Below are 69962 nucleotides of genomic sequence, written 5' to 3' on the forward strand. Positions count from 1 at the left end.
AGGAAGGCAAAGCTGACGGCTTTGTTGTTGTTCAGTCACCAAGTCGTGTCCGACTCTTTGTGACCCCATGGACTGCAGCTTGCCAGGCCTCCCTGTCCATCATCATCTCCCAGAGCCTGCTCAAACTCATGTCCATTGAGTTGGTGATGCCATCCAACCATCTCATCCTCTATTGTCCCCTTCTCCTCCTGCCTTCAATCTTTCCCAGCATCAGGGTCTTTTCCAATGAGTCAGCTCTTTTACCACAAACCTAGCAGCTTAATATAATGCAGATTTGTCATCTCAGCCTTCATTACTTCAGTGGCCTTCCCCCTACAGGAACCACCCGGGGCTCTGAGGCCACCCTGACCAGTGGCAGATCACAGTCAGTGCTGCTCAGCCTAGGAGGGAGGCCCCAGGTCCTCCTAGACCTCTCTGTGGCCTACTCCTCCCATCCTCCACGGGAACACCCTCTCATCATCCAGATTCTGAAGAGAAATTATCCTCATGCCCTGAGCTGTGGATGCTAAACCCAGAAGAGATTCTGCCTGGACACTCCCGTCCATGGGGGGCAGGGGTTCCCCCTGGATACCCCTCCTCCATTCCCCCATCCATTCTTACATAAACTACCCTGAGACCCTGACCCAGGCACTTCTGGTCTGAAAAAGGTCCAAAGAAACCCCACCTTTTCACTCCTCAACAAATTATTGAAACAACAACACATGATTTGTGATGGAGGAAAAATCACACAGTCAACAGTCCCTTAGAAAAACCACGTTTATTTCTCTGTGATCAACTTCCAACCTACATCTGTATGTGTGCGTGCCTTTACATGGCTACAGCAATGCAAATCTACTTTATGCTTTCAGTTGCTGGCCATATTATAAGTATTTTCAATACAACAACAAAATCTTTATCGTTATGATTCGGCATGGCTGCACAAATCCCGTGTCCCACATGAACAATGAGGGGTGACAACATAAACATGACAACTCAGTGTTTTCTGTTTGCTTGGCTCAACAACTAGAGCAATGCCTCGCGTTTCTCAGCAGCAGCCCCTTCCCTCTTGGAGGAATCTACTCAGCCTCCTCTTAGAAGAAACATCATTGTTCATTCACAAGCAACTTCCTCGCCCAGCTGCCCCTGCTGAAACGAGTCCACAGCACCTGGCAGGACAGTAACATGGGAGTCCATCCAAACAGTGATCTGCTGTAACTCTGCAGTCACTGCAGGGTGTAGTCGTGTGTAGGCTTTTGCTGATGCAGATAAAGCATGTAAGGGCCCCAGCCAAGTCTCCCTCACTGGGCTCTAGTAGGAGTCTGCCTACTGACTGTGAGGCAAACACTCCCTGTCAAGGACTCCTCACCCTGATTACAGAAGAGCCTTGCGGTTCCAGGATTCCAACGTGTGGGCAGGCGGCTTCTCCAGGGGAGCACAGGCTTTACTCCAGTGTGTGTATCATCACGTGTGTGCACTGTCACACGTGGGGCAGGTGGCCTCATCCATGACGACGTCACCATGTCTATCACCATCCTGTATTCTCTTCAGGAGTTCCCGAACCTACAGACCAAACTGTGGCTCAGGAACATCTCACATCTGTCGGTTCACTGCAGGGCTCAGGGAAGTGCTTGCCCCTGACAGGGAGGAGCCAGCCCGGGAGACCCTCCTCCCACACGGAGGTGTCTGAGAGCCCGTGGGCGAGTGTGGCCGCGTTCACTACACGCCCACGGGCTGCTCGCCGGGGTGCGAGCTCTGGTGCCGGACGAGGGCGGAGCCTCTCCGGAATGCCTTCCCACACTGGGGACAGTGGCCGGGGCCCTCCCTGCTGTGCAGTCTCTGGTGCACCGCCAGGTGAGAGTTCTGCCTGAAGGACTTGCCGCACTCTGGGCACTGGTACGGCGTCTCCCTGGTGTGGATCCTCCTGTGCTTGGTCAGACAGGAGCTGTCCCTGAAGGCCCGGCCACACTGATTACACTCATAGGGCTTCTCGCCAGTGTGAGTCCTCTGGTGCCGGATGAGGCCAGCGATGTTCCTGAACAGCTTCTGGCACTGGTCGCAGCCGTAGGGCTTCTCGCCAGTGTGAATCCTCTGGTGCCGGATGAGGTACGCGCTCTCGATGAAAGTCTTCCCACACTCTTTGCACTCGAAGGGCTTCTCCCCGGAGTGAATCTTTTGATGCACGATGAGGTGGGAATTGCGGTTGAAGGACTTCCCGCATTCTGTGCACTCAAAGGGCTTCTCTCCAGTGTGAGTCCTCTCGTGCTGGGTGAGGTATGAGCCGTCTCGGAAGGCCTTTCCACATTTGCTGCATTCATAGGGCTTCTCGCCAGTGTGGATCCTGAGGTGCACGGTGAGGTGGGAGATGTCTGTAAAAGGCTTCCCACACTCGTTACATCGGTATGGCTTCTCCCCCGTGTGAGTCCTCTGATGGAGGATCAGGGACGAATTTCGGTTGAAGGTTTTCCCACATTCCGGACACTCATAAGGTTTCTCTCCGGTGTGAATTCTCTGGTGTTGTGTCAGAGCTGACCCGTCACTGAAGGCCTTCCCGCATTTACTGCACTTGTAGGGCTTCTCTCCTGTATGGATTCTTTGGTGCACAATTAGGTTGTAGTTCTTGCTGAAGGACTTTCCACACTCATTACAAGTGTACGGCTTCTCCCCAGTGTGAGTTCGGTGATGCAAGACAAGAGAAGAGTTCCGCTTGAAGCACTTGCCGCATTCGGTACATTTATACAATTTCTCTCCAGGGCTGCTCCTCCTGCTTTCACTAAGAGATGGACTTAGAGTAAAAAGGTCCCCAAAGTCCTCGCCTTCATACAGTTTCTTCCCTCGTGTCATGATCTTCTGTTGGCCAAGAGGGGTAAAGTGGTTGAGAGACTTAACACTGTCAGGGTATCTATAAGGCTTCTCTCCGGTCTGAGTTCTTCCAAACTGAGTCACTTCCATGGAATGGCTGAAGGCTTTCCCACAGGAGTCCCTGTCACCCGTTCTCTTAGCTGTGTAACTTTTCTGACCATCATGTGAAGCTGGGTCACAATTCAGACTTTTAACATCTGAGCCACCTACACGGAAACCGTTTGTTGCAGGAACTCTCTGACCTTGTGGAAGATCTGTGCTCACGCTCAAATGCTTCCTAAACCCATGATGTTCAGAAGCTGCCTCCCGGGCCCCTGGCTCCTCCTGAGTTAACGCTGATCGCCTCGAACGTCCCTCTGGGTTCTCAGAGTCCCAGCTGGCCCCTGGAGTGGAAAGGCGAGGAGCCTTTCTCGCGAATGCCTCCATCTCCATGTCGCAGGACAGTCCTTCCTCAAGCACATTCCAAGCTGTCATTTTCAATCTTCTGTCCCGGGCTGGAAAGTAAAGAGTGAAAAAGACTTAAGTACATGAAGCTGAGTCTAGAAGAGGAATGAAAAACGGTGACAGGCCAGGTGTGTGTTTGTGTCTTTTCACTTGTTTTCTTTTTGAAATTCATATATGAACAAGGCGGAGAAACAGTGAAAGTCAAGGATGGAGCCAAAAGCAACTTCAAGAAGAACCATGTGACATTTCCCTCTTCCCAGAGACCAGACAGGAGGAATGGTGCTGGGGGTGACGATCACTAAGAGGACTAGTCTCAGACACGGGAGACCAGGGGCCGTGTCATCGCTCACACGGGAGCACCATCTCAGCCACTCTGTGCTTGTCCTCATGACCCCTCCCCACCAGTGGTCAGCACATATTCCAGAGCAACACCCAACAATGGTCTTACATCAGCACTGAACAAGCAGTCCTCAACCCACCTCTGTGGTCAGAGCTCTGCCTTTATGGACCGGACACAGCACGAGCCTACTTTCCTGAAACTTCTGACATCCCGAGATCTGTCATCAACCTCCCTGTAAAACTTCCAAGTCCACAAAGCAGTGGTTCTCAACCCCCAAAAGACACCAGGCACCATCTGGGGACAGTTCTGGTTGACACGACTGGGGAGCAGATGCTACTGGAAACTAGGGATGCTGCTGAACACCCTTGAAAACACAAGACGGCCCTTCACAACAGAGTGACCAGACCCAAAGGCCAACAGTGTTGCGACGGAAAACTCCTATTAGAGGAGGAAAAAATAAAGACAAACAAAAACCCCAGATTGATGCAGAGGAAGGTGGTAAGGGTAAAAGTTCAGAAAGGACACATTAGAATAGAAAGTATAAAACAGGACATCATCAATAACAATAAATGTAAATGACTTTGATGGGTAAGATAAAGACACTGTGTCAGACTGCGTTAAAAAAATGTGTTTGTAACAGACACCAAAAGCAAAACAACACAGAAGACAAAACCAAAGTTTTGAGCAGACACATGCTCTCCGAACAGAGACTGTTGGCTCTTTGCTAACCAACAACAAACTTCAAAGATGACAACAGGGCTCTGTCACAGTCTACATGGACATTTCGCCTGCAAACACACAACAAGGTCAGCAAATACAACCATACTGGGTGGGTTTAACAGGCCTCCTTCCGAAATGGAAATACAGAAAGACTGAATACAGAAACGCATGAGAATGTAATTAGCCTGGCCACACAGCTGCATGAAGGACCACTGCCAACAATCAGAGCCAAAGGCTTCCCACAAGTGGAACATATGCTACACTGGCCATAAACCAGGCCAAAGAACAGGTTCAACAAAGGCCAGACCACAGTCTTTTGACTACAGATGCAGTCAAGTTAAATACCAGTAATAGAAGATGTGGCGGCCTGGGTGGGAGCAGGGCTTAGGGTAGACTGGATACATGTATATGTAAGCTGAGTCCCTCCGCTGTTCACATGAAATTATTATACCACAACATTGTTAATCAGCTATACCCGAGTACAAAATAAGAAGTTTAAAGTTAAGGGAGAAAAAAAATACAGTAACAGAATGAGCATCAAATACACAACTAAATAATTAAGTTTTTTAAAACGCTCTTTATTTGGAAGAGTGAAAACTTGTTTCTCAGTAATTCACAGATCAAATAGAAATCCTGATGAAATTAGCGAGCACTGACTTAGAAAACAGAGAACAGAACAGCTGATGATGATGGCACGGCTCAAAACACGTGGCAAAGGACGATGCAGCTAAAGCAGCTCCTCGGCAGAAAATGCTGGTCTTCAATGCTTGGGCGTCTGGGGAGAGGGCTGAGCTGGGTCTTTTTGTTTGTTTGTGGCCGAGCTGCACTGCTTGCACGGGGAAGGCAATGGCGCCCACTCCAGTGCTCCTGCTGGAGAACCCCAGGGACGGGGAGCCTGGTGGGCTGCGGTCCATGGGGTTGCTGAGGGTCAGACACGACTGAGCAACTTCCCTTTCACTCTTCACTTTCATGCATTGGAGAAGGTAATGGCACCCCACTCCAGTGTTCCTGCCTGGAGAATCCCAGGGACGGGGGAGCCTGGTGGGCTGCGGTCCATGGGGTCGCTACAAGTCAGACATGACTGAGCGACTTCACTTTCACTTTTCACTTTCCTGCATTGGAGAAGGCAATGGCACCCACTCCAGTGCTCCTGCCTGGAGAACCCCAGGGACGGGGGAGCCTGGTGGGCTGCCGTCTATGGGGTCGCACAGAGTCGGACACGACTGACGTGAGTTAGCAGCAGCAGCAGCACTGCTTGTGGATCTTAGTTCCCCAACCAGGGACTGCACCTGTGCCCTCAGCAATGAAAGCGCAGAGGCCTAATCACCAGACCGCCCAAGAATTCCCTAATGCTTATATTTTAAAGAGAAGGCTGAAAGTTAGTGAGATCATTGTTCAAATTTAAGAAGCTATGCAGGAAACCAACAGAAGGTGGTAAGAAGGTGATAATAAAGGTAAAGGCAAAAATTACAGAAGCCAAAAACAAGGAAACATCCAAGAATATGAAGAAAACCAAAAGTCTGTCACATGAAACAACTAATGAAATCATTTTTGACAAGAATAATCATTAAAAAATAAGAAGGCATACAAGGTGATATTCAGCTTTAATTAAGGGGGATTTAATTAAGAAAGAGAAGAAAGTTATCAAAATCAACATTGGATTTATCCCAGGAAAGCAAGGACTATGAAATATGAGAATATTTCTAATATTTCTAATTAGAAGTATTTCTAATATTTCTAATCTACTGATACGATTCCCCACATTTTCAGATCAACATAGAAGACACCCCCTACACCCAAGAGGAGAATGAAAAAGTTGGCTTAAAGCTCAACATTCAGAAAACGAAGATCATGGCAACCGGTCCCATCACTTCATGGCAATTAGACAGGGAAACAGTGTTAGACTTTATTTTGGGGGGCTCCAAAATCACTGCAGATGGTGACTGCAGCCATGAAATTAAAAGACGCTTACTCCTTGGAAGGAAAGTTATGATCAACCTAAACAGCATATTAAAAAGCAGAGACATTACTTTGTCAACAAAGGTCTGTCTAGTCAAGGCTATGGTTTTTCCAGTAGTCATGTATGGATGTGAGAGTTGGACTATAAAGAAAGCTGAATGCTGAAGAATTGATGCTTTTGAACTGTGGTGTGGAGAAGACTCTTAAGAGTCCCTTGGACTGCAAGGAGATCCAACCAGTCCATCCTAAAGGAAATCAGTCCTGGGTGTTCATTGGAAGGACTGATGTTGAAGCTGAAACTCCAATATTTTGGCCACCTGATGTGAAGTGCTGACTCATTTGAAAAGACCCTGATGTTGGGAAAGATTGAAGGCAGGAGGAGAAGGGGACGACAGAGGATGAGATGGTTAGATGGCATCACCGACTCAATGGACATGAGTTTGGGTAAACTCCAGGAGCTGGTGATGGACAGGGAGGCCTGGTGTGCTGTGCTTCATGGGGTTGCAAAGAGCTGGACACAACCGAAGGACTGAACTGAACTGATATGATTCCCCACATTTTCAGATCAACACAGAAGACACTCCCTACATACCATCTCAATAAATTCAGAAAGTAATCTGAACAAATCTCACCCAGACTCATGATCAAAATGCTCTCAGATTAAAGCAATAGACCCCTTTACCGTATGTCAATAAACTGATAAAGTATTTTAAGGCTGCATGTTTCCAAATTGGCCTTCTGATCAGACTGGAGCCTGGGCACCCTACAGCTGTCCTGTGGAAACAAGAGATGGAGAGCATCTCCCTACATGTGTGTAAGGAGAGGATGAGTGTGTGCACTTAAAAGAAATGAGGTAAGTCAGATATGTAAGTCATCATATATAAGATGATACCACTTAGTGAAAATTTTGACACAAAATATTCTCGAAGTAAAAATATTAAAATGCCCCGGCAACATGCCTAACAAAGCTGTGATCATGACTGTTTTGGAAGTGTGGAAGGCAACAGGCCTTGAGGAGCAAAAGCAATGTCCATTTTATCTATAATAAATACTTCCTTTATTGAAATGAGATTTACATATCCCTAAGCTAGTAAAAAGACAAGCTACCAAATCAGAGCAAATATTTCCAATGCATGAATCTGATAAAGGACTTGTAGAAGGTATTAAAAAAATTCTGATAGCCCAATAATAACAGGACAACCCAAATTTTTTAAATAGGCAAAGGATATGAATGGATATTTCTCCAAAGACGACCAACAGATGACCAGTAAGCACATGCAAAGATGCTCAACATCACCTCCATTAGGGAAATGCTAATCAAAACCACAGTGAGATGCCACTTAACACCTACTAGTGTGGCCAATATTAAAAAAAAACAGACAATAACTGGGAGTTCCCTGGCAGTTCAGTGGTTAGGACTCAGTGCTTTAACTGCCATGGGCCTGGGTTCAATCCCTGAGGTGGTGGGAAGTGTCCTGGTGGTTACTGCAAACAGAACCAATTATCTCAAGTATATAGGAGGACATTAAAACAGACTTCAGGGCAACAGTATTAAATTAGGATAATTAATGAAGGAACTGAACTGAATTTCATTAATTAAGGTTGTTTTTAAAATCTATTACTACCCTCATACATATCTGTGTATTGCTATTTTTGGCAGTACAATGATATAAAAATTATGTGGTAAAAAATTCATCCTCATGCTCTTCACATGAAGGGAGTTCTCTGTTTCCTTCATACACATACACTCTTCCTCTGACCTGACCTCAGATATTCACAACCACTTCTCTGGAGCCCCAGCATGACTAATTTCCCCTAGCCTTCTCTTCCCCATGGCCACCAAATAAGGTGGTCTTAAAGGTTTTTTACATTGAATGGTGCCCCAGCACATGCTGAGACTTCAGCTCTGTCTGGAGAACTGTTTTCTGCAATAAATCATCCTGATGTTGCTGCAGGTTACAGCAGAGGGGGTGATGGATCCCACACCTGTCACCCCAGATCATCCAGACAGCCTGGGTTGCCTTAACTGAGTTAAGTGCTTAGAATCTGCTTCCACCAAGGTACGTTCTTCCATTCCTATTTAATACACCTGGTCTGGACCCACCCACAACATTCAAGTTCCAGCAGGATCCAGTCACACCTCCCCTCATTCAGTTTCACTGAGGACAATGAGTTCTGACTGTCCTATTTCTCTTAATCCAAACCTATAATCTCCAGCTGAGCACCGAAGAATTGATGCTTTTGAACTGTGGTGTTGGAGAAGACTCTTGAGAGTCCCTTGGACTGCAAGGAGATCCAACCAGTCCATTCTAAAGGAGATCAGCCCTGGGTGTTCTTTGGAAGGAATGATGCGAAAGCTGAAACTCCAGTACTTTGGCCACCTCATGCGAAGAGTTGACTCATTGGAAAAGACTCTGATGCTGGGAGGGATTGGGGGCAGGAGGAAAAGGGGACGACAGAGGATGAGATGGCTGGATGGCATCACCGACTCGATAGATGTGAGTTTGAGTGAACTCCGGGAGATGGTGATGGACAGGGAGGCCTGGCGTGCTGCAATTCATGGGGTCGCGAAGAGTTGGACATGACTGAGCGACTGAACTGAACTGATAATCTCCAGCACCAGACTTCTTCCTGTGTCTTTAGGTAGCTGTGCCAAGCATTTAAACACAGAAATACATTTTTTAATACAATGCCTTTTATTGACTCTTTATATTTACTTTTTAAAATTATACGGATATTTAATATTATCCATAGAATTCTTTTCAGGATGGTAAAAGGCACATTGCAACTATCGATCTTAAAGAGTAAACATTACAGAAAAATTAAGTCAAAATGCATCATAAGCATAAATATACAAGCTAAAACTATAAAACTCTTAAAAGAAAAACACAGGTATAAATCTTCAGAAACCTAAATATAATACCAAAAGCACAGTGACACAGGAGATAAAATGGACTAATCAAAATTAAAACTGTTTGTGCTTCAAAGAATGTTACTAAGAAAGTTAAAAACACAATCCATGAGACTGGATAAAATATTTGAAAATCATATACCTGATAAGGCACTGGTATCCAGAATAAATAAACTATACTTACAATTCAATAATAAAAAAAATCAATAACCCATTTCATAAATGGGCAAAGGATCCAAATAGATAGTGTTACAAAGAAGATACACAAACAGCCAATAAGCACAATGAAAAGAAGCTTAATATCACTAACCACCAGTTCAGTTCAGTCGCTCAGTCATGCCCAGCCCTTTGCAACCCCATGAATCGCAGCACACCAGGCCTCCCTGTCCATCACCAACTCCCGGAGTTTACCCAAACTCACGTCCATCGAGTCGGTGATGCCATCCAGCCATCTCATCCTCTGTCGTCGCCTTCTCCTCCTGCCCCCAATCCCTTCCACTAACCATCAGGGAATTATAAATCAAAACCACATTGAGATACCATTTCACACCCCCCGAGGATGGCTACAATTAGTTCCACTCCTAGGTTACCTAAGAGAAATGAAGACATATGTCGACAAAAAAAATACCCCACAAAACTTGTATGTCAATGTTCACAGAAGCATTATTCTATGAAAGCAACTTAGATGGCTATCATCTGATGGATGGATAAAAAATTTAATATATTCATACAATGGAATATTATTCATCTATAAAAATGAACCAAGTACTAACACATGTTACCATGTGGATGAACCTAGAAAACACTGTTAAGTGAAAGAAGCCAAAACAACAGATTACACACTGTATGACCATCAATGTGAAATGTCTAGAATAGGCAAATTCAGAGGCGGAAAGTAGGGTAGTAATTGCCTAGGCCTGAGAGGAATAGAGCAAATGGGAAGTGAGAGCTAATGCTATGTGCATTTCCTTTCAGAGGATGATGAAAATATTCTAAACTGATATTGGTAATGGATGCACAACTTAGTGAATTTACTAGAAAGCACTGAATTGTGTATCTTAAGAGGGTGTACTATATGGTATGTGAATTATACTTTAATACTATTATTAAAGAAAAAAAAAGCAGGTACTGAAACTGTTGGGAGTCAGAATTACTGGTCCAGACTCCACTTGGCATGTTTCTGGTACCTTGAGATTTAAAGCTTATGGAGAATTCCATACAATAGTGTACAGTAAAAAATAAATAAATAAATAAAGCTTATGGAGAATTCCATTCCCAGGTACTCACCTCTGAAGAGCTTTTCCCCCAGTCTCTATGACCCTGCAGAAGAATTCATTTAATCCCGACGACTGGATGTTTAACATCAGCGGTTGCTAGACTGCAGCTGTCTGATGCCATCTGCATGGTTCTTGACATCTCTGTGGACCAAACATGACAACGTTTACTTGTTCAAATGATACATTCTTTAACAAAAATAAACTGTTTGCCACTAATGTTAGCCCTGTCCTAATAAAGTCACCCATCTGATTACCAATTGTGATTAACAGTCTGACTTCATTTTTGATGACTAACTGCTGGCAGCTTTCAACTCCCATCCTCATCACCACCTATTGCCCTTCTCCTTCTGCAAACTAGGCAAACGAACAAGAAAGCCTGAAAAAGGAGAGAGAGAACCAAAGAGCTTTCTCCTTGCAGTTCGCAGGAAGTTCAAACCATCCAAGCCCCAATCAATGCAAGGCCACCATCATCCCAATTCCATTCTCTAATCACTATAAAAGCCCAAATAAAGACTTCAATAATGGTCCAGTGAGTAGGACTCTGCACTTTCAAGGCCAAGGACCTGGAGTTCAATCCTTAATTGATCCCACAAGCTTCTCACTAATAAATAAAGCCTAGCAAGCTTTTTTGTGGTCTCTCCTGATTTTTTTGGATCACTTTAGGAAGCCTGCCCTGCTCTCACAAAATAAGTCTCATCCTGTGAGTAACACACCTTTTATCTTCTTGGGTTGTCTGTAAAATGCAAAAAAAGAGTGTGTCTTTATGTGTTTGGGGCTTACCTGGTGGCTCAGACAGTAAAGAATCCACCTGCAATGAGGCAGACGTGGGTTCCATCTCTAGGTTGGGAAGATCCCCTGGAGGAGGGCATGGCAACCCACTCCAATATTCTTGCCTGGAGAATCGCCATAGACAGAGGACTCTGGCGGGCTACAGTCCATGGGGTTGCAAAGAGTCAGAAATGACCAAGCGACTAAGCACAGCACAGCACAATATGTGTTTGAGGCAGGGTGAAAAGAAAGGTAAGCTAATGAGGCAAAGTGTTAATAACTTGATAATCTGGATGGTTTTACAAGTGTTCATTGAACTATTCCTGCAACATTTCTGTAAGTGTAATACTTTTCAAAAAAAAAAGTTGGGTAGGAGGAAGAGAAACAAGCAATAGAAGGGAGAAAAGTTACTGGCTGTGGGTTGAAAAAAAACTAAAAAAGCTTGGCGTTCAAACATATTTTTACAAGCCCAAGTCCTTAAATTTTTTTTTAAATTGACAAAAGATAAAGGAGTATGTCAAGGCTGTATATTGTCACCCTGTTTATTTAACTTATATGCAGAGTACATCATGTGAAATGTCGGGCTGGATGAAGCACAAGCTGGAATCAAGACTGCCAGGAGAAATATCAATAACCTCAGATATGCCAACGACACCACCCTTATGGCAGAAAATGAAGAAGAACTAAAGAGCCTCTTGATGAAAGTGAAAGAGGAGAGTAAAAAAGCTGGCTTAAAACTCAACATTCAAGATACTAAGATCACAGCATCTGGTTCCATCACTTCATGGAAAACAGATGGGGAAACAATGGAAACAGTGACAGACTTAATTTTCTTGGGCTCCAAAATCACTGTGGACAATGAGTACAGCCATGAAATTAAAAGACGCTTGCTCCTTGAAAGAAAAGCTATGACCAACCTAGACAGCATACTAAAAAGCAGAGACATTACTTTGCCGACAAAGGTCCATATAGTCAAAGCTATGGTTTTTCCAGTAGTCATGTATGGATATGAGAGCTGGACTATAAAGAAAGCTGAGCACTGAAGAACTGATGCTTTTGAACTGTGGTTTTGGACAAGACTCTTGAGAGAGTCCCAACTTAGACTGCAAGGAGATCCAACCAGTCCATCCTGAAGGAAATCAGTACAGAGTATTCATTGGAAGGACTGACACTGAAGCTGAAGTTCCAATACTTTAGCCATCTGATGCAAAGAAATGACTCATTGGAAAAGACCCTTATGCTGGGAAAGATAGAAGGCAGGAGGAGAAGGGGACAACAGAGGCTGAGGTGGCTGGATGGCATTACTGACTTGATGGACATGAGTTTGAGCAAGCTCCTGGAGTTGGTGATGGACAGGGAAGCCTGGTGTGCTGCAGGCCATGGGGTGGCAGAGTCAGACACGACTGACTGAACTGAAAGGATCTTTTGGGGTAATGGTAATTTGGATAAAAGTTTGAATTACATTTGTCACAACTCATCCAGTGGTGCATTTCACTGTAAGTCAGTTTTCCCTCAAAAACGTAAAGAGCAATACTGAATTCTAATTGATGTTAAGCACAGTGAGGTGTTTGAGGGGGTAAGTAATAATGATAATCTGTCATTTATTTTGAATGTATCCCCAAAAGATTTTTGAGCAAACTCAGGGAGACAGTGAAGGACAGGGAAGCCTGGTGCCCTGTAGTCCTTGGGGTCGCAAAGAGTCAGATACGACTTAGCAACTGCGCAACAACACAAAACGATTAGTGGATGGCTAAAAGGGTGGACAAAGGCAACAAATATAGGGCATACAGCAAGCAGAGCAGATGTTAATAGATTAGTATAGGAACGTACGAGTAACTCAACTTCACTATATGTAGAAAAACTTACCTTAACCTACTGGGTGAAGAAGAGCTAAGGAAAGGAACCACGAAACCAAGAAAGAGGACTTCCCTGGTGGTCCAGTGGCTAAGACTTCACTCTGCCAAAGCAGGGGGCTCAGGTGTGGGCCCTGGTCAGGGAACTAGATTCCACATGCCACAACTAAGACCCAGAGCAGCCAAATAAACAAATATTACAAAAAAAAAAAAAAAATTCAAGGAAGAGCAAAGTGAAAAGGCCACTAACAGGTGGGAAAACGCGGTTTTCACTGAGAACCCCGGCCAAGACCTGATTTTGCAGCTCTTAGGTGGTGAAATACAGGTGATCTGACACCTGCTGGTCCGCCGGGCGGTGGGAAACCGCACAGTCCGTGGGCGCAATGGGGCCACCTTGGCCAGACACCTACCTATGCCCACACCGGCTCGCCCGACACCTGGCAGGAGAAGGGCGGCAGACCTGGGGGTCGCCCAGCAGCCGGGCTCGGACACCTAGCAGGCAGGGGCAAAACGGTCCCTGCCGAAGGGCCGGCTGGCTCCTCACGAGCGCGGAACCGCCGGGCCATGCCATGGAAATGGCTAGGGCGTTCTCACCAGGAGAGGGGGCGTCCACACCCGCAGAGGCGCTTCCAGACTCGCAGGGGAGCGTCCACACCGGCCGGGGGGCATCCTCACTTGCAGAAGGAGGGGGCGTCCTCACCTCCAGGAGAGGGGCATGTACATACACACGGGCGTCCTCACTGCCGCCGGCTGACGCGTCGCTCTTGAGCCACTCGAGCCCAGCAGACACCGCCCCCGCCACAGACACCCCACCCTCGAGGGGAAGCCGCGGCGCTAAAGAACGAGCGGCGCGGCGAACTCACCCTCGGTAGGTCGGCAGCGCCGGCCACGGCGGCGGCCATGTTCCTGCGAATGAGCATGCGCGCGGCGGGACCGGAAGTGCGCGCCCGAGGCTCCGCGGACCCCGCCCGCCCCGCGTAGAGAACCGCGCCTTTCGCCTCCTACCCGCGCCAGGGCGGGCCCGCGACGGGTCCGGTCCCCGCTCCCTGGGCTGGGGTCGGCCCCAGGGTTCCGGGCTCCCTCTGCCCGCCCTGCGCCCAGCCTTCGCCTCTAGCCCGCGGCTTCAGAGAAGTGCATTGGGGCAGAGATGTCCTTTCGCCGCATCTACTAATTCAGTTATTTATGGCGATCAGTGTGGGTTCGCCGACATTTATTTTCGCCTACGGCTTTCATCCGAGGACATCATTATTGTGCAGCCCTATTTTTGTGTACTGCATCAGTTCAGTTCAGTCGCTCAGTCGTGTCCGACTCTTTGCGACCCCATGAATCGCAGCACGCCAGGCCTCCCTCTCCATCACCAACTCCCGGAGTTCACTCAGACTCACGTCCATCGAATCAGTGATGCCATCCAGCCATCTCATCCTCTATCGTCCCCTTCTCCTCCTGCCCCCAATCCCTCCCAGCATCAGAGTCTTTTCCAATGAGGCAACCCTTCTCATGAGGTGGCCAAAGTACTGGAGTTTCAGCTTTAGCATCATTCCTGATCTACTTTGTGTACTGCATAGATTGCCGAAATAATTCTATGCCATCCCTTGTTTGTTGTTTTTAAGAAAAATATGTTCAAATTCAGATAAGGGCAACTCAGTATCAATTAACAGTACAGTTATTTACTTAGAAATCTAAACAGAAGCTACACATTTTTGGATTTGATGTGACAATTAGTTAAGGATTTTTTGATGGATTAGGACTGCGAATGAACGTATGTGTTGTGGAAAAATCACCATACAAAAATAATATAACAAACAGAAAGTATGCTTTGAAAAGGTCGCAGTTTTGTGTATGTATATAAAACAATCCAAAAATAAATCATTCATGTATATACAAAAAATAATAAATTGCCATACTCCCACATTAATGTGGGCAGGGTGGGGGTGGGGGGTGATCCTCAGAATAAGCCCAGGCAGGACATGTCTGGGAGGCCTAGGAGACCAGGCTCAATCCCTACACAGCCAAAGTCAAGGTTAAGGAAAAATTCTCAAAGAATCTCGCCCAATATTTATACCTTTTGCCTTCATATTGGTGATTGTAGGGGTTTTTTTTTTTAATTGAAATATAATTTATTTACAATATTGCCTTAGTTTCAGGTGTGCGTGCCTGCTGAGTCACTTCATTTGTGTTCGACTCTTTGCGACCCCATGGACTGTAGCCTGCCAGGCTCCTCTGTCCATGGGATTCTCTGGGCAAGAATACTGGAGTGGGTCGCCATGCCCTCCTCCAGGGCATCTGACTCAGGGATCAAGATGATAGTTTACGGTGAACAATGTTGGATTCGTGATATCCGAAGATAAAGATTTAGCTTCGGGACCAGGGACCAGGCTTCAGACAGTCAGAACTTCGTGTGGCAGAAGTTTTATTACCGTGAAGGACAGAGAAAGCTTCTGACGGAGACATCAGAAGGGGGATGAAGAGTGCCCGCTGGCTAGGCTTCCGGGTCTCCTGCATTGGCCGGCGGGTTCTTTACCATTGGCTCCATCTGGGACGCCCTTAGTTTCAGGTGAAAACCAAAGTGATTCGGTTATTTTTTTCAGATTCCTTCCCTCAATAGGTTATTATAAGATACTAACTATAGTTCCCTGTGCTATACAGTAGATCCTTGTTGCTTATCTATTTTATACATTGTAGTTTGAATCTGCTAATCCCATATTCCTAATTCATCCCTGCCTCCCTCTCTTCCCCCTTTGGTAACCGTAAGTTTGGTGCCAAACCAAATGCCAGTGCTACCCTCAACTCTAACTCCTCTCACAGTGCTGCCTGTCTGGGTTCCTAGCGTTTCTACTCTTTGCCTGGTGCAGGCCAAGTCTTCACTGGTGTCTGGATTCCCCTAACTCATATCCTACCTGTGACTGGACAGCATGTCCTGCCAGCATCATGCCGACCCCTACCTAGAATGCACCCGTCTCTGCCTGCCTGACAGCCAGCCTCTCTTACAGTGATCCTGTCATCAGCCTCCCTGCTGTCCTTTTTCCCAACTCAATTTACCCATAGCAGCCAGAGGGTTCTCCTGCCACCTGCCTCCTTTGCTCAAAAGTTTCAAGGGCTGCCGCTCTCTCAGTGGGGAAAGTCCATACTGTAGCCTGAGAGGTGGCCAGATCAGCTCAGTTGCCTTTCTGAGCTCATCATCCACATCTTTCTCTCTGCCTCAGCTCCAGCCACACCGGTCCTCTCCCTGGTGCTCACATGCACAATACACTTCCGCCTCAGGGCCTTTGCACATGCTGTTCCCCCTTGCCCGGTGTATGTTTCCACCAGATACATGCTCAGCTCATTCCTTCTTCTAAGTCTTTATTCTACCTGGCACATACTAGGTACTTAGTGAATATTCATTGGCTGAAAACTAGTCAGTTGAATTGTTGGTCCCAAATTTTCACTGCCTTTCCTGAAGAAGGATTACATGTCCTGACGTGTTGCTAGTGACTTGCAAAGTATCCCTGTGCATGTGGGAAGGAGGCATATATATGTGACATATATATATATGTGTGTATATGTGTGTGTGTGTGTGTGTAATATACATCAGTTCAGTTCAGTTCAGTCGCTCAGTCATGTCTGACTCTTTGCGACCCCGTGGACTGCAGCACATCAAGCTTCCCTGTTCATCACCAACTCCCAGAGCTTACTCAAACTCATGTCCATCGAATTGGTGATGCCATCCAACCATCTCATCCTCTGTGGTCCCCTTCTCCTCCTGCCTTCAATCTTTCCCAGGATAAGGGTCTTTTCCAATGAGTCAGTTCTTCGCATCAGGTGGCCAAAGTATTGGAGTTTCAGCTTCAGCATCAGTCCTTCCAATGAATATTCAGGACTGATTTCCTTTAGGATAGACTGGTTTGATCTCCTTGCAGTCAAAGGGCCTCTCAAGAGTCTTCTCCAACACCACAGTTCAAAAGCACCAATTCTTCAGCACTCAACTTTCTTTATACATAAATGTCTATATTTGCATACGGGTGGTGCAGTGGTAAAGAATCCACCTGCCAATGCAGGAGACACACAAGAGACGTGGGTTGAATCCCTGAGTCAGGAAGACCCCCTGGAGGAGGAAGTGGCAACCTACTCCAGTATTCTTGCCTGGGAAATCCCATGGACAGAGGAGCCTGGTGGGCTATAGTCCATAGGGTCACAAAGAGTCAGACACGACTGAGCACTGAGCACTTACACTTTTTTTTCCAGGTCGGGAAACCCAATTCAAAAGCAAAGAGTTAACCAGAAAGCAGAGCATTTCTCCGAGAATCATGTGCTGCTTGAAAACAGAAAGATTTGTAAAGGATGAACTACATCCCTCCACGTTTGGCAGAGACTAGGAACAAGACTCACTTAAAGCAGCTGTAGGAGAACCAGGAGAGAGAGGTGGAACACATGACCCTTGAGGAAACACTGTTTCAAGACAATGGGAGCAAGAATAATACATTTGGGGGAAAAGTTAATTAGGACTGTCCTTCATTCTTCCTCTATTCAGTGACATCAGAGAAGTCATACTCAAGAGGGATCATACAAATATATCGAGACTACAGAAATATGAATAGAGCTTGCCCTTAAAACCATGAACAAATTCCCTCAGGAGACACATCTTACAAATATCTGAGTGTAGGAGAAAGATTGCCTATCAGTACATTTTAGAACTTATACAGGAGAAAAATCCTATAAATATACAGGCACAAACTATCCGTTACTGTGTATGAGCGAAGTTATACTTATGAGACATTTCATATTTGCAGTGAATTCAAGAAATTATTTTCAAGGAGTGACTGCTCTATGCTACAAGGTTCTGTAAAGAAACCCTACAACATACTTATCAAGGAAAAGTTTCATGCTATTCTCCTTTACTCAACATCACAGCAAACACACTGGAGAGAAACCTATGGATATATGCATTGTGGGAAAGGCTTTAAACATAGCTCAGCACTATGATGCAACATCAGAGGACTCATACTGGGAAAACCCTATACAAGTACACAGCGTAGAAGAATCTTCTGGAGGTGTTCTCCCTTTATGCAACACAAGAGGACTCATACTGGAGAACAGAATAGAGGCAAGGTTGGCTGACTTTCGATTATGGCTTTCATGTTGTTTGACACCAGGAAACTCAGAGATTAGAGAAACTCACTGAACATAATCAATATGGAAAAGCTGTTGCTTGGAATTTCATTTGATGTGACAACATAAAAAAACCAAAAACAAGGCAGAATCCACAAGTTATCTTTGACCCATAAATAGGCTGTTGTTGTTTAATCACTAAGTCATGTTCAACTCTTTGTGACCCCATGGATTGTAGCCAGGCTCCTCTGTCCATTTGATTATCCAGGCAAGAATACTGGAGCCAGTTGCCATTTTCTCCTCCAGGGATCTTCCTGATCCAGGGATCAAACCCGAGTCTCCTGCACTGGCAGGTGGATTATTTACCACTGAGCCACGATGGAAGCCTGAATGTAATACGACTGTGCACTTGTAGCTCCCCATGGTCACAGACAATGAAGTATGAGCAGTTATGCTCCATATATGCCCTTGATTTGCTGTAGAAACATCATTTAGTGGGACTTAGGGTCTAAGCCTCAGGGGAAATGTCTCATAGAAATGATGCTATAGATAATAAAATGTAAATGTTATCAGTGGCAACACCCTATTTTTTGTATCATATAAAAGCCAGAGAACCACCAAATTGAAGTGTCATGCAGAGATCATTGATCTTTTAGTATCACAGGGATTAATATATGTACAATTTTATACTAATCACAGAAGAGAGCTGAAAAATATGCCATCCATTTCTTTCTTGCATAGTCCTGTCACATCAGACAAATTACAGAGTTTTATACTAACTCACGAATGTTTCACAAATGGCACTCCATTACTAAGTTTAAGAGAGGAATCATAAAGAGTTGTCTGCATCTTCGTGTTTCCAGGGGCACAGCCAGTGTCCAGGCAGGACTAAACAGACATACCCATGTGCTCTGCAGCCCACAGGCCACACGAGAGAGAAGCCCTTGTGCCCCAGAGAAGACCCAGTGCAGCCAAAAACAAGTAAATAAACACAATTTTAAAAAGGAAAAAACAAACTAAAAAGGGCAGAGGATTTGAATAGACATTTATCCAAAGACAAACAGATGGTCAACAGGCACCTGGAAAGACGCTCAGCATCATGAGTCACCTGAGAAGTGAAAATCAGAGCCATAAGATGTCATCTCACACTTGTCAGAATGACCGTTATCAGAATGACAACAAATAGTAAGTGTTGGCAAAGATGTGGAGAAAAGGGAACACTCATCCACCGTGGCTGGGAATGTAAATCAGTGCAGGCACTGTGGAAAACAGTGTGGCTGCTAAGTCACTTCAGTCGTGTCCAACTCTGTGTGACCCCATATACAGCAGCCCACCAGGCTCCCCCGTCCCTGGGATTCTCCAGGCAAGAACACTGGAGTGGGTTGCCATTTCCTTCTCCAATGCATGAAAGTGAAAAGTGAAAGTATGGAGGTGCCTCAAAAAATTAAATCGGGGAATTTCCTGGTGGTCCTCTGGTTAGGGTTCAGTGCTTTCACTGCCATGGTCCTGGTTCAATCCCTGGTTGGGAAACTAATATCCCATAAGCCACTTGGCATGGACAAAAAAATAAATAAAAAATAAAAAGTCTATTCCTGGGTATTTATCCGAAGAAAATAAAAACACTAATTTGAAAAGACACGTGCAGCCCTATGTTCATTGCAGCATTATTTACAATGGACAAGATGTGGTCCAGATCTCTGCTGCTAGCAAGTTCAGCATTTTCCAGCACCAGCTGCTCTGCAGGGGCACGCAGCCCTACAAACCAACTGGAGGAGAGGATTCTGGGGCCGATGAGTTTCCCCCAAGCTGACTTTTGTGCCCACCGCTGAGAAGAGGTCAGCTCCAGATGCCAACATGTGAGCCACCCTTTTCCAGCTTTTATCAGAGGCAGGACATGGATACGTGCATCAACCCTAGCCAAAGGGCCTGAGAAAGTCTATGGAAAGAGGGCTCGAGAAGATAATGAATTCCTTCCTTGTGGTTGGCAGGGAATAGCTCCTCAAAGCTGTTCGCATCCTAATAGCTGGAGCCAGTGACGGTTTCATTACAGGGCAAAGAGCTCTTTGCAGGTGCAATTAAGTTTTATGGCTTTGAGATAAGATTATCTTGGGGCCGATGTAATCACAGTTGTCCTTGTTTAAGAAGCAGCAGGAGAAAGGCTTCCCTGGTGGTCTAGTGGTTAAGAATCTGCCTGTCAATGCAGGGAATGCAGGTTTGATCCTTGGTTGGGGAACTAAGATCTTACATGGTGTGGAGCAACGAAGCCGACAAATCACAGCTTCTGAAGCCGCGCGCTCCAGTGCCTGCATGCCACAGCTGAGAATCTGTACGCTGCAGTGAAAGATCCTGAATGATGGAAGGAAGATCCCGCATGTGGTAACTAAGACCTAACACAGCAAATATAGAAAAAAAGAAAGAACCCTCCAATTCTTAAAAAAAAAAAGAAAGAAAAGAAGCAGGAGAATCAGAGTCAGTGGAGGCAACGTGATGATGACGCAGAGGTCAGAGTCAGAGCGAGACTGTAGCTGCTGCACCACCGGCAGGAAGTCTCCGGAAGCTGGAAAAGGCGAAGAAACTGGCTCTCCCCAGAGACTCCAAAGAAGGCAGCACGGCCAACATGTTTATTTTGCCCGGAAAGGTCTATTTTCCCTTCTGATCTTCACAGCTGTGGGATGATACATTTTTGCTGTTTCAAGCCACAAAATTTGTGGCCATTTGTTACAGTGTCAAAGGAAACAAACACTCCCTGGTGCCAATATCTTCAGCCAAATGGTGTATGGCTTCAAGTGATGCATGAAACAACCACCTTGAGACCATGAGGACAGGAACCTCTGGAAAAACCAAGACAATATACTGAGGAGTGATGAGCAGGCGATGGAGAGTGCCTGCAACCACCCCTGGGAGCTCTTGCTTCTGGACTGCATGTGATGTAAGATAATGTATGGTTGCACATTCTGCAACTTGTGGCCAAAAAAAAAAAAACCCATCTTGCACAATAATTCTTTCTTGTTCCCAACCAACTTCTGCTCTGCAATCTCATTTAGTCATGCTGAGCCAATTTAGCCATAGACTTGGCTCCTGCCGCTGTGCTCAGTTGTGTCCGACCCTTTGCAGCCCCATGGACTAGCCCACCAGGCTCATCTGTCCAGGGAATTTCCCAGGCAAGAATGAGTTGCCATTTCCCATGCCAGGGGATCTTCCCGGCCCAGGGATCCAACTCTTACATCTCCTGCTCTGGCAAGTGGATTCTTTACCACTAGCGCCACCTGGGAAGCCCCTTAGGGACTCCTAGAAGAAGTCATCCCAGGTAATCAGGTTGTAGAGGCTCAGGCTGACCCTTGCTTACCTGATTCAAAGTCCTTTCTCAGGAGGTGGACACACCACAAGGAGCAAAGACTCACTGTGGTAAGCAAGATGGGCCAAGTTACCTCAGCTGCAGTCTCAGAGGCACTGCCAAGGGGCTACAGAGGACACAGATGGACATTGCAGGCTCCAAGGATACGATGTGATAGTACACGGGACCAAGGGCATATGGTGGATTCATCAAATTACACACGCAGACGTGGGTGCAGTATCCCCCTGAGTCTTCATAGTGGGTTACAGGAGTCCTCTCTGGCTGCGGAAAAAAAAAAAAGTGCTTGAAAAAAGCCACACACTTCAATTAAAAAAAATTGTGCCAACTTGCTGAAAAGATGAAACCCCTGCAGCCGCCACCACACACACGAGAAAAGTTATATGATTATAACCGCATGCTGTTGATGGCTTTGAAGTCTAAATTTACAGGAAAGAAAAGAATTTTTTGGCACTTGTACTTTTGGGGGGCATTTCTTAGAGAAAATGAGTTTGAATCCAAGTAGTTTCCCAGTGAGGATGGTGGTGAGTTCCATCACATTTTCAAGAGGAAAGAAGCATAGAGCCAAGTCCAGGAGCCCACTGCGGTCCTGTAATCCCACTTGCTCTTGTATTGAGCCCAGTGATGGTCTGCGATTTATAGTTGGCCTTCCCAACCTGGAGCACGATATTCATCTTCATTTATACAATTTTACTTGTAATTCTTTCCAGAAACGTATCTTCCTGTAGATTCCTTGCATTTCCCAACAAATTAATCCTAGACATTTGTCTTCATGCTTCATCTGTGAATCTTCAATATATTTGTTTGTAAAGATTTTGTATGTTACATGTGTGTTGATTCACATACCTTTATTTCTTTATTGCCTCATTTACTGCAATCTTGTTTTTTTTTTAATTTCCAATTGGATTTTGTATATACAATAATGTTGTGCTCAGATGCTCAGTTGTGTCCAACTCTTTGCAGCCCCTTGGACTGCAAAGTAGCCCACTGGGCTTCTCTGTCTGTGGAATTTTCCAGGCCAAGAATACTGGAATGGTTGCCATTTCCTCCTCCAGGGGATCTTCCTGACCCAGAGATCGAACCCAAGCCTCTTACATTTCCTACATTGGCTGGCAGATTCTTTACCAGTATTACATGGGAAGCCCAAGTATTCTATCGTTACCTATTTGTAAAAAGCATTTTTATATTTTCTTTTCCAGTAGTTACAGCCCTTAGATCTGTTTCCTATCTTACTTGTGATAATAAGAACACCAGGAAATCTTAAACTTAAGGTTGCTGAGAGCAGATATCATCCTCTGTTTTGGATGTGTACATCAATCCATGGCTATTGAACAGAAGAGTGAACAGGCAAGAGACTGAAGAAAGGTCAGATTTCATTGGAGAGGAAAAGGTCAATTTCCTAAGGTAAAGAGAAATGTAGAAATTGGTGGTATTCAGAACCATAAAGAAGGCTGAGTGCTAAAGAATTGATTTCAAACTGTGGTGCTGGAGAAGACTCGAGAGTCCCTTGGACTGCAAGATCAAACCAGTCAATCTTGAAGGAAATCAACCCTGAATATTAATTAGAAGGACCGATGCTGAAGCTGAAGCTTCAATATTTTGGCCACCTAATGCAAAGAGCTGACTCCCTGGAAAAGGCCCTGATGCTGGGAAAGATTGATGGCAGGAGGAGAAGGGGACAACAGAGGATGAGATGGCTGGATGGCATCACTGACTCGATAGACATGAGCTTGAGCAAGCTCCGGGAGTTGGTGATGCACAGAGGAGCCTGGTATGCCGCAGTCCATGGGGTTGCAAGAGTTGGACATGACTGAGAAACTGAATAACAAAAGGACTAGCAGTAAGCAGGTTGTTGGCTTATTCTTTGTCTACCCTCCAGTGGCCAGGAAGGGTGACACACTCCTACACTTTTGAGAGCAACAGGGAAAGTAAGAGTCTGGTCCTGGGTGACACTGGCAGCTTAACCAATCCCAGGACATTCATTTTTGAGGAAACGGTGTTTATGATAGCTAAATTTTCAGTTATTTACGGCCAAACACACCCTATAGGATACAGGGTACAAAGCTATTGAAAGGGATACCAAACCCGACTTACTGGTTCGTCCAGTTTCTGTGGACTTCCCATACTCCTCTTTGAAACAGATCACTTCTGGAAGCTGCATGTGGTCTGTCTCTGCTCAGACCTCAGATTCTTTACCTTTCCTCCATGTGCTACACCCAGTCTGGATTATCTTGATTTTGAACTCACCCTTTATCTTGGGGAGAACAGGCATAGAACAAATGTGTAGTAGTCACGACCCCAAAGTCTGTTTGGGGAACCAGTTATGACACTAATAATTTACAGTTAATGTGCTGATTGATTTATTCCTGCTTCTCCAAGCTGAAGTTCTCAAGCTCTGAGGAGTTCTGAGAAGTGTCCTAGATGCTCATGTTTTAAAGACAAAAACGTACATCTTTCTTCCTCTTCTTTTTTTAAATGAGTTTTAAACACATGTTCCCCTTCACATGAGATGTTCTGTGTGATGTTCTGAGATGTTCTGTGTGATGAAATAAGCCAATAATGATGAGTGGAGACCAAATCACAGGTCCATTGTTGAGTGGACAGAATGCCACCAGCTGCTATAGTGACTTGGTCAGTATCTAGTTTCAGATCTTATTCAACCAATAGTGCATCGTTAATTTTAAAAGCATATGAAAGAATACTATTTCAGCTATTCAGTATCTCAGTAAACATGCTTGTTAAACTATATAGAGTATATAAAGAGAGATGAAGTGCAAATTAAACCCTGCAATTGAATGAAACTATTATTGCTAATCTAGCCGTTTTCATAAATGATCCACAATGCCTTTTCTACAATTCTAAAACCTTTTCTAATGAAGAAAGTTTCTTCCCCTATTATGCATCTGCAAAATTTAGCTGAAATGACAAGGCTGTGTAGGGCTTCCCAGGTAGCTCAGTGCGTAAAGAATCTTCCTGCAATGCAGGAGACACAGGTTTGATCCCTGGGTTGGGACGATCCCCTGGAGGAAGAACCGTCAACTTCTCTCCAGTATTCTTACCTGGAGAACCCCATGGACAAAGGAGCCTGGTGGGTTACAGTCCATAGGATCACAAAGAGTCAAACACGACTGAAGTGACTGAGCATAACACAGCTATTTACAGTTTTTCTCCAATTTAGTGTGACCCCTTATATATTTTGCTACAGATACACCCAGATGCTGCCCAGACCTGTTGGGGATGTCACATGTGGTATGGTGTGTTCACCTTCCTATACTGCTAAAATTCAAATGCTTATGAATTTCAAAATACTTCTGGCTCTGAAGGTTTTGAACAAGGGGTTAGGGCCCTGTATGCAAACAGGATGCATAACATTTTTTGTTTTTAATTGGAGGCTAATTACAATATTGTGGTGGGTTTTGCCATACATTGACATGAATCAGCCATGAGCACATGTGTTTCCCATCCTGAACCCCGTTCCCACCTCCCTCCCCATCCCATCCCTCAGGGTCATCCCAGTGCACCAGCCCTGAGAACCCTGTCTCATGCATCGAACCTGGACTGGCGATCTATTTCACATATGGTAATATACATGTTTCAATGCTATTCTCTCAAATCATCCCACCCTCACCTTCTCCCACAGAGTCCAAAAGTCTGCTCTTTACATCTGTGTCTCTTTCACTGTCTCGCACATAGGGTCATTGTTACCATCTTTCTAAATTCCATATGTATGCATTAATATACTGTATTGGTGTTTTTCTGACTTACTTCACTCTGTGTAATAGGCTCCCATTTCATCCACCTCATTAGAACTGATTCAAATGCATTCTTTTTAATAGCTGAGTAATATTCCATTGTGTATATGTACCACAGCTTTCTTATCCATTCATCTGCTGATGGACATCTAGGTAGGATGTGTAACATTTTTGACATTTTACATACGTAACAGTTAACATTCATCCAAAAATATGCTAATTTACTTATTTATCTTTGGCTGCGCTGGGTCTTTGCTGCTGTGCACAGGCTTTCTCCAGTTGCAATGAGTCGGCTTCTCACTGCAGTGTCTTCTCTTGTTGTGGAGCACAGGCGCTAGGCAAGCAGGCTTCAGTAGTGTGGCACTTGGGCTGTTCCTCCGCGGCACTTGAGATCTTCCCGGACCAGGGATCAAACCTGCGTCCCCTGCACTGGCAGGCAGATTCTTAACCACTGAACCACCAGGAGACCCCCCCCCCAGAAATGTTTTTAATGTAATCAAGTTACAGCAAATTAAACAGCATTCTTAATTTGCTAAATGGCAAAAAAAAACATGCAATTTATTATTAAACATTGTATTAACATGAGTTTCATGAATCAATCTTAAATAATATACTTAAGATTACCTTTTAACCTAAAATCATGTTTTTACTCTACAGTATACAAACAGAAAGAACTGAAAGAACTTCCAAGAAGGCCCATTTCCTTAAGATGTTAAAGCCTCCATCAAATTAACAGTAAACTACTAGAAGGATCCCTAGTCATAACCAGAAGAAAACAATACGGCTAATTGCCTTGTCCTACTACCCATGGCTATAGAACATCATTTTTTTAAGTGAAAATATGAGAAAGAGGCTTGAGTTATTTAATGAATGGGGATGCTGTTTTAGCTATAACAGCCAAGAAAAATTCAGGGAAATGCATAGTTAGTGACTCAATGCTAATATGCACAAGTCAACAGACACACTGTCTTAATTGCAACAAATAAGATGAACAATGTGCAGCGTACATGTGAATATTCTCCACAGTGGCCACAGAAATGTACAACTGCTGGAACAAGCATAGCATGCAATGGACAGGATGACTCAAACAGAGGCATAAGGCCACTGAAACCTGCTACGAAGTGGAGAGAGGATGCACTGGGCCCTGGGTCTCAGGAGGAGAGTCCCAAGCACCAAGGAGGAGACAGGACATCAGAGTCTGGGCCCTGGAACCTCAGGAAGATGGAAGGACACCAGATACTGGACTTTGAGGAAGACATGAGACTATTTTGTCCTGGGCTCCAAAGAAAGATGAGAGTGGACTGGGCTCAAGGAAGAGGTGCACACACCAGGTCCTGGGCAGGGAAAGACTTCTTCCATTTCCTAGACATGGGCACCTGGCTCACAGATGAGGACCCAGGGCAGAGGAGCCTTCCTGTCCACCCCACACCACACCAACTCCCTGGTTCTCTGCTTAGCCAAACGTTAGCAAGGTTACTCTGAACCTTCTCCCCATAAGACCCATACCTGTACTTCCTCATAGAATCCCATTTGAGCAAGAATCGTAAGTCAGTTTATGAAGACTCCCCTACTCTTGATATCTGATCAAATTCCTCACCCCTACTCTCTCTCCCAGGTGATACATCATCACCCTGGCCTGTCTTCCTTAAAACATTAGCTTTATCCAGCTAGAATCCCCCAGACAGGATGTGTCCTTCTCCTAATTTTCTATCCACTGGTACCTCTCCCCTTACTCCTAGGCCATAAATCCCCACTTACTCTAGTTGTATTCAGAAATGAGCTGTTCTACACTGGAGTCTCCCGCTTTCCCCATTGCAAGTTTATTGAACAAAATCTACTTTCATTGCTTTAACCTCCGTCCAGCTCTGATTTACCCGTGGACAACCCTCCCTCCACTCTCCTGCCTTGGTTCCACTTGCTCTGCCCTTCTCCACAACTTGAGTAGATAGTTAGTCCTGACCCCATTCCCCTCCCTGGGCCTGGAGGACATGTAGCTCACCCTCTGCACATTTCCCTGGTGGCTCAAACCATAAAGAATCTACCCGGATTCCATCTCTGGGTCGGGATGATCCCCTGGAGAAGGGAATGGCAACCCATTCCGGTATTCTTCCCTGGGAAATCCCATGGACAGAGGAGCCTGGCGGGCTACCGTCCATGGGGTCGCAAAGAGCTGGACACGATGAGCGACTAACATTTTCACACCCGCACAGTTCACGGCAGGCCCTTACCTCTTTTCCTCCCAGGAGCTCGGGAGGATTTCAGTCCCGCTTTCAGAACACGTCCCACGGTCCCAACCCGACCCCTTTTCCTCTCCCTTAGGTGTGAATACACACATAGTATCCTCTTCCCCGAAGCTTAGCAGGACTTTGTGCTCAGCTGTATGGGAACCTTTGGCCTGAAATCCATCAGGCTCCTCTGTCCACGGAATTTTTCAGGCAAGAATACTGAAGTGAGCTGCCATTTCCCGCCCCAGGCGATTTTGCCGACCGAGGGATCGAACCCGCGCCTTCTGTATCTTTTGCACTGCAGGCCAACTCTTGACTGCTGAGCCTGAGGGGACCAACTTGACCGCTGCCTCAAGGCACTTCCGGCCCGCCCCTCCTCTCTCTACGTTTGGTGTGAGAAGCTCGCCCCGCCCCTCAGCACTTCCGGCCCTGCCCCTCCCAAGCCTTCCCTTTCTCCATTTCCCATTCGTCCCACGCGTTGCAGCCCTCGATGCTTGGCGAGCCTCCCTCTCAGCCTGCGTCGCCGCCCATGCAGGTGCTGGGACCCACCAGCGGACCGACTTGCCCCTCGAAGGCCTCCTCCTGTCCCAGCGGGATCACCAAGGGCGCTCTTTCCGCGACCGGGGCTTCGCCTACCGCCCCGAGGTGGCCACCAAGATGTCCACCGCCCACAACGTGGGCGGCGCCACGCCGCGGGGGTTTCTGGGAGTTGTAGTCCAAATGGACGCACTGACGCAGTTCGCCGGGGGCTGACAGGCGCCATTGTGCGGCGCGCGCGCGCAGGGTGAGTGTGGCGCGAAACCTGCGCCCGTCGGGGGCTGTGTTCCAGTGCTGCTTCGCAGGGAGCGCCCAGTTGCGGCCCCTACCCCGCCAATCGCAGGAGCCCAGAGCCAGCCTCGTCTGCCGTCCTCCCGCCGTGGGGCCTTTAGGGCAGTGAATCGGGGACTCGGGGCCCATAGGGGCGCGAGGCGGGGCGACCCCATCCGGGCGCTTGCGGGCTGGGTAAGGCGCCGACTCCATCTGGGTGAGGAGGTTGGGAAATTGCCCCTCTGGGTGTTTGAGAACAGGTGGAGACGACTTTTTAGAGCATTTTCCGAGATTGGAGTTAGATCTGTCATTTCCTGTTGATTGGGCCGAGAGGGCGGGGGCCTTGGTCTAACCCTCACGCCCCTTCCACCTCCCAAATTCGACCTTCTTAGGACTCTGCCTACTCCCACGGGACTCGTTGAGGAAGAGGAAGTTATGGCCTCCGGGCTTCCGACGGATTGGTTCCGTGTGAGTAGAGGTTTCTTGATAAATTTCAGAGTCTACCGCTGGATTTGGGAGCGGGGGGTGGAGGGGTGATGCAAGCACACGCGTTCCCTGGGATGCCTCCAGGCCCCCTAGCATCTAGGTAAGGGGTGGGGGACTGTAGGAGAGACCCTAGTGAGCAGAGGGATAGCAAGTTGCTTAGCTTTCCAAGGGAGCAAATAGAGGACAAATCGCGGGGGATTCTAATTTATCTTTTAAACGGAGCGGGGAAAGCCATTGGCAGGTGTAAGCAGAAATCAGGCTTCACTTAGCTTTCAGTAGTACTTTGGAATTAAAGCTTAGTCACTGGGTGAAGAGCGAGATGGGCATGAAGCCCTGATAGGTGAAGGAAGTAGCAGCAGAATAGCCAGTGGATGGAGGCTAAAGGCTGAAGTGTGGTGATTTAGCTCACGGAATTCCATAGGAGAAAGGATACACCTGATATCACTGTTGGAATCCTCAGGTTACTAAGAAGTGGAAAGGTTTTCAGAGAATGAACAATGTTTTCTGACCTCATGGGTTGTCCTACTTGCTGTGACCTGATAGGATCAAGCTTGGGTTTGCTGTTTCAAATTCAGGAACTCGTGATGAGATATCTGGAATGCTCGAGTCACCTTGTTAATTGTGCCTACATGTGGTCAGTCACCCTCCTCCTCCTCCTGTCAGCATGGGTGACAACAGGCCCTGGCTGAACAGGCACCTGTGGGTTTTAGGAACCAGTGACCTTTGAAGATGTGGCCTTGGGTTTTACCCCAGATGAGTGGGGAAAGCTGGACCTCGAACAGAAGTCCCTGTACAGGGAGGTGATGCTGGAGAACTACAGGAACCTGGTCTCAGTGGGTAAGGATGGCCTCTGTGTCAATAAAGATTTGTGCTTTGCAGCCCGAATGTGGTGCCTTTGAAGTGTGTGTCTGCTTTGGCTCAGTCTGCAGGGATCTGAGTTCAAGGGTCAAGGCCCTGGAGCCTGAGGGAAAGGGCAACTTTACATATAACTTTTGAAACTTTACCTAGTCCACCCCTCAGAGGTGTTCAATACCAGGGATGTGGGCCTATCAGGGATGTTTCCAACTGCTGATAGATGCTTACTATTTTTGTAACAAGAATTCCAGAACATGGTGTCAGTGTCTGACAGCTCAGGTGTATCATCAGAGGCCTTGCTCCCTTCCATCTCTGCATGGTTAGTGTGAAGTTGTCATTCTTAGGTTAGCATGTGCCTGACTGATGCCAAGCATTATGTCCATCAAAGTTTAAGGCAGAAAGTAAAGCCAGGGCAGCCCTGACTAGTTCTCTTTCTATAGCTGGCACACTTTACAAACAAAGAAAAATGCAATAAGCCCCCAGCTGACAAACTTCCCTTAGTGTTTTACTGACCAGAACCAAGTCCCACTACCTCCTTTACAGTCAAGAGAATCCAGAAAAGGAAGCAGATGGCAAAGGGGATGGGTGAAGTTAGCAACACTGCCCTAGACCAGAAGCCATTTCTACCAGGGAGAACACAGGGACAGAATTGCTACAGCAGGAAAGTACTTTCTCCCGAACACAGACCCCCAAGCACTGTCTCTTTTCCCTTGGGCAGAACATCAGCTTTCCAAGCCAGATGTGGTATCTCAGTTAGAGGAAGAGGAAGAGCTGTGGTCGGTGGAGAGAGGAATTCCTCAAGACACCTTTTCAGGTGAGAACCAGGCACATGGGAGTCCTGGTGTGGGAGTCCTGGTTAGGCAGGAACTAGTGTCTTAGCAAAGGACGTGGATGGGGAAAACCTCTAGTGGGGTGTTGTGAGGAATAGCTGCAAACATGCTGAGTCAAGCTCTGCATTTTCCTTGGCTTTAGTCAGGGGGCACTGCTTGGCTGAATGGGAACCTCTTGCTGGTGCCAGGTTGGCAGTCCTCACCCTGCTTCACTCATGGTCTATTGCCCTTCCCTTTTGTAATCTCCAGTAACTGGTGTGTGGCTTTGGCCAGATTTTATGGAAGTTTATGTTTTGGGGGGTGTGACCATACTCAGTGGAGACAGATTTGCATCATTCATTCACAAATGCAGTGTAGACTTGACTTTTACTTTTTTCTCTTGATGGACATTCAAGTGGTTGCAAAAAAAAAAAATCCTTGCATACAGTTTTTGCACAATCAAGTTGGGTTTTTTGTGTAGATAGCATTTCTAGAAACAGAATGTAGAATCAACCAAGATGTAAGTGAAAAACTTCGGTAGCAACAAGTTGCTGTCTTAAGTTCCTTTAAAATACATATAGCTGCGTAAGATAGATGGTGACTTATAGTCCTGTTTTTAAGGTTTACGGATCTGATAGGAAAAGATATATTCAGTTTGGTTTCTAAGTTTACAGATTATTTGTACTTTTGCTTTTGTGAGTTTTTCTATTTTCCTTTTTTTTTCCTCTGTTGGTTTGTCTTTTGTGTGTGGTGGTGGGGAGGAGTCTACTATATATTATGGATAGTAACACTGCAGATAACAGTCCAATATCTGTCTCCTACCTTTATTTAGTCTCCATAAAGAAGTTTTATGATTTCAGATTTTTTTTTCTTTCAGATCTGTCTTTATTCCTAATCTAGGTTTCATGCCATCCATGGGCAGATTGTACAAATACTTTATTCTGGTACTTTTGGGTTTTGTTTAGCTGTTTCATGTACTGGGTTCCTTGTGTAATTGGTGTGGGGCACAAGTTTTTTCAATGCCATTTTCTTATTATTGGAACACCATCTAGATCATCTCTCATAGTCACTGTTTGTTGCATGCAGGCCTTCTTGGCCCCTTATGGTCCCTTGATCTCTGTCGGTATCTTAGTAAACACCATATTACTGTACTTACTGTAGCTTTATAAGAATCTTGGATAAACGGTAGGCCCTCTTTTTTTTTTTTTTTTTTTAATTAAAAAACCTATTATTTGTTCTCAACCAGATGAATACCTACCATCAGCTTGTCAGGATTCATTGAGAAAATGCTGTTAGAATGTATACTACATTTAACTTCATTCAGAAATTTGATCAGAACTGGTCTCAGTCACCTTCCAGCACAGGTGTACAAGGAGGGACCCACTCCCCTCACCGTGCTGGTCAGGCTTTCCACGTGCGGTTGGGCATTTCCTCCAGTTGCTATCTTATCTGCTCAGGTTACTCCTCCCTTGCAGTCCTGCGTAGTTGCTGCAGATGAACCTATCCTGCTGCTAAATTCTTATTTGTAACAGTTTTCTTAGGTTATAAATTAATTTTCTTAGTACGGAATCATATTATTGGCAAGTATAAAGTATTATTATTTTACTTCTTTTGCATTCAAGGTAGGTGAGGAGGTAATTACATTCCTCACAGCTACTGCTTCCAAAACACTGGGCTGAGAATGTGATGATTTTAAGTATCTGGTCTCTAACTTAAAAGGGAAAGTTTCTGGATTCTGCTTTGATTCGTATCACTTTTTATCTGGACAAAGGAACAGTCATCTCACCCTTTCCAGTAAATGGAAATTAGTAAGAGCCCCAATTTTCCCCCTCCAAAGCCCTCCAAGGTGGTCATGGAGATTTTCTGACTTGAACAGTTAACAGTGACGTAATTATAGATGTGCCCCTGTTGTAATGTCCTGATGTCTATTAACTTTTAGGATTTCTGCATCAGTGTTCATAAATTATATTGGGGAGGTGGATGGTTTTCTTTATGCTTGTTATTTTTGGACACTTCTGTATCAGAGTGTGCTGGCTTTGTAAGGAGAACTTCTTGTGTTCCCCCTTTGTTCTCTGTGCTTTAATGCAAGCGGCTCTGGAACTACCTGGAACTTTCACAGTGTCCAGCTGTGAAATCTGTACCTGGCCTGCATCTTTGGTGATGATGACCTTCCAGCCATGCATCTCTGGATGATCTAGCAGTTTCCTGAATCTAGCTGCCATGGGGGGCATTGGGCACTTATGGTTCTGCACGTCAGAAAAGCTGGCTTTTCAGGGGTGGTGTCCTAGAACGAAAGATCCTGTGTTACAAGCTAGGCCTGGGGTGATAGGTGCCTAACATGTTTATGCTGCATCACAAAGAATCCTTTATGTGATGTTTTTTCTCCACTGTCTCCCCTTGACCTTAGAAATATTTGTAGAAGGCCCCTTGTGTCCTATGCAATATAAAAAAGAGAAAGTATGTACTTGGTAGTAAGCCAAAGACCTAGTGTAATCCCTTTGATTGTAGACTCCTCCGTCTAACAGAGGAGCACCTTCTACCAACACGCTACACAGATCTAACTGGGTAAAGGCCAGTTAACTAGTGGTATGGACAGAGAAGAAAAAGAACATGGTGTAAAGCAGGGAGCAACAGGGAATTACTCTAGAGGTGGGGTCAAGGGACACTGCAGGGCCAAGATATTAAGCCAATGCCTATAGAACAGAAAGTCGGCAGACGGGCAAGAATAGAAGTGAAGAGCTTCGTTTCCTGGTGCAGAAACGCCACTGTGGGTTACCCTGAGAAGGGTGGCACATTCTGGGAATGGAAAGTTACCTATTAGGCTGGAAGGAAGTAACTGAGGTGTACTGATAGGCAAGTTAAGTTTGGGGCCTCCACTGTCAGGGGGGTTTGATCTTCCTTGAGTAGGTGTGTGCTGTGCTTTTTACAGCTCTCTGAGGGCAGAAGGGCACAGATGCCAGCAGGCAGGGGGCTGCGGTAGTAGCAGATAGGGAAGAGGTGGTTAATATCTGCCCCCAAGAGAGTACCAACAGGGCTGGGAGAAGCTGGCTCCTCTCTATGTGAGGTGAATCCAATGGGGCCAGTTGAGTAACTGACCAGGAGGGCACAGGAAAGGAAGCTACAAAGAACTGCTCACAGGTGAAGGCTTCAAGGGATTTCTTGTGACTGTTCTTTGTAATGTATGTATTTATATGCATTTATATGCATTTTTCATGCACATTTTTAAAATGTATCAGTATCTCATTTTTAAAATACAGTAACAGAGATGAGATGGTTGGATGGCATCACCGATTCAATGGACATGAGTTTGAGTAAGCTCCAGGAATTGGTGATGGACAGGGAAGCTTGGCGTGCTGCAGTCCATGGGGTCGCAGTCGGATACAGCTGAGCGACTGAACTGAAAACAGAGGTACTACTACTCTGGACTTTTTGGCATTGGTCAGTAACATGGAAGTCTGGTAAAGGCCAAGACTTTTGAAGGGTGGAAATATGTTTTCTTTGGCTTATATTCTTATGTTGAAATAATTTTAAGCAAACAGATGAATCGTACAAAAAACTACCTAATAGCTTCCACCTAAATTCACATGTTTTTGCAACTGTACCATGTCCTGACTGGTTCTATTAATGGAGTATGAATAGGAGGCGACTTAGAAACACCCAAGTAAAGGTCTGTGAAGCCAGTGGTATGCCCCCGTCTGAGGTCCAGGAAGTGCATAAAAACATGGGAGTCTTAGGTGTTTGGAATGGCCTGCTTACTGTTAAGAGAATATCTCCTTCAGTGATCCCTTTCTCCCAGGACTAATGTAGCTGTGCCTCTCCTCAAGGCAGAGAACGAACTGAACAAAAGCTAGGCCTCACTAATACAGCCCAGTTTGCATGTGTCTTAGCTCTCCATGACAGCAAAAACGGCAGCACAGACAGTGGCTGAAGTAGAAAGGAACCTGGGTAAATGCTTAAGACATGGAATTAATCTTCAAGAAGGCACTAATTTGAAAAGATGCTGTGAAGATAAGTGGGGAGAAATATTTGATGGCACTCACATCTTAAGCCTTCTCGCTCAATGTTCTTTCAAGAAAGTATTACCTACCATATGTGTGGCTTGGGTGGAATATCTTGAGACATAATCTATATAGATTCAAACATGAGGGACAATGCAATGGAATAAAGACACTATTTTGAAGGTCATGATTGTAGGCAAGCTTGCAGGACAGTTACATTTTTTTTGGTTTGTCAAGAATTTAAGCAAAAGAGCCCTGCAAATATGAATGTGGCAACTCAAATTAGTATAGACATTAGTAGGAAAAAAAGGCTAGTACAAGAAGATTGTATTGTTGAGAGGAATAGAAGGAAATTCTCAAGATTTTTTGTGTAGCCTGAGAGGACTCATATGGGCTATAAAACCAACATGTGGGGGATGTAGGAAATCATTCGTTTTATACAAAGGATAATTCTTTCAGGAACAAGAGTAAATATGTTTAGTGTGAGAAAACCTAGTTTTAGCTCAGCTCACAGAGGAGACTCACATGGAAAAACCTCAAATGGAGGAAGTCCTTTTCATCATGTGTTTTTCAATATGAGAACTCAAACAGAAGAAATCCCAGGAATCATAGCAGGAAATGCTTATAGCCTGATTTGAAAGAATTCATACTAGACAAAAAATTCCAGTTGTGTTCCGTTTGGAAAAGTTCTTACATCAAATCATTGTATCTGAGAACTCTGAAATCACAGGGAAATAGTTGCTGCGGAGAGGTTTCATAAACAGCTGTTTTCAATATCATAGAAGTAGATATTGAAGAGTGTCTGAGAATGTAATCAATGTTAGGCATGAGGAGTCACAGAACCCACTGACCAGAAGCCCTTCAGTAGGAGTCCTCATTGTGTTCAGCATCAGAGGACTCATATGAGAGCAGATTCTCAATGTAATCTGTGCAGGCAGATCATTCATCTTAGCTCTCCCCTTGTTTGACAGAACAGAAAAACAGACTGAAGAGACCCACACTGAATAGTACAAATGAAATGTCTCATTCTGGTTTTACACCAGATTGTCATAAGAAAGACAAACTCTAAAACCTTGATCACATTAGGACAGCTATCCCTTGATATTCATGGGGGATTGTTTTAGGACTCCTACAGATACCAAAATCTAGATGCTCAAGTCCTTTATATAAAATGGTGCAGTACAGTGCTTGCTTCGGCAGCATGCACACTAAAATTGGAACAACACAGGATTAGCATGGCCCCTGTGCAAGGATAACAGGCCATTTGTGAAGCCCTCCATGCTACTTTAAAAAAATACAATAAAATTGTGACGTATAGACAGATGTGAAGGGTCAACTGTATGAATATATAGTAAGAGAGGTTCTGTTTCTCCATTTTGGAGTCTATTATCTTATCTGAACATCTAGAACAAATGTTAAGTAGCACAAGTGAGGCCGGCATCCTTATTTCAGTTTCCTTCACATGTCCCCAGTTGCTAGGAAATAACTGACGTTACAGCTCAGGAAATCGTTGAGTGAATAAACAGTTGGAAAAATTACAAGAGATGAGGAAATCTTCAAACAGGAGAGTCTGAAGACTAGGCCAGGCTCCAAGAGGATGATAAAAGAAATCTTAAAATAGTGCTACAAAGAACTTTGAAATGGTCACATTCCTGGGGACAAGGTCAAAAGTCTATAATCTTGAATGGCTATCAAACATGTTTTGGCAGGAATCCAGCCTATCAGGGTGTGGTCACATACTGTGCAGTCTTGATTCAAGAATACTTCATGTTCTCTGTTACCATCCATTTGCTCTCTAGGACCCATGTAACCTTAATCCTATTATCTGAGGACCGCTTTCCCTAGGTCTAGGTACAGTCTCCGGAGTAATTTCAAGACCTGAAGTGCTTAAACTATTAACTGAAAAAGAAGGAAAGTAAATGAACTAAGCATTGGACTCAAACCTTTTTTTGAGGAGGAAAAAAAACTAAGAGTCCTGAGGAAAAATAAGATAAAAGCAGTAGTAAGTCAGAAATGAAGAAGAAAAAAAGCCCATTTTCTGGATAGATAAGAATAAATAAGTGGCAAGTTAAAAACCTATACGGAGAAAAGAAACTATGTAGATATTCAGCAATACATGTTCCCATTGTAGTGTTTTAAACAACTGTCAAAGAATAAGCCTGCTCGGGACTTCCCTGGTGGTCCAGTGGTTAAGACTCAGTTCTTCCATTGCAAGGGGTGTGGGTTCAGTCCCTGGTTGGGGAACTAAGATCCCCTTGCCATGTGGTATGGCCAAAGAATGAAGAATAAGCCAGCTTTATGTACTGATATGAAACAATCACCAAGAGATATTTGTTTCTTAAAAATCTATACCTTTTAACATAGATACCTTAACGTGAACGTGTGAAGTGAAAGTGTTAGTCACTCCTGTCTGACTGCAACCCATGGACTGTAGCCTGCCAGGCTCCTCTGTCCATGGAATTCTCCAGCCAAGAATACTGGAGCGGGTAGCCATTCCTTTCAACAGGGGATCTTGCCAACCCAGGGATCAAACCTGGGTCTCCTGCATCGCAGGCAGATTCACCATCTGAGCCACCAGGGAAGTCCACCTTAACGTATGTAAAGGTGTACAGACATACAGGATACCAATGTCTTTTTTTTCCACTTAAAAATATACATGCAAACATACACCAGGTATTAATATACCAATTGTTACCATTGGGAGAATATAGAAACTATAGGATGTGATTGTCTCCAGAGAAGGAAATTGGGTGGGAGGGTGACCTTCCACTTTCAGAGGTCCTGCCAGTAACTATGCTCATAAAATGGAAGACTGTCATCTTCATGCTGTGTCACCAGCCCCTGACACAGCATAGGTGCTCAGTAAGTATTGGTTAAGTATAGGAACGAACAAACAATAAGATGGAAAGATTTCTGGAAAAGTGTAAAGTTGGCCCAAGAGAAATGTTAAAACCAACTTTTTCTTAAGAACAAAGTAGATAATTAGTTGCATCTCTGTATTAACCCAGGCAGTGAATATTTTCTAGCTTCCTATTAAAAGATAGGTTTCCATAGAACATGAGCTACTCAATGACAGAACACTAGGTGCTTTGTTAACAGGTTCTTTCTGCAACCTACACATAGCATTGTTCTCACTAAAGCACAAAATGAGAAAAATATTGAAAAGGAGAAAATATCTGTAGCTTGTAATAATGAGCACCTATTTTATCTATTTTTAGATAATGTGTTTAAAAAAAAAAAAAAAGTATCCTCTGAAATAGAGTTGAGCAGTTACAACCGAGTATAAAATACAGAAACTTAATATTTGTGGCTTAAAGCAGGAATAACCACTTCAACATAGAGGAAAGACTTTGTTATTGATACTTTTTTTGAAATGGAACCTAGGAATAAATTGGTAAGGAATGAGCAGGCTCTATTTGGAGAAGGTTATGTTAGAGGGCCATGTAAGACTTAAGTATGTAAAAACACTGACTTCTTTTGAGGGATTAAAAGGCTAGAAGTGCATGAAGTCCCTTTCTTAAGTCCTATAATTATTCCAGCCAGCAGCCCTAGAGAAACTCCACAGCCCCATTCATCCTGTGGGAGCATGAAGGCAAGTCCCTGACCTGGTTTGGGAAGAAGCAGGTGGGGGTTTAAACCAAGGTCCTCTTACCCCATGACCTGCTTAGGCTCCCAAGTAAAAGATGGGAACTTTGCAGCAGCAGCTGTCTTCCCATGATAACTTACAGATGGACACAATTCCAGTACCAATGCGATTTCCTGAAATTTGAAATATGGGCAAGCATAAGCCTTTGAAAGGCCCAAATGTCTTGGTGCACTGTTCATCAAAGCACTTAGAAGCTCTGCTGTGTCAACAAATACTGCCTGAACAAACCTGCCAAAATGCCAAGTGCTGTTATAGGGAAGGGTCACCATGATAAACAGGGTGGAAAGGCCCCTGTCTCACTGGGCTTACACTCATTCCAGAGAAGCTACTAGCCTGTGTTGCTGAGTAAATGTAAACCTACTAAAACAAACTTACCAGTTCAGTTCCTTAGTTGTGCTGGCCTTTCAAATGTTCACTGGTCACTTGCAGCTAATGGCTAATATTCCCTTCACCAAAGAATGTTCCACTGAGCAGTGCTGTTCTAGAGAGGGTAGAGAGAGAAATTAATGAGCCAGATACTTAAAGGTGGCAATCAATGGTATGAAGAAAAATGAAACAATATAGAGTATATATATGGGGAAGATACAGGAATGGGGAAGCATGGCTGGGCAATACTAGTTTAGAACTGGGTGGGAAGATAGCTCCTAGATGACATCTGACCTGAGAGCTGGATGGGGAAGGAGAAGCAGAGATGTTAAGAAAGACATCACCTGGCAAGCAGGTAGCAAGTGCAGTGACTTCTGGATGAGACACTCTTGGGCACATTTGAGGAAAAGATTGTAGCTATGTGAAGCCCTCTTTGGTATAAAAGGCATAAAAGAACAGGGTTTGGTTCCCAGGTGCTCCCTTCTGCAGATTCTTAGCCTCTCCCAGTGTGGATCTGTGTAAAAGTTGGTCACTTGCTTAATGGGGCTGGGGTGTTGTAAAAGCCCAGGCAGGTCCTTGGAGGGTTTCATGAAATGGTAGCTGCTGTTACTGATTTGAAGGCCGACTGTGTCATGATCATCAACAGCTTTGGCACATCCTCCTCTGGGCTTGGCTTTGGAGTTTCCAATGCATGAGACCCAGTTAGCAGCCTCAGCAGGCCAGTGAGGGGAGACACGTTTAGAAGGTGATGTAGCAAGATGTCCAGAGCTGAGGAGTAAGAAATAGGGAAAGGACGAGACAGGATGAGCTGAGGGCATCCTAGACAAAGGGAGGGTGCAACAGGGATGAGGGGAGCTGCCCCTGCACCCCCAACAAGCTGGTAGAAGGACATTGTAATTAGTTACTATTATTTTTGTGGTCTTGTAGCAAAGCTTTCACTAGAAAACTGGGCACTGTTGAGAGAGACAGCTTACCTGAAGGTAGCAGAGAGAGCATGAGAGAAGAAAACAACGACTCCCATCAGCCTTTACGACTCCCCAGTACCTGCCTTGAGGTCCCTATTCACTTAGGGTGGGGAAACTGAGGCCCAGAAGGATTAAGCCCCTTGCCCAAAGGCTCAGTGAATTTGTAAAATAGCCCCCTAGCTAGATAGGGGATTGCAGGTGGCAGGGACTAAATTCTCCCAATCCTACCCCACCCCCCACCCCCCGGGGTTTTTTCAGCTGGTGGACTGAAAGCCACTTGGGATTTGTGGCTGAGGAATCATTTTATGCAGCTCCCAAGGCAGGTGGGTAGGTTAGTCAGCCCCGCCTGAGTGAGGTGTGGATCCAGGTTCAGCCTTGCTAGCTAGTACACAGAGCTTTCATTTTTCTGTCAAGTGGGGCCAATACAGACAGCATTGAGGGTTCCCTTTAGAGGGACTGGGGAGTTGTTCCTGAGATGAGACAGAGGATTGAGGTGCCTGGAATGACACTTACCCCATTTCAGGTACTGCACAGCATCCAGTAGGTGTTTATGATAACGGCATAACCAGTGTCCACCTGAAGGGTTGCCACAGCAGAGAGAGGGCGGATACACTGCATTCAGCAACAAAGGAAAACACCCTGGTGCCCACAACGATAAGGAGGAAGTAAATATATGGCCCAGATTAAGGAAGGGGTGGGGTTAGAGGGAATGAAGTAGAATACAAAAAAAAAAAAAAAAAATTTTTTTTTAAGGGAGAAAGCACTAAAAATTCCTCTGATTAACCAAGGAATAAAACACGGAAATTTCATAAATTAAAAAGCTATTAAGCAATCTGGAGAAATAAGGTTTTTCTTTTAAGTGTCATGCATGATTATTGCTCAAAATGGTGCTTGTGGCCCAGCACGGAGCCCCTAGGGAGCCCCACCTTGTTATCCTCAGAGAGAAATTCCAAGCCTTAAGAGCTGTAATGGAAAGAAAAAACTGCTTTCAAGTCAAGAATGACTGGGCGGGGAGGCGGGCATCAGTTCAGTTCAGTCGTTCAGTCGGGTCCCACGCCTTGCGACCCCATGGACTGCAGCACGCCAGGCTTGCCTGTCCATCACCAACTCCCAGAGCTTCCTCAAACTCCTGTCCATCGAGGCGGGAATACGCCTCCAGAAATCCTGAGGAACCGGAAGGGAACTAAATAAATGTTCAAGATAACGCAGGTATGAACTAAGGCAGGCAAGCATCCCCATGAAACTAACTCAAAGCCTTGTTTGAGAGGAAGTTGGGGGAAGGGTTTGGAAATGGAAGGTCAAATGTCTGCCATGAATTTCATCCAGGAAAAAACCCTTGAAAAGTAGGAAACGAGTGACCGGGCAGCGGCCATTAGGTGACAGCGTGGCCCAGGAGCTGGTTTCAACCCTGGAGCGCCCAAGGCCAGTCTGGATGGGCGGCCCCAGCTGGCACTGGGCGACTTCTGACTCCGCGCTGACTCACTCGTCGGATCACGCGCCAGCAGCGGGCAAAACCCGTGAGGTCCGTGGAGGCCGCTGCCGAGTCGAGGTGTGTAATCAGAAAATTCGGAGAGAGGAGGACAAAAAAGCCCAAAGGAGACAAGGAAAGAATGTGGGAGCGGGGGAGGAAAATGGGTCGGGAATCCAGGTGCTCGTTACTCTCGAGCAAAGTGGCCGCGCTCCCGACACCCAACGTCACCCAACGAGACAGACTTGCAGCTCGGGAAGGTGTGTATGGAGGCTCCGCCGCACTGACCCAGGGAGACCGGGAAAGGGCACGCGAAAGGAGGAGGTGAGAGGCGAGTGAGCCGCAATCCTGCCAAAGGCCTCAGAGAAACCCAAAGCCTCAGCATGGCGGCGCCGGAAGTCGCACGGCTTGGAGGCTCCTGGGAGTTGTAGTGCGGCGGGAGCATGACGCAATTTCCGTCCAGGCCGGAAGTCGCGGTCCTAAGCTCCTGGAACTTGGAGAGGAGCTGGTGCGGTTGTGAAGGGAGCGTAGGCATCTAAACTCTTCACCCTTGGGAGGAGGGGTCGGGCGCACTTCGTGCACAGTCGTCTGGTGTGGGCACGGGCTCTACCAAAACCAGCTCCGCAGCCGCCGCAGCTAAGTGCGCGGCGACATACGCGGCAGGTGCTTGGGTGGCCACAGACGGCAAGGGAAAGCACGGAGACAGCGAACAAGCAGCCGCTACTCCTAGTCGCTTTCAAATTTTTTTTCTTTAACCAGCTGCAGTTACTCCACAGTAATATAACTGACCTCGTGTGCGCCAGGCGTAGAAAGCCAAACTCCAACAGCGGGAGTTTGCAGCAAAGTAAAGGTTTATTATGTGGAGACAAATCCTAGGAGTGTTTTAAAAGGAAAGATTGGAGAGGCTGGGGTTAATCATCGTGTGTTTTTTGTTGTGTTTTTTTTTTTTTTTGACATTTCTTAATCCTGTTTTTTGGCAACCTACTCCAGTATTCTTGCCTGGAGAACCCGCATGGACAGAGGAGCCTGGTAGGCTCCATAGCGTCGCACAGTTGGAGACGACTTATCACGACGTCTCTGGCCAGGTGATCCATGGCTCCAGGATCTGTTAGCTCATCTTGCCCTGGACAGACAGCTTCAGTTTGTATTAAAGTACGATGCTATCGATCACAGCAGTTTTGGTCGTCTGACACTGGTGGATTCCGGAATTGAAGTCAGAGGGGACAAGAAAGGGGATACAGTTTTGGATAATAGAGGTTAAGTGTAAACTCGGTAGGGAAGTCGTTTTTAGGGGGACTCGTTTTCAACAGTAATTTCCTGTTCTGCTTTTTACTGCATGTGACAGGAACATTCCAATGTTGTCATAGTCCCCCTAAAATCAATGTACTAATTTTATAATGCTTACAAGGGGATCTTTCACAATTTTCTTGACCTGTGTTTGGATATTCCCTGTGTCTTCCAGTTTTACTCCATCATTTACCACATTGCTCTGGAAGTGAGTGTTGTGGAAATAAAGCCCGCTCAAAAGAGGACATGCAGAGGCTATTACTCAAGAGTTGAACCTAGCAGGGGAGGTCAACCACCATCCTTTGTGTTTGAAGTGAAGTGTAAGTCGCTCAGTCGTATCCGACTCTTTGCGACCCAATGGACTACACAGTCCATGGAAATCTCTAGGCCAGAATACTGGAGTGAGTAGCCTTTCCTTTCTCCAGGGGAATCTTCCCAACCCAGGGATCGAACCCAGGTCTCCCACATTGCAGGTGGATTCTTTACCAGCTGAGCCACAAGGGAAGCCCAAGAATACTGGAGTGGGTAGCCTATCGCTTCTTCAGGGGATATTCCTGACCCAGGAATTGAATCAGGGTCTCCTGCATTGCTGGCAGATTCTTTACTAACTGAACTGAGAGTAAAGCAGATTGGGAGGGGGAAGACCATGGTGGAAAAAAAGAGAAGGTTCTGATTGGAGAGTATTGACTTAGGGGTCAGAAAGAAAAACTGGAAGTTATCAACCAAGTCCTGAGAGCTGGGCTTGTTGCCACAGAAGTTGTAGTTCTGAGTTCTGTTGTCTTATACTGGCTTTCCTTTATCTGTGTATTCATTCTCTGGGTATCACAGAAGTCATGTCTTCATCTCTGGCTGGCTCCCTGCTCATAAGTAGATTAGTATGGTAAAGTTCCTAGGCATCCATTGTGAACTCTTTGTGTACTCAGATCAGTTGCCTGGTGGGGATCTTGGGAACCTTGGGCTGCGCTGAGGTATAGCAAGTGGGGTAGGCGCTGGTACAGCTGTTCTGAGGTGGATCAGAGGCTCAGCGTGGGCTCCATTCGGCCAGAATCTGTCTCCGGGCTGGAACAGGAGCCTCCATGCTGGGGCCCCTCCGCCTACTGACTCGGCTGGGACGGCTGTACTGATGAGTCCAACTGAGGTAAATGCTTTGTCCACTGGGCGCCTCAGCCAGCGTTTTTTTTTTTTTTTTAATACTTTTATTTTGCTGTTGCTGCTCTGGTCTTTCTCTAGGGGCGGAGAGTGGGGTCTACTCTCTATTGTGGTGCTCGGGCTTCTCATTGTGGAGCTGGGGCTGTAGGACATGAACTCAGTAGTTGTGACTCCTTGGCTCTAGAGCACAGGCTAATTATTTGTGACACAGAGGCTTAGTTGCTCCACAGCCTGTGGGATCTTCCCGGATCAGGGATGGATCCCATGTCTCCTGCATTGGCAGGTGGGCTCGGACTCTTTACCACTGAGCCTGGTGGCTCTTGCCAGAGACCCAGGTTTGATCACTGGGCCTGGAAGATCCCCTGGAGAAGGAAATGGCAACCCACTCCAGTATTCTTGCCTGGAAAATCCGTGGATGGAGGAGCCTGGCAGGCTTCAGTCCATGGGGTCCCAGAGAGTCGGACATGACTGAGTGACTTCACTTTCACTTTCATTTTGGCTGGCCATTGTCTGTGTGTTCATTCTCTGGGTATCACAGAAGTGTTTTCACCCCTGGATGGCTCCCTGATATATGCAGATTCGTCTGGTAAAGTTCCTAGGCATCCGTTGTTAGGCTTTGAGTTCATGCTATCAATTCCTTTCCAAGTAGAGCTGTGCTTAACCGCTTACACTTGCAATAGCAACGGTGAAACCACAGGTTTGCTGGATGCCGGCCATGCCATTTCTGTCTATAAAACAAGTCTAATGGAAAGTAAATCACAGTCTGTGTTATTTACCTTTTTAAACTTATTTTTTGAATCTTTAACTCATTCAGAATTAGCATTTATTCTTGGAGTTGTAGAGAACTCTCTTGTTTCCTGTTACTTTGTGCACGTTCCTTAGCATTTCAGGGCCATCCTGGAATTCTGTTTAGCAAATGCTCTCTGGACTCTATGCCGAGACCCAGCATCCCTGTCTTTCCCAGATATTTTCATTCTTGGCCCCCATGGGGAAATTTTTGGAAATTTTGAATAATGCTGCTGTGAACATTCTTGTACAAGTTTTTGTGTTGACATGTGTTTTTAATTCTTTTGTATTGAAACCCATGTATCATGATATAACTCGATGTGTAACTTGTTGAGGAGCTACCAGACTGTTTTGCAAAGTAGTGTAGCATTCTGTATTCCTACTACCAGTGTGCAAGAGTTCTAGGTTTTCCACATCCTCACCAACAGCTGTTACCACCCATCCTTGATAATAGCCATCCTAGAGACTGGGAAGTGATATTTCACAGTGGTTTTTGACTTGTATTTTCCTGGTGGCTAACAACATTGCAAAACTTTTCATGCATTTTTTTGCCCATCTGTCTTGCTCTGTTTTCAACTTTCAGAGTGTCCTAAGGCTCAGTTGGAACCTCAGTTGGATCCTTTTCCTGCTGGGAATCCCCTGATGAAGATCGAGGTGGTTGAAGTCCTCACCCTGAACCAGGAGGTGGCTGTTCCCCGGAATGCCCAGATCCGGGCTCTGTATGCTGACGATGAGGGCCTGAGCCCAGAGGTTCTCAGGGAGCCCCCTCAACATCTGGATAAGCCTACGGCTGATCCTGAGATGGCTCGGCAGAGGTTCCGGGGTTTCCACTTTGAGGAGGTGGCTGGTCCCCGCGAGGCGCTGGCCCAGCTCCGGGAGCTCTGCCGCCAGTGGCTGCAGCCCGAGGCGCACTCCAAGGACCAGATGCTGGAGCTGCTGGTGCTGGAGCAGTTCCTGGGCGCACTGCCTGAGAAGCTGCGGCTATGGGTGGAGTCGCAGCACCCAGTGGACTGCCGGCAGGCAGTGGCCCTGGTGGAGGACGTGACCTGGATCTCTGAGGAGGAAAGTGAGTTCCATGGAAGGGTGGGGAGATGGCTGTTCCTGGGAGGGTGTCTCAAGGGTGGGAGCAAAAGAACCCAGGCTTCCTGACGGGTGGCAGAAGGGTGGCGCCCACTCCATCTAGGCCAAGGGCATCTGCTTCCTCCCCTTCCCCGACCCCATTTGGGGAATCAGTTTTAGATCATCAGTCCCCAACCTTTTTGGCACCAAGGAATGCTGTGAAAGACAGTTTTTCCATAGACAGGCGTGGAGGGTGTGGTTCGGGCTGTAATGGAAACCATGGGGATCAGCCGATGGAGCTTTGCTGTCTTACCCGCCACTTACCCCCTGCTGCATGGCCTGGTTCCTAACAGGCCTCGGGCTGGTACCTGTCTGCAACCCAGGGATTGGGGACCCCTACTTTAGATGTTTCCTTGCTGACATACCTGTCACTACCACTAGATCAAAGAACTTTGAGAATGGCCTCATCCCTGGACCTGTTTGTGGAAATGGAAGGCCTCAGGCCCTACCTCAAAGCTGCTGAAACTCTTGGGTGGGGCCTGACACTGCATCCCTTTTTTTTAAAATTGGAAGATAATTGCTTTACAGTGCTATGTTTGTTTCTGCTGTACAACAATGTAAATCAGCCATAAGTATAAATATGTCCCCTCCCTCTAGAACCTCCCTCCCACCCTGGCACTGCGTTCTTTAATGAGCCCTCCACACATTTCTGATGGAGGCCAGCAGATAATGTGCTTCATTTTTATCCTGGGATCCCTGCTGCATCCATTTCAGTCACACAGGTGTATGTGTATGTATTTCTGAAGTGGCTTCTAACATCACACACTCGTTGGGAGCTGTGAATAATGTGATGACTGAGACAGGATTCATGGACTCGTGAGGTCAACAAGCCTCCAACCTAGCAAGAAAGATGGGAGTCTGACAAATGAACGTGCATCTGACAGCAGTGGGGTAGAGTGGCGACGGTAGCAGTGGGCCAGGGAGATGGTACAGGTCTGGGATGTATTGGGGATCCAGCCTTGATGAGACTTGATTTTCATTAGGCTGAGTTCTATAGAGCACAGACACCTGCTTGCTCACCTCCATTTTCTATGTCCGTGACTCCTTGAGTGAGTGAATGGTTGACTGACTGACTGATGCTTGAGGAGGAGGGAGGGAATCTGAGCCTGGAGAGTGGCATCCAGAGAACAGGGCTTCCTGGAGAAACAGGTGTGGGCAGAGAGCAGGGCTGGCAGTCGCAGGAGTGGTCTCTTCACGTGCACCGAGTCTGGGGTGCTGTGGTCAGCAGGCTGAGGGTCCCAAAGATATCCACATTAGAACCCCGTGAACCTCACATGGTGAAAGGGACACGGGACTTCACATGTGTGATAACGTTAAGGATCTAGAGATGGACAGGTTAACCTGGATTATTTGGAAGGACCCAAGGTCATTGCGAGGATCCTTAGGAAGACAGGCAGGAGGGTCAGAGTCAGGGTAGGAGATGTGACAGCTGAAGCAGGGGTGCTACAAGGAAAGTGTCATGGGCAGCGAGCCTCCGGGAACTGGAAGGAGCAAGGAATACATTCTCCCTAAGTCTCCAGAGGGAATACAGCCCTGGGAGCACTTTGATTTAGCCCCTTGAGTTTGTATCAAGCTTCTAATCTCCATAACTGTAACACAGCAAATTCGTGTTCTTTTGAGCCACCGTCGTGGCAGCTTGTTAAACCAGGGAGCTAATACAGGTGCCAGGAAGACAGCTGTCAAGCTCATGAGATGAAAGTCAGTGAGTCCATGTCACACCACGGGGGCAAACGAAACCAATTAGTATTACAGAAGACAATGGAATAGGCTTTCCAAGGAACCCTGCATTTTTGGTCAGCATTCTGTTGAACTTGGGTGTGACTGCTATGAACCTTTGCACAGAGTGGTTCAAGGGAGAAATACAATTTACTGAAAATTTCCAGAGTGATTCAGGTTCAGGCATGGCTAGACCCAGCAGTTCCAGATGTCTTCAGGGCTTGTCGTCTGCTATATCATTCCTCTGGTAGCTGCACGCAAATGCACACTGTTTCCATATAGGGGTTCCCAGCATGGGATTTCTCTTTCCTATATGTTCCAGCAGTTACCTCTTTGGCTCTCATTGGCTGGCTGGGGGGCCGGGGTTTGTCCCTGATGCAGTCATTTTGGCCAGGAGGAAGCAACAGCCTGGCGGCCCAGCCTGGGTCATACCATGTGTCCCCCTGATAGTGGCGGGGCGGGGCGCCGGGGGGAGCGCATCATCATTCTAGAAGCCTAAGGACCGTGTGGGGACACATGGGGAGAGTCACGTCAAAGCATCACAGAGCTGGGCAGAGCTGTTTTCTAAGGTGGAAGAAAATTGGTAAAATTGCATCAAGATATGTTTAAGAGAATGAGTATGGTCCTGGCAGCCAGAGAAAGTCCCACCCTCCATGGGGAGGGGGGATGGAGGGAGGACTCAGAGGCCAGCAGTGGGTCTCTGTGTTTGGGGAGAAGGTGTGAAGCTAGCTGCTGAGGTGATGTGGCGGTGACTCGGCTGCCTCAGTGGAGGGCCTGGCTCCAGAACAGTCCTTGGAGAGGCAGGGAGAGGGGCCAGCAGGAGGGACGCTGGTGCCCTGTGGTCACAAACGTGGGGTTTGGGCACAGGTCAAAGGGACTGATGGGATGTGTGCCGGTGTGTGCCGGCCCCAGGCATCCCGGAGCCGGAGGTGGCTGCCCTCGCCCTGCTAACCCTGTGCTCACATCTCTCCCCAGCACCGCCCGCCCAGGGCCCCCCCGGCGCTCTCCCTCCCACAGCTCAGCAGGACGCAGCCACCTGGCCCACGAAGGCACTGCCCGAGGTGAGTGGGGAGTGTTGCACTTTCCTCCTCTGGTCCTGACTTCCCCCGCGGGTCTGCCCTCCAGTGTCCATAATATCACTGGAGACCATGATGGGGCTCACTGACCTGGAGTCAGGAAATCTGGACGGAAGAGGAAGAAGGGCCGAGTGAGAGGCAGGCAGCCTTGAGCCCTGGCATGCAGATGCCTGCTGGATCTCAGTTAAAACAAAAGAGACTTCATTCTCTGGAAACACAGACTTGGGTGTTTATGGTGTTTAAAACAAAGCCTGGTATTTGCTTCAAAATAACCAGAGCCAGGTTGTAGACAAAATAGGACTGGTCCTGTCTTACTGACTGTCGAAGCTCAGAAAGTGGCCGGTGATGGTGTGTATATGGCCTTGGTCAGGGCTGACACCTGGCTTGAGCACAGAAGTGGTCTCGTGTAACGATTGGTCTGAGGCAGGCTTCAGGCTTCGTACAGGCAGGTATGGCTGTGTTCAGGTGTTCCAGTCTCTTGCTTCTCAAGCAGGCTCTGCCCCTTGTGGGCAGAGTGCTTCCCATGTGGGTTAGGGCAGTGGAAGACCTCTTACTCCCAGAGTCCTGGTCAGCATCTCGAAAGGACTGACCATACTGCAGCTGGTCTGCTGCCCCACCCCGAGGCAACCCGAGGGATAGTCCCCTGTGGGAAGTCATGGGGAAAAGGAAGCAGTTTGTGGCACTTGTAGTCCTTGTGAAGGAACTCCAGTCTGGGCCCCAGACTCGGGTTTCATCAGAACGCACTCACTGGACCTCTTACAGGCCCCAGGCAGTGTTTCCCAGTAAACCCCCAAAGCTGGGGAGTGCCGGCACAGTGAGCTCTGTTGGAACGTCCCTGCCAGCCTCTCTTCTGTACCTACCAAGGACTCTGAACTTCCTGCTGAGACACGTGTGTGACGTTGCAGGATCCAGTGACCTTCCTGGACGTGGCTGTGGACTTCAGCACGGAGGAGTGGGGGCTGCTGGACCCAACACAGCGGACTGAGTACCACGACGTGATGCTGGAGACCTTCGGACACCTGGTGTCTGTGGGTAAGGCCCCGCCACCGTCCCCAGGACTGGGATGCCCCAGAGGCTGTAAGTCCAGGCTTATACCTCCTCTGGGCCCAGCGCAAGGCCTATATGTGCCTTCGAGAGTCCCCTGCAGCCTCCAGGCCTTTAGCTGTAGACCTAGAGGGGCAGGCAAGGTGTGGACAGAGGCAGCCTCGGGTCCAGTGAAGGACTGATTTGCTGTCCAAACTTCAAGGGGATATGAGAACCCAGACGCTCAGCCATCTGCTGAGCTCTGCTGCTTCAGTGCTTCGGTCTCCCTCCCCAGCCTGCGTGGCTGCACTTGGGGCGGGAGGAAGCTTCTGGATATCTGATTATGTCGTATTATCAACCCGTTTCAGCACTTTCTCTCAACGCGGTCCACACGTCTGGGTTTCTTTCAGGGTGGGAGACGACCCTGGACAGCAAGCAGTTAACGCCACAGCCTGGACCTCCTGAGGAGGGGCCCGCCTGCCCCCTGAAGGAGGAGAAGGGGTCCTCGGCGGATGACGCCCAGCCCTCCACCTCCGGAGAGGCTCTGGGGGCCGGGGCCCCGGGAGTCTGGGACACAGCGCTGAAACCGGTGACACTCGCTTCGGAAAATACCCTGCCCCCGCAGCCGCCCGGGGACAGCCCCCAACCCCAGGCGAGCAGAGGCCCGGACCGCGGCCGCGGCGCCCTCCAGAAGGCTGTTCCTAGAAAGCGCCTGCGCAGGCGCGACCCCCGGCTTAAACGGGGGACTCGCGGCGCACGCGTCAAGCTTCCTCCAAAGCGCGGCGGCGCCGGGAAGGCTGTGGAGAGCGGCGGCGACGGGGGCCGGAGGGCCTGCGCCCGGAACGCCCCGCAGATCACCTTCACGCGGATTCACAAAGGGAGCCAGGTGTGCCGGTGCAGCGAATGCGGGAAGACGTTCCGGAATCCCAGGTACTTCTCGGTGCACAAGAAGATCCACACGGGGGAGAAGCCCTATGTGTGTCGGGACTGCGGGAAGGCGTTCGTGCAGAGCTCCTCCCTCAGGCAGCACCAGAGGGTTCACACCGGGGAGAGACCCTTCGTGTGTCACGAGTGCGGGAGGACTTTCAACGACCGCTCGGCCATCTCCCAGCACCTGCGGACCCACACCGGGGCCAAGCCCTACCCGTGTCCGGACTGCGGCAAGGCCTTCCGCCAGAGCTCCCATCTCATCCGGCATCAGAGGACTCACACCGGCGAGCGCCCCTACACCTGTAGCAAGTGCGGAAAGGCCTTCACGCAGAGCTCGCACCTGATAGGGCACCAGAAGACGCACAGCAGGGTGAAATGCAAGAAGAAATAGCCTACCTCCCCGCTCTCAAGCCGTTTGAGGAGGCGTCACCTTTGCAGCAGTGTCGCCTGAGGAAACCTGGTTGGGATTCGGATGTGAATGAAAAGTCTCTGGTGATGAAATTCCCAAGACCCAAGGACGACCAGGAACACCGCCCTGCACTTAAGAAAACCAGTGGGGAGTTACTGCTAATGAATACATCAGTCGCTCCTAGGTGTTTGCTCAGTTGACTTGCCGTTCTAATTTGTTTGTTCATTGGTTGTTAAAAGTAATAACTAGTGAAACCTGAAAATGCTTATAACGTAAGTTTAAAAAAACAGATACCAAGAAGTCTGTGCACTGATGTTTGTGGTAAAGTATTTATGCGTATGGACAAGGGTTGAAAGAGAACTTGGATAAATAAACTATATATTTCTGTAGTAGGGTCTCTGTGTGTTTTTTTCCACCTATTTAAACATCTTTTCACTAATGACTTAGTTAAAAGAAGCAATGTTAAAACAAAAGGATGGGCCCTGGGTGGATGTGGGAATTTGTCCCAGAGTGCATAAGGGGAGTGTGTGGGGAGGCAGGTGAAGGAAATGCTCTGGGAGCATGATCAGCAGGTAGGAGGGCGGGTGTTGCACGAACCTCCTTCAGATGAATGGATATCTGTCAGGATTATATGAGCAGCCTGGATGGTGAGCTAGAGGATGATCAACCAGGGAATGGTGGATGATGCCACCAGGAGGGCTGGCAGTGCCCTAGTCTCATGGCAGGAGCCTCTGTACTCACCACTGTCTCACTAAAGGAAACGTGAAAGTAATAAAGGCTCAGTTGGGAAAGATTTCAGGCTGTGGGTAACTTCATGTCATAAGTTGACTGCTTCAGAAGGCCAGGGACACCTCATCTCTGGTGTGAAGGTAAGAGTTCACACTTAATGTAGCATAAAATGATGCAGGACGTATTCCATGTGTCAGCTGAGGGCTGGAGGAAAGGGAGAAGCTAAGATCTGCTTTTCTCCTGTCTCATTGTGTCAGCTGAGGGCTGGAGGAAAGGGAGAAGCTAAGATCTGCTTTTCTCCTGTCTCATTGTGTCAGCTGAGGGCTGGAGGAAAGGGAGAAGCTAAGATCTGGTTTTCTTCTGTCTCATATCCACAGATCACAGAACATAGAAACAACCACCATTACAGCTGTTCTTTTGGAGCTGGAATTTAATGAATGCCAACCATCTAGACAACCAAGAGAGCTCCCATGTGGCTTCAGTATCTTCTTGGTGTGCACAATAACCTTCCCAGGTTGGCAGTCTTCTTCCTATTTGTGGGGACAGAACTGGTGAGCAGCAGAGCCAAGAGATCTACATATATTTATTTGCTCAACAAGCAGTCCTTGAATGCCTACAGAAAAGAATTCAAAGGCCACGTGAGAATCATCTTCCAGCCCCTAGCGGCTTAGATTGTAATTGGAAAAATATGGCCAATGGAAAATAGAAGGTAAAGGTGAAACATACAGGATTAAAGCAATTTTTCAGGGCTCTAATAAGGGTCAAATAAGGACTTTGGTGTATGAGAGTGGAACTTTTTCAGAGTATGGAATGAGCTAATGGATAACCAATTCCTCAGGATCTTCATCCACCAAATTATATGGTCTTCCTTCTCCTTGCTCTTCATTCACAATTGCCACTTCCAGCATTGTTCATGATATTTGTGTATGTCAAGACCTACTGGAGGTTAGTGTCAAGTTTGAAACAATCCCTCAAAGGACACTAAAAATTGGAGGTGTGTGTTTATGTCTAGAATTATAGGACTTAACTCATACTGGAGACTGACAAGATTAGTATGGTAAATCTATTAAGTGGAGTTCTCATATCTAAGAAAAACTGCATAATGTGATCAATGGTGGGAAGTCTTTCACCTGGTGCTCTTACCTGTTGACATTACATAATTTGTACTACAGAAAGGCTCCATGAATGCCATGAATGTGGGAGGCTTTCTGTGGGAGTTCTCAACTAATGAGACATCAGAAAACTCATACTGAGGAAAAACTGTTTTGTTGCAATCAATGTAGGAAGTCTTTCAGTCATTTATTTTAATGTCTATCAAAGAATGGAGAGAAGTCTTAATGAGTACAATTAATATAAGAAATCTTTCCTTCAGAGCTCTGATGTAACTTCACATCAAAGAACTCACACTGAAGACAAAGAAGCCTTTCTCTTCAATGTGAAAGTGTAATCAGTTGGGAAATGCTTCAGTTGGAGTTCTCACTTTGAAGTGTTACTTCAGAGAACTCACACTGGAGGAAAACTTCATAAATGTCATGGGAAAAGTATTCCCAATGGAATTCTCACCTTATTGGACATCAAAGAATCCATATTGGAGAGAATCTCTGTAAATGTAACCAATGTGGGAAATCTTTAGATGGAAATTTTTATCTTATTGTGAATCAGAAAATTCATATATAGGTGGAAAAACTACATGAATGTAACATGAAAAAGCCTTCAGCAGACCATCTGACTTACGGAACACCAGAGAATTCATAGTGAAAAAAACCTTATGCATACAATCAGTGAAGAAATGCTTCCACTTGGTGCTCTTCCCTTGTTGCACATCAGAGAACTCACCCTTGAAGAAAACTATTAACAGTTTTTAGTGTAATGACATATGGTCAATCTCTGCTCCTCTACTTTTATAGGACTCCTTAAAAGACAATCCTACTAAAGGTGATCAACTAGACAGTGTTCTTAATACCACTGAGGCCTAGATTTGAGAAGGAACAAGGACAATAAAATAGGCCCTGATGTGGGTAAATGTTTCCTTAGATGATTAAAAATTGAAACAGTTGATTAAAATGAAGTGTCAATGTTTTTTACTTATAGTATCAATGTTCTTTTTCACTTAGATATTTTACCATTTGGGAATATTTGCATAGTTTCTAATCTGTTTTATGTGGATTCTGTAGTTTCTGATGTTTATGCAGATTCTGTAATTATATGAAGTGAAAAATACATTATGTACATGATCATGCTGTCATGTTAAAAAAATGTTTGCATATGGATGAGAATAAAAGTGGAATGGCTAAATAGTTGATTGGTCCCATTTAAAAATATTTAAATGCTCCTATGATAATTAACACATTTAAAAAAAAAAAACAGAACAAAAATAGTTTCATGTTTCATGACATGAAACAAATAGTGTGGACTATCTCCTCCTTTGAGGATATCAGGAAGAACCAGGATAAGGAACTGAGAAGCTAAGTGTACCTCGCTTCTGGTAAGTAAAAAGTGTGTGACAGCCACACCTCCTGTCATTCTTAGGTTCCAGGGATTTACCGTTAAGAGTACCCAGTAGTTCCTCTGGAGGGGGCTTGAAATCCATTGAAGAATCTCATCACAGAAGTGAAAGTAACAGATAAGAGACCAGATAAGAAATTCAGGCAAGGCTTTATTGGGATTCGTGCTGCAGCTCAGGGGAGGGAAGACAAGTAACAGCTTCCTTTGCTGGCTTCCTGAGGAGGAGACAGCTGGTTCCTTATGTGGCAAGAGAGCAGGGGTGTGTCCAGGAGTTGGGGTGGAGGGGTCACTTAGGTGGTCTGCCCACCCCCTGGGTGGCACTGTGTACAGGGTGCATGCCAGTACCCTGCTTCTGCTCCTTTTGGTCTTTTTGTATCTCTTCATTGATAACGTGCCCCAACTGTGTAGGCACACAGCTAGTTTTAGTCCCTTTTAGCTTCTTAGTTTTTTGTTGCTGAAAGAGACCATTTGTCCAGGGGCAGGCACTGCAGCAAAGGATCCCAGGGTTCAGGTCCCAGCCTGTCTCAGGAGGGAACAGCTTTAACCATTGCCCATCTCCTGAGTGTATCTCACCTGAGTGTCTGACATGAAACAAGCTTGGGATCCATTCCACGAGCTGGCTGTGGTTTTCCTGGTGGTCACTGTTTGCTGCTTTCACTTAATGAAAGACAATCTGTATTTTAGGAAGAAACAAGAAAAAGTTAAACCTAAAATTCTTTGCACCTCCTCTCCCTAATGTGCAGTGTGCATCTACATTAGAAATTAACCAGAGCTCTTCAGAGACGGGAGTGCCTGCTGGACCATTCTTCTGACGCCAGCAATGTAACTTCTTAGAGAGAATGACATTTGTTCCCACCTCTGTAATGGGTCCAAAAGCTGCTTCCCTATTGGATCCTACTGTTTGTTGAAATCAAGCTCTCAGGAACAAGAAGCCCTCTGCCAGGTTCACTTGGCACTACTCCAACGTGCATCTTAGGTGTTAAGTTGGTGTGAGGTGCCCACTTTCAAACTGTTTATATAGGACATCTAGCAAAGAAGATATTTCCAGGAGCACAAGAGCAGAGGCTTCTTCCACTGCTGCTGTTTCCAGGAATACAGGGCTGGGTCTCAGGGTGGGCATTCTCACAGGCAGCGCTGTTAACATCTTAACAGAAGTATATCATCAGGGCCACACTGGTGATGAGACAGAATTAGAGATCGTACTTAGAGGTTAATTAACATTTACTCATACCGGATGCAGCAACTGGTGGCTGACAAGTCTCCTTACCTCTGAGAGGTAATCCTCTGATAAAGCAGGTTATCAAGTGGCAGAGAATATCCCTGCTGCCTTTTCAGTGGGAACAGCCAAAGGCAGGAGTTCCTTTCATGACACCAAGAGAAAGAAAAGCTAAAAACTCACAAAATGGGAAAGAGAGAGATGAGAGCAGTGTTCTGCATGAGAGGGGCACCCCCTGGAGTTGTGTGAGGCGCTGCCCAACAGAGCAATGATTGTTCCTGGAATTACGAGCACACCCAAGCCTGTAGGGTCCGGTTGGTAGGAGAGCTGTTCAGCAGTGTTCCATCTGTTCCTGGGTGGGGTGCTGGGTTTCTGCCTACAAGCTCCACTCATCATGTGAGGCAGAGTGGTTCCTGCCAGTGACATCAACACTCAGCTTTTACACCCCAACTTTGAGGGCTCCCCTGGCAACAATGAGAAAATTGATCTTCCAGAGAAGAGAAGACATGGCCAAGACCAAACCAGGAGTGAAGGGAATCTCAGATTTCCAAATGAATCTGGTCTAGAACTGGCATATATTTGGGGGGGGGGAGCTCTGCAGCGAGATGACGTGGGTTCAAAATCTTGGGTTTTGCGTACCAGCTTTGCCACTCAAGTTAATTACTTAACCTCTTTGTGCCTCGGTTTTCCTATCTGTTCCAAGCGGAAATTAATATAGGGTTGCTAAGAGGAGTACTCGTATTTTACTACTCATATTTTAATATCAGACTAATCTTGCCATGTGACAGAACTTTCATTTGGCTGTAGTTTCTTCTTCTTTGCCTGCAAACGTACTTACATTTCTATTTATTTATAAAAAACAAAATTCAAATAATTTTTTTAAGTTATTATCTTTCTTTCCCCTTCCATTCAATAATAAAAATATCAATAACCTCAGATATGCAGATGACACCACTTTTATGGCAGAAAGTGAAGAGGAACTAAAGGGCCTCTTGATGAAAGTGAAAGTGGAGAGTGAAAAAGTTGGCTTAAAGCTCAATATTCAGAAAACGGAGATCATGGCATCTGGTCCCATCACTCCATGGGAAATAGATGGGGAAACAGTGGAAACAGTGTCAGACTTTATTTTTCTGGGTTCCAAAATCACTGCAGATGGTGATTGCAGCCATGAAATTAAAAGACGCTTACTCCTTGGAAGGAAGGTTATGACCAACCTAGATAGCATATTCAAAAGCAGAGACATTACTTTGCCAACAAAGGTCCGGCTAGTCAAAGGCTATGGTTTTTCCTGTGGTCATGTATGGATGTGAGAAAAAGGCTGAGCGCCGAAGAATTGATGCTTTTGAACTATGGTGTTGGAGAAGACTCTTGAGAGTCCCTCGGACTGCAAGGAGATCCAACCAGTCCATTCTAAAGGAGATCAGCCCTGGGATTTCTTTGGAAGGAATGATGCTGAAGCTGAAACTCCAGTACTTTGGCCACCTCATGTGAAGAGTTGACTCATTGGAAAAGACTCTGATGCTGGGAGGGTTTGGGGGCAAGAGGAGAAGGGGACGACAGAGGATGAGATGGCCAGATGGCATCACCGACTCGATGGACGTGAGTGTCAGTGAACTCCAGGAGTTGGTGATGGACAGGGAGGCCTGGCGTGCTGCGATTCATGGGGTCGCGAAGAGTCGGACACGACTGAGTGACTGATCTGATCTGAAGAGGAGTACTGAATCAATACACGTGTGTGCTTTACCAGGCTGGTAGTCGGCAAACTCTTAAGCTATTACTATTCTTATTACTATCATTACTAGCTCCTCTTTCAACACCTGTCAGTTTATAAGGGCTAAATAATAAACAAGAGAGAAAAGCCAGAAACACCCTGAAGATGAAAGGTAATGTGGGAGGGCCAACTCTACTAGATAGTAAACCATATTATGAAGCATCTCTAATTTTAAGTTGTAGTACTGGCACGTGAGTAGACAGACCAATTCAATAGAAAAGAAAATTCAGAAATAGATTTAATTGCATGTGTAAAGTAAGTGATAAAAGGGGCACCTCAGTGAGGAAAAAGTAGACTTTAGCTAAACTACATAGTATACCATATACAGGTATACTTAGTATACCTGCAGAAGAGAAAATGAAATCCATTCCTCACACTTCATACTAGGATGAATTCTGAGTGGATTAAAGATTTAAATGTAAAATATGACATACAAGCACTAGGAGAAACATGGGTGAATTTCCCCAAAACTTGAGAATATTTACTACCCATGAATTAAAATCCAAGGGCAATAAAGGAAAATACTGATAAATTTGATAGTGTAAAAATAAATGTTTCTATTTATTGGGGAAGAAAACCAATTGTTGGGGAAGAAAAACCCCACAACACTGTTAACATGAACAGATTACAAGCTGTCAAAAATTGCAATTTGCAAAGTTATTATTACCAGTAAGGAACTTTCAAAGCTAAAATAAAAGATCAACAAACCTACTGAAAAAATGGCTACAATATGAACAGATCACAAAACCAAAAAAATGCTTCTTAAATATATTAAAAATGCTCATAACTAGAGAAATTCTCGTTAGAGGAATGAAAATTAGAACTATTTTGAAATAACACTTTTTACCTATCAGATAAAGATTCAAAACTATGATGCCATAACCAGCTGATGAGACTGTGAGGAACAGGCCCTACCAAACACTGTTCTGTTCAGTTCAGTTCAGTTGCTCAATCGAGTCCAACTCTTGGCAACCCCATGGACTGCAGTACGCCAGGCTTCCCTGTCCATCACCAACTCCCAGAGCTTATTCAAATTCATGTCCATTGAGTCGGTGATGCCATCAAACCATCTCATCCTCTGTCGCTCCTTCTCCTCCCGCCTTCAATCTTCCTAGCATCAGGGTCTTTTCCAATGAGTCAGTTCTTCGAATCAGGTGGCCAAAGTATTGGAGTTTCAGGTTCAGCATCAGTCCTTCCAATGAATATCCAGGACTGGTTTCCTTTAGGATGGACTGGTTGGATTTCCTTGCAGTCCAAGGGACTCTCAAGAGTCTTCTCCAACACCACAGTTCAAAAGTATCAATTCTTTGGCGCTCAGCTTTCTTTATAGTCCAACTCTCACATCCATACCTGACTACTGGAAAAACCAAAGCTTTGACTGGATGGACGTTTGTTGGCAAAGTAATGTCTCTGCTTTTTAATATGCTGTCTAGGTTGGTCATAACTTTTCTCCCAAGGAGCAAGCACCTTTTAATTTCATGGCTGCAGTCACCATCTGCAGTGATTTGGTGGGATGCAAACAGGTGGGTGCAATCTCAAACACGACAGAATGATCTCTGTTCGTTTCCAAGGCAAACCATTCAATATCACAGTAATCCAAGTCTATGCCCCAACCAGTAATGCTGAAGAAGCTGAAATTGAACGGTTCTATGAAGACCTACAAGACCTTTTAGAACTAACATCCAAAACAGATGTCCTTTTCATTATGGGGACTGGAATGCAAAAGTAGGAAGTCAAGAAACACCTGGAGTAACAGGCAAATTTCGCCCTGGAATACAGAATGAGGCAGGGCAAAGGCTAATAGAGGTTTGCCAAGAGAATGCACTGGTCATAGCAAACACCCTCTTCCAACAACACAAGAGAAGACTCTACACATGGACATCACCAGATGGTCAACACCGAAATCAGATAGATTATATTCTTTGCAGCCAAAGATGGAGAAGCTCTATACACTCGGCAAAAACAAGACCGGGAGCTGACTGTGGCTCAGATCATGAGCTCCTTATTGCCAAATTCAGATGTAAATTGAAGGAAGTAGGGAAAACCATTAGACCATTCAGGTATGACCTAAATCAAATCCCTTATGATTATACAGTGGAAGTGAGAAATAGATTTAAGGGACTAGATCGGATAGAGTGCCTGATGAACTATGGACGGAGGTTCGTGACATTGTACAGGAGAGAGGGATCAAGACCATCCCCATGGAAAAGAAATGCAAAAAAGCAAAATGGCTGTCTGGGGAGGCCTTACAAATAGCTGTGAAAAGAAGAGAAAGGGAAAGTGAAGTCACTCAGTCGTGTCCAACTCTTCCCGACCCCATGGACTGCAGCCAACCAGGCTCCTCCGTCCATGGGATTTTCCAGGCAAGAGTGCTGGAGTGGGATGCCATTGCCTTCTAGCAAAGGAGAAAAGGAAAGATATAAGCATCTGAATGCAGAGTTCCAAAGAATAGCAAAGAGAGATAAGAAAGCCTTCCTCAGCAATCAGTGCAAAGAAATAGAGGAAAACAGAATGGGAAAGACTAGAGATCTCTTCAAGAAAATTAGAGATACCAAGGAACATTTCACGCAAAGATGGGCTTGATAAAGGACAGAAATGGTATGGACCTAACAGAAGCAGAAGATATTAAGAAGAGGTGGCAAGAATACACAGAAGAACTGTATAGAAAAGATCTTCACGACCCAGATAATCATGATGGTGTGATCACTCACCTAGAACCAGACATCCTGGAATGTGAAGTCAAGTGGGCCTTAGAAAGCATCACTACGAACAAAGCTAGTGGAGGTGATGGAATTCCTCACTATTTGAAATAGTTGAGCTATTTCAAATCCTGAAAGATGATCCTGTGAAAGTGCTGCACTCACTATGCCAGCAAATTTGGAAAATTCAGCAGTGGCCACAGGACTGGAAAAGGTCAGTGTTCATTCCAGTCCCAAAGAAAGGCAATGCCAAAGAATGCTCAAACTACCACACAATTGCACTCATCTCACACGCTAGTAAAGTAATGCTCAAAATTCTCCAAGCCAGGCTTCAGCAATATGTGAACCGTGAACTTCCAGATGTTCAAGCTGGTTTTAGAAAAGGCAGAGGAACCAGAGATCACATTGCCAACATCTGCTGGATCATGGAAAGAGCAAGAGTGCCAGAAAAACATCTATTTCTGCTTTATTGACTATGCCAAAGCCTTTGACTGTGTGGATCACAATAAACTGGAAAATTCTGAAAGAGATGGGAATACCAGACCACCTGACCTACCTCTTGAGAAACCTATATGCAGGTCAGGAAGCAACAGTTAGAACTGGTCATGGAACAACCGACTGGTTCCAAATAGGAAAAGGAGTACATCAAGGCTGTATATTGTCACCCTGCTTATTTCACTTATATGCAGAGTACATCATGAGAAATGCTGAGCTGGAAGAAGCACAAGCTGGAATCAAGATTGCCGGGAGAAATATCAATAACCTCAGATATGCAGATGACACCACCCTTATGGCAGAAAGTGAAGAGGAACTAAAAAGCCTCTTGATGAAAGTGAAAGAGGAGAGTGAAAAAGTTGGCTTAAAGCTCAACATTCAGAAAACGAAGATCATGGCATCTGGTCCCATCACTTCATGGCAAATAGATGGGGAAACAGTGGAAACAGTGCCAGGCTATTTTTCTGGGCTCCAAAATCACTGCAGATGGTGATTGCAGCCATGAAATTACGGACGCTTACTCCTTGGAAGGAAAGTTATGACCAACCTAGATAGCATATTCAAAAGCAGAGACATTACTTTGCCAACAAAGGTCCGTCTAGTCAAGGCTATGGTTTTTCCAGTAGTCATGTATGGATGTGAGAGTTGGACTGTGAAGAAAGCTGAGCGCCGAAGAATTGATGCTTTTGAACTGTGGTGTTGGAGAAGACTCTTGAGAGTCCCTTGGACTACAAGGAGATCCAACCAGTCCATTCTAAAGGAGATCCATCCTGGGTGTTCATTGGAAGGACTGATGCTAAAGCTGAAACTCCAGTACTTTGGCCACCTCATGCAAAGAGTTGACTCATTGGAAAAGACTCTGATGCTGGGAGGGATTGGGGGCAGGAGGAGATGGGGACGATAGAGGATGAAATGGCTGGACGGCATCACTGACTCGATGGACATGAGTCTGAGTGAACTCCGGGAGTTGGTGATGGACAGGGAGGCCTGGTATGCTGTGATTCATGGGGTCAAAAAGAGTCGGACACGACTGAGCGACTGCACTGAACTGAACTGAAACAGGTGTAACTCCAAAGGACAAGAATTAGGCAAAATTAAAAACACACTTACCTTTGACCCAACATCCCACTTCTAGAGATCTATTCTAAATTTACACTGGCAAAAATGCAAAATGATATTGGCACAGGAATATCCATTGCAGCACTGTCTGTAAAACACTCAATCAGCTTACGTGTCATCAGTAGCGGGCTGGTGGGAGGAACTGCAGTCCTGACGCACAATGGTGCCCTGGCATTTGCCAGAGAACAATCTCTCAGCAAACGCTTAGGCGGAAAGCAGTGAAGTGTGTCACAAAACTATCTATCGTAGTGAAGCTTTTACCCAAGGAAGAGTGTGGGATACACTTACAGAGTGTATTGCTTATACTTTTTAAACGGAAGGATAATCCAAAACTTATAATTACCAGTGGGAGAGGACAGGGATACAGGGATGAGAAGCCAAAGAGGCTGGGCTTCTTTTAGTACACTTTTGTGTCTGTAGTTTTCATGTTGGAACCATGAAAGTACTTTGCATAAATTATAAATTAGTTAAGTTTTAAGTGATGTCTAAATATTGAAAGTATTCAGTGAAGAGCTTATCACAGATAACCTCTTTCATGAAGAGCCAGAGTGGTTCCCGCCAGAAGGCGGCCCTAGGAAGGTTTCCTGCGGTCTCTCCCACCTTGAAGCCAGGGTGGGATAGCAGGTCTGTGGTCTCAGCCCCACAAGGCAGTGAGGCTGAATATGCACACAATGGTCAGACCACATAAAACAGAACTCTCTGACCCAGGATCTCTGTAGCAACAGGTCCAAAACAGTCAGCACTTGCTCACTAACTGCCAGCTTCCCTATTTTTTGCCCCTGTCCCACTTAGGACCAACTGGAGAAAGCCAAACAAGCTTCCCTAAGCAATCACACAGGATGACGCACTGCTTGTTAGCCGGCCTCCAACTTTCATTCTCGACACTCAGAACACACCCGAGGCCCTACCCTCTCCTTGGCCGGCCTTTGAGCCTTTCCCAAACACCCGCTGTGGCAGACTCCCCTGCTCCAGCGGCTCGTGAAGACGTCTTCCGTGCTCCTCGGCAGGTGGTCCCTCTCGACTTCCACACCCAGACGCCAAAGGCCACAACGCTGCCGCCGCGAGGAGTAACGTCTGCTGCGGCAACTGGAGAAACTGCCACCCGAGCGAGAAAAGCCGCCACCGGCGCGTGACTTGCTGGGACTTGCAGTTCCTCGCGCCGAGCGGGCGCGCTTCCGGACCCTGGCCCGGGGCCCCGCGCGGAGGCTCGCCTGTGCCCCGCAGGCCTCCCAAGCTCAGTACGTGGACACAGTTCTTCCACTGGTCCGTGGGTTCCGATCTCAGCTTGAAGAGAAAGTGTATGTTGTCCTGGTGGACAGAGAATTACGGGCAGTCTTGGCAGAGCAAAAGGCACCGGCGAACTCCGGACCTGGGTGTTGGGGGCCCGTGTTGCTTGTGTTTGGTGATGCTGGCCCAGGTGGAGACATCGGTGTGAGAAGGCGCTGGAGGGGTGAACATGACTGGAGGTGTGCAGAGCGGGCCACAGAATTGCCGGGTGCGCGAGGGCTGGGGTTTGGGTTTCAGAGCCTCAGTAAATAGTAGAATCCGGCGGTGGATGGCTCAGTGGAGGGGCAGTGCCAAGGGAGTAGAAAGTGTGAGGAGGGCTCTTGAGTTTCCGCTTCTAGTGGGGAGCCAGGATGGAGGTCGCAGTGTAAGGGATGAGGGAACCCTGGACGCTATCAGCTGTGTTGAGTCTGTGGACGAATAAATTAATCAATAATGGCTCTAAGAAAGAACTGGGACATTTTATTCAAGCCTTTGGATTATATAACTCAGGAAGCAGCTTTTCAGAAAGCTCTGAGGATTGTTCCACCCTGGAGGTCAAAGCACAGTTATATACTTTTTGAGACAAAGGGCCATGTGTCAGATGAGGAATTGACAGTTGATATAATCCAGCCCTGCAGTACAAAGTGGGTAGTGGGTCATTGTGACCCCTTAGAAAGAAGGAAGTTTGTTTGTCCCCTAAGCAGGTATGGTTAATGCGGATGCACCATGCACACTAAATGGGAGGGAGGAGGCCCAAATGAGCAACGAAAAAGTTTATGTTTAAATTTTTTTGTCTTGCCATGAAATACGATTTTTATCTCATCAAGTCTTTAGAGGCATGGCTGGATATGGAGGAGAGAATGGCAATGGTAGGGAGCCTGGGAGGGAGGTCTGGGCTGGACATAAGGCCTGGGGCAGTACTTGAAACCCCCACCCCCTCACTGGCAGGAAAAAAAGAAATAGAAAGAGAAGGAGAAAGAGAGGCCTCTAGAAAGAAGTCTAGCATGAGGGAAAGGAGTTTTATGTCCAGGTGTAATCAACAGAATTAAATCTGCTGTGGCCCCCACTGTGCGTGCACAGGTGTTAAACTCTGTAAATGCAACTCTTGTGGTCATCACAGCAGCACCACACAGCAGGCCTGCTCTCCTCCCAGACTTCTGCAGATGAGGCCCCGAGAGGCTGAGGAGGCCTGTTCAGGGTCCTCCAGAGGCAAGTGGTGGAGGTAGGACTTTGAAGGCAGGCAGTCTGGCTGTGGAGGGGAGGTGTTCCCAGCCCTCGCCCTGGATGTCTCCAACAAGGAAGAAGAGGACCTGAGGGTGAAAATGAACACATGTAGTAGATTGCCCATGGATGGACAGGAATGTCAGAACAATATACCTTCACATAGAGCCTTGAGCGGTCTTCTTAGGTGTGGTGTACTCAAGTGTGTGTGTGTGTGTGTGTGCACGCCTGGAAGCGTGCAGCATAGGTGTACTTTTGGTACACAGAGTGAGAGAGAGTCAAACATGGGGAAGGGTTTGGGATAAGATAAGCAAAGTATGAGAAGCAATAGCAGCATTAAGGGAAGCAGGGGATAATAGGTATGGCTTCTGGCCAGTTGGGCAGCATACCAGCAGGTCCAGAAGTTTGATACCCGCTCACAGAGTGCCCTTAGTTGTCTTCCTGGGAATTTTCATATGCTCCTTGTCCCCTTCCCCCACCTCGATTTTTAGAAACCGGCTGATGTTTCACTGAGATTTTTTTTTAATTGTACAATCAATTGTTTTGACACTGCCTCCATTTCTCTCTATTTAGTATCTTGAGATGACAGGAAAAACTGGCCCCTCCTTTATTTGAGTGTTGATGTACTGTTGTGTGTCTTTGGGTTCATGGTTCAGACACCCCAGCACATGCCTCAAGACGTTTACCTTGAGCCTATGACAGCCCAGGCCCAGAGCTAGGCAGACTGGCCCTCTTCAGTGAGAGAGCTTAGCCACCTTGGCTGACCTCAGAGCCTTGAACAGGGAGATCATGTGGTCAGAGCCCCGCCTCCCTGCCCTTCACTCCCCAGGGTATAGTCCTCAGCTGGCACTGGTTGCTCTCACCTTTGGGCATGGGGGTGGACTTGGGAGTGTGGAGGCACTGAGGTAGGGGTTAAATCCCTAATTGTCCCCCCGCCCCCAGCCCTGCTTTCTGAGGACCTCTGCCTTCTTCACAATAGCATCGCCAGATATGAGGAGGAAATAGAGACATATTTTCAGCAGATCCCATTGCAGGTGAGTTGGAGACCTTTGTTCTCATTGCCTTAGTCTCCATGGCTGTAGAATGTAGAGTCCAGGAATAACACCCACATCCTCAGGTCAGCGCACATTAGAGTTCTTGCAATGCTGCCCTATGCCTTGGGGTGAAGTGCACAGGCTTCCACATGAATGAGCCAGGCATTCCCCAAACCTGGGTCTCTGAGCCAGGTCTCTTCAGACTTCTTCATGGTGTTTGCTCAGTGGACCCTTGAGGGCGAGTAGAGCTGAGCCTCCAGAAACAGGCAGCCACTCTGGCCCATTGACCCTCACCGCAGACCACTCAGGAGGGCAGCTGAGAGTGTGCCCGTAAAGCCCCAAAGGCGCCCTTAGATGGCTCACATATGGTTTCACGAGGAAGCAATTGAGCTCATGGCATTAGCTTCCTAGAAACACACCACAGCCCTGATTTGTCTCATGGCTGTGCTGACCCTTGATTTAGAGCATCCTCTTTGGCTGGTTTCCAATCTGATATTGTACAGAAGCTGGGGGTGAAGATCTCCAAGAGGGGTCCCCGTTGTTCCCAACGCAGAAAATCAGGATCACCGATGCAACTAGCAGCAGAGGAGATACCCAGAGAAAAATGAAAACACCCTGGACCTGGGTCCGAGTCTGATCTGAGCAAGGGGTTCTCCCTCCCCTGTGCTGTCCTATCCCCAACTTCCTCATCAAGAAAGCAGGGCTCCATGGTAATACCAGTGATGTTTCAGCCAACTGTGAGCTTCAAGGACGTGGCTGTGACCTTCACATGGGTGGAGTGGGGACATTTGGACCTGCCCCAGAGGACAGTGTACCGTGAGGTGGCTCTTGAGACATGCAGTCGCCTGGTCTCCCTGGTTAAGGCAGTCGCTACCCATCCCAGACCCAGGACGTGGCTCATTTCAGGCATGCCTGGACTGGCCCAGAAGGTGCTGGAAGTGGGTCCCTTTGAGATGCAGGTCTGGGTATTGCTGCTTATCCCTCCTTCAGGGCAAGTCTGTGGCTTGTGGTTCAGGGTGTGGGGAGTCTACTTGGGAGGATGGGGGCCCCTCCTAGTCCATCCACATCTGACCCCAGGGGTGAGAGCTCGACCTGTCTCCCAGCAGAAAACCAAGCCCTCTGTTTTTCCTCCATTGACCAGGACTTCTGCTCTCAAAACCAAATGTGATCTCCTAGCTGGAGCAAGGGGAGGACCAATGGAGAGTGGGGCAGGGACCTCCCCAAGATGAGAACAAGCCAGCGGCTCAACAGTTCAAGTCCAAGGAGCAGAGAGGCCGCTTGCAGGAAGTTTGCTCACGTGTTCTCTGCTGCCACCTCATGTCCAACATGGCAGCCACGTTCTCATCCATGTCAGGCTGTCTCTGTCCAGCCCACCCACAGAGGACACTTGTTGCTGTTGTCAACGCGTGTCTCACACATGCGTTCACTTCTGTCCCCATCTCCCTTTGGTCTTAACTCCTCTGCTACCATGTCTCACTCCCAGGTCCTCGTGCCTCCTGTTTTCCTCCAGCCCCTCATCCTGACTTCCATCCAGGGTGGCAGCCCCTCAGGCCTCCCCTTCCTGCTGGTCTTTGCTCTGCCATTTGGGTGTCCACCCATCTTCCACACTGGACACTTTCATGACTTCAAAATGATCCCAAGGTGTGGTAAGAATCCATGCCTTCCAGAAGGATTCCTATTAAATCACCATTCCTGGACCTGCTTTCCCACCTCCCCTCATCCCATAGGCCAACCACCTACCCTGCATGTCAGCCTAATTGGATTTTTTTTTCTCCTGGAGCTATATGGAAATATTAAAACAGTTCTCATACCATACAGCTCGTCTGTATAAAGCATGTAAAGGCTCTTAATACAGTTGCAGCTTGCGTATTTATCACCACAGCCTATTTTAGAACATGGTCATCTCCCCGACTAATTGGGCTGCTTCTGATTTTTTGTGTGGTTTTGTTTTAACTGATAAACTTTATTTTTTTAGAGCCAGTTTCATCCTTACAGAAAGTACAGGGTTTCTCTATGCCAACCCTCCCCATGCAGTTTCCCCTATTATTAATATCTTGCATTCAGTGGTACATTTGTTACAAATGATGAACTTACATCAATTAATTATTGCCATCAGAGGTCAATAGTTTACATTAGATTCACTCTGGTGTTGTACATTTTGTGGGTTTCGACAAATATGTGATGTCATATATCCACTGGTGTAGTGTACAGAGTAGTTCCACTACCCTAAGAATCCTCTGTGCTCCACCTGTTCATCCCTCCCTCCACCCTAACTCCTGGAAACCACTGATTAATTTACTGTCTCTATAAGTTTACTTTTCTAGAACGTCCTATAGCTGGAATCATGCAGTACTTGGTCCTTTCTGAGAGACTGCTTTCACTTAACAATAAGCGGCATCTATGTCTATCACACCACCTTCTGCCAGCCTAGCGGTGTTTGATTTATCCCATGTGTTCCTGCCCCTTCTTACCCTATAACTGTCATGTCTGCAGCCTCTCTTGTTTCTAACTCGGAAGTCTTACCTACTTTTACTTACCCTTGGCACTCAAATGACATCGTTCTGAATTCAGTTTACCAGCAGTGTCTTTCGTCTCTTCTACCCTAGATGTTACTTTCTGGCTGACCCGCACAGCCTGTCTTCCTTATTTCAAGATTCTGATGCAGATACTGCTGTAGAATTTTTATCTCCTTTCCCCATTTTTTTCAACAGCCAGGCATATCTTAGACATAGCTTAGCCACGCAAAGATTCCTTTCCTCCCCTTCATCCCCAGATACTCTTTCACTCCCCTTCATGAGGCTATTGTTTCATTTGAAAACTTTGTCTCATCAGAGATTCCAAGGCAGCACCCCAAAGGAACACAGCAGGGTCTTGGGAAGGAGGACAGTGTGGGTGTGGGAGTGTTGGGCAGAGATTAGGGCTTTCCCCAAGAGGGAAAGAAGGTCTGTGTTTAGCACAAGGAAAACATCCTCCTGGAAGTCATACTTTGCCAAATGGAGGATGCTTGTCTCCTTGGCAGGTATGGGAGAAAGGGATGGGAACCTGGAGAGAGGACTTAATATTTCTGAATGTGGGTGGCTACCCACCTAAAAAGGGCAGTTGTGTGGGCAGAGTGACAAGTGAAGGGGGAATCTTGGAGGACTCAGTTGAGTGTCCTGAGCTGGGAGCCCATTGCACTCTTTATTAGAGGCCTACTACCGACGGCGACTGCAGCCATGAAATTAAAAGACGCTCACTCCTTGGAAGGAAAGTTATGACCAACCTAGATAGCATATTGAAAAGCAGAGACATTACTTTGCCAAAAAAGGTTCGTCTAGTCAAGGCTATGGTTTTTCCAGTGGTCATGTATGGATGTGAGAGTTGGACTGTGAAGAAAGCTGAGCGCCGAAGAATTGATGCTTTTGAACTGTGGTGTTGGAGAAGACTCTTGAGAGCCCCTTGGACTGCAAGGAGATCCAACCAGTGCATTCTGAAGGAGATCAGCCCTGGGATTTCTTTGGAAGGAATGATGCTAAAGCTGAAACTCCAGTACTTTGGCCACCTCATGCGAAGAGTTGACTCATTGGAAAAGACTGATGCTGGGAGGGATTGGGGGCAGGAGGAGAAGGGGACGACAGAGGATGAGATGGCTGGATGGCATCACTGACTCGATGGATGTGAGTCTGAGTGAACTCTGGGAGTTGGTGATGGACAGGGAGGCCTGGCGTGCTGCGATTCATGGAGTTGCAAAGAGTCAGACACGACTGAGCCACTGAACTGAACTGAACTGAACCGATGGCTCAGCAGTAAAGAATCTTCCTGCAGTGCAGGAGACTTGAGTTTGATCCCTGGGTTGGGAAGATCCCCTGGAGGAGGATCCCCTCCAGTATTCTTGCCTAGAAAATACCATGGACAGAACAGCCTGATGGGCTGCAATCCATGGGGTCTCAAAGAGTCAGACCTGAGTAACTGAGCACAGTATCTTCAACAGATGGAGGAATCCCTCTCATGACAGTAACAGGGGTGGTAACATCAGCAGAACCATGTATAGCATGGTGCCCTATGCACCAAACACTGTGGGAGGCTCACAAACTGATTCATTTTGGCCTCAAAGTAACCCTTGTTAGCTAAGCATTCTTATTCCTGGCTTACCACCAAGGAAGTGGAACCTCAGAAGTTGTCAGCTGGTGGAGTCCACTGGCCAAGCATACTGCTTCAGGGACCCCAGTAATTTTCTGGTGAGTCTGTGGCATCAATTCTGGCATGGTTAGAGAGACCCTTCTTTTTCTCTGTGGGCAGACTGAAGCAATGGTAGAAATGGTCCATTAAGAATATTAAAAAAAAAAAAAGAATATTAAATCATCGTTGGTATTTGGGGTCTCGTTTTAAGATCCAGCACCAGGAAATAGACTGAGTGTGAGTCATAAGGTTGAGGCACATGTTAGGACCTTGTTTCCTGTGACTTCTCTAACAGATGACCAGCTGGGTAACTTAAAACAACATAGATTGATTCTCCCACAGCTCTGGAGGCTAGAAGTCACAATCAGCATCATTGAGCTGAAATCAGTGCACACAGGCCATTCTCCCTCTGGAGGCTTTATTGGAAAACCTGTTCTTTTTTTCCTTCCAGGTTCTAGTGGCTAGGGGGATTCCTTGGTCAGTGGCCACATCACTTCAGTCTTTCAGGTCAGCACCTTCATGTCTCTGCTCTGTGTTCAGATTGTCTTCTTTGTGTGTATCAAGTCTCATTCTGCCTCCTTCTTATAAGGACAGTTGTGATAACATTTGGGGCTCACCCAGATAATCCCTGGGCATCCCTGTTGGCTCAGATTGTAAAGAATCTGCTTGCAATGCAGGAGACATGGGTTCAATCCCTGGGTTGGGAAGATCCCAGGGAGAAGGGAATGGCTACCCATTCCAGTATTCTTGTCTGGAGAATCCATAGACAGAGGAGCCTGGCGGGCCACAGTGCATGGGGTCGCAAAGAGTCAGACACGACTGAGGGACTTACACACACACTGATTTCCTGTTTGCTGAGCCATCCCTCCATTTCACATTCTGCATGAAATTACAGTCCATATATTAGAAACAGACCCAGAGGTATATCTCTTATACTTGGTGGTCTGTTTTATCCCACCCTCCCCTTCTAATGCTTCTCTAGTAATTCAGACCATTTGGATTTCTTTCAGACTGGAAGACTACACTTGAAAGAGTCAGTGTCTGAAGAGGATATTGCTGTGGAAGGGCCATCTTATCACATGGAAATGAAACACCATGTTCAGGAGGAGGGCCCCAGGTTGGTGTCATTAGGAGAAATGCACCTTTGGCAGGACCAGCTAGGGAAGAACCAGTAGGACTCTGAATCAAACAGTACTCACCTCAGAGAGATGTTTTGCTCAAGGTGGGAGTTGTGAGCCTGAGCTTAGGAAAATTATCTGAGTTTAAGCCTCCTACCTCCGACATTACCTACAAGAACATATTTCTATAAGGTTAAGTCACAGCGTAA

The 69962-nt window shown here is 46.5% G+C and overlaps 3 protein-coding genes and 1 non-coding gene across 16 annotated transcripts; 2 read left to right on the plus strand and 2 right to left on the minus strand.

Moving 5' to 3' along the window:
- Positions 1–740: 740 nt before the first annotated feature.
- ZNF329 (zinc finger protein 329) lies at positions 741–14094 on the minus strand. 8 transcript variants are annotated; one of them, XM_055552133.1, is made up of 4 exons: positions 13705–13960; positions 11270–11417; positions 10500–10630; positions 741–3332 (listed from the first exon to the last, which is right to left on the minus strand). In XM_055552133.1, exon 4 carries the CDS (start codon positions 3310–3312, stop codon positions 1696–1698), a length of 1617 nt encoding a protein of 538 aa, XP_055408108.1. In that variant the 5' UTR covers positions 3313–3332; positions 10500–10630; positions 11270–11417; positions 13705–13960; the 3' UTR covers positions 741–1695. The 8 variants fall into 8 exon arrangements, 3 of the variants coding, with proteins under 3 accessions (XP_055408108.1, XP_055408107.1, XP_055408106.1); XM_055552132.1 differs by lacking the exons at positions 11270–11417; positions 13705–13960 and adding an exon at positions 13974–14094; XM_055552131.1 differs by lacking the exon at positions 11270–11417.
- A 6478-nt stretch (positions 14095–20572) lies between these two features.
- LOC129631254 (uncharacterized) lies at positions 20573–28813 on the minus strand. 5 transcript variants are annotated; one of them, XR_008703947.1, is made up of 4 exons: positions 27531–27928; positions 25528–25753; positions 21545–21810; positions 20573–21029 (listed from the first exon to the last, which is right to left on the minus strand). XR_008703947.1 is itself a non-coding variant. In XM_055552139.1 (3 exons), the coding sequence occupies exons 1-3, from the start codon at positions 28545–28547 to the stop codon at positions 20981–20983; spliced, it is 708 nt and encodes a 235-aa protein (XP_055408114.1). In that variant the 5' UTR covers positions 28548–28813; the 3' UTR covers positions 20573–20980. The 5 variants fall into 5 exon arrangements, 1 of the variants encoding a protein (XP_055408114.1); XR_008703946.1 differs by lacking the exons at positions 25528–25753; positions 27531–27928 and adding an exon at positions 28077–28813 and having other exon boundaries at positions 21545–21814; XR_008703949.1 differs by lacking the exon at positions 25528–25753 and having other exon boundaries at positions 27531–27919.
- On the plus strand, positions 28189–53446 carry ZNF274 (zinc finger protein 274). Of its 2 annotated transcripts, XM_055552126.1 has the most exons (9): positions 28189–28311; positions 28727–28802; positions 29531–29657; positions 30394–30489; positions 44733–45215; positions 47960–48045; positions 48966–49092; positions 49494–50013; positions 51529–53446. In XM_055552126.1, exons 2-9 carry the CDS (start codon positions 28770–28772, stop codon positions 51704–51706), a joined length of 1650 nt encoding a protein of 549 aa, XP_055408101.1. In that variant the 5' UTR covers positions 28189–28311; positions 28727–28769; the 3' UTR covers positions 51707–53446. The 2 variants fall into 2 exon arrangements, with proteins under 2 accessions (XP_055408101.1, XP_055408100.1); XM_055552125.1 differs by lacking the exon at positions 51529–53446 and having other exon boundaries at positions 28197–28311; positions 49494–50818.
- Positions 35667–35768, plus strand: LOC129632666 (U6 spliceosomal RNA). The gene has a single exon (XR_008704653.1). It is a non-coding gene; the product is annotated as a U6 spliceosomal RNA (small nuclear RNA).
- Positions 53447–69962: the final 16516 nt, after the last annotated feature.

This window comes from Bubalus kerabau, chromosome 17 (genome assembly GCF_029407905.1).
Source record: "Bubalus kerabau isolate K-KA32 ecotype Philippines breed swamp buffalo chromosome 17, PCC_UOA_SB_1v2, whole genome shotgun sequence".
Taxonomy (NCBI): domain Eukaryota; kingdom Metazoa; phylum Chordata; class Mammalia; order Artiodactyla; family Bovidae; genus Bubalus; species Bubalus kerabau.

What these genes read in the sequence shown, in the direction of transcription:
- ZNF329 (XM_055552132.1), bottom strand. Translation starts at nt 3,312, where the DNA reads ATGACAGCTTGGAATGTGCTTGAGGAAGGACTGTCCTGCGACATGGAG.
- LOC129631254 (XM_055552139.1), bottom strand. Translation starts at nt 28,547, where the DNA reads ATGGAGTCGGCGCCTTACCCAGCCCGCAAGCGCCCGGATGGGGTCGCC. An exon ending in AGGGGCAAGTCGGTCCGCTG is followed by an intron (nt 21,815 to 28,076) that starts GTGGGTCCCAGC and finishes TTTTTTCCGCAG; the next exon opens with CCAGAGAGGACTCCTGTAAC. An exon ending in CCTCTGAGACTGCAGCTGAG is followed by an intron (nt 21,030 to 21,626) that starts GTAACTTGGCCC and finishes TGGTTTTTCCAG; the next exon opens with AGGTTCCTGTCCTCATGGTC.
- ZNF274 (XM_055552125.1), top strand. Translation starts at nt 28,770, where the DNA reads ATGGCCTCCGGGCTTCCGACGGATTGGTTCCGT. An exon ending in TCCTCAAGACACCTTTTCAG is followed by an intron (nt 30,490 to 44,732) that starts GTGAGAACCAGG and finishes TTCAACTTTCAG; the next exon opens with AGTGTCCTAAGGCTCAGTTG. An exon ending in CCACGAAGGCACTGCCCGAG is followed by an intron (nt 48,046 to 48,965) that starts GTGAGTGGGGAG and finishes GTGACGTTGCAG; the next exon opens with GATCCAGTGACCTTCCTGGA.